General features: G+C 34.4%; 1 protein-coding gene, 3 long non-coding RNA genes and 2 pseudogenes across 18 annotated transcripts; 1 reads left to right on the forward strand and 5 right to left on the reverse strand.

The window, feature by feature from the left end:
* LOC100819997 (cleavage and polyadenylation specificity factor subunit 2-like) overlaps positions 1-10937 on the reverse strand; it is a 15324-nt pseudogene extending 4387 nt beyond the window's left edge.
* A 7209-nt stretch (positions 10938-18146) lies between these two features.
* LOC121173008 (uncharacterized) lies at positions 18147-25847 on the reverse strand. The gene is made up of 2 exons (XR_005887046.1): positions 25725-25847; positions 18147-18380 (listed from the first exon to the last, which is right to left on the reverse strand). It is a non-coding gene; the product is annotated as an uncharacterized lncRNA (long non-coding RNA).
* On the forward strand, positions 25533-26339 carry LOC112998387 (uncharacterized). 2 transcript variants are annotated; one of them, XR_005887043.1, is made up of 2 exons: positions 25533-25942; positions 26150-26339. It is a non-coding gene; the product is annotated as an uncharacterized lncRNA (long non-coding RNA). The 2 variants fall into 2 exon arrangements; XR_003263430.2 differs by having other exon boundaries at positions 25533-25938.
* A 1568-nt stretch (positions 26340-27907) lies between these two features.
* Positions 27908-41949, reverse strand: LOC100818931 (uncharacterized). Of its 14 annotated transcripts, XM_026124435.2 has the most exons (14): positions 41634-41949; positions 41289-41384; positions 40016-40097; positions 39366-39494; positions 37325-38881; positions 37054-37174; positions 36855-36940; positions 33016-33260; positions 31885-31971; positions 31682-31781; positions 29299-29509; positions 29073-29202; positions 28539-28593; positions 27908-28457 (listed from the first exon to the last, which is right to left on the reverse strand). In XM_026124435.2, exons 4-14 carry the CDS (start codon positions 39453-39455, stop codon positions 28296-28298), a joined length of 2844 nt encoding a protein of 947 aa, XP_025980220.1. In that variant the 5' UTR covers positions 39456-39494; positions 40016-40097; positions 41289-41384; positions 41634-41949; the 3' UTR covers positions 27908-28295. The 14 variants fall into 14 exon arrangements, 5 of the variants coding, with proteins under 5 accessions (XP_025980220.1, XP_006591229.1, XP_006591230.1 ...); XM_006591166.4 differs by lacking the exon at positions 41289-41384; XM_006591167.4 differs by lacking the exons at positions 41289-41384; positions 41634-41949 and adding an exon at positions 40970-41272.
* A 2657-nt stretch (positions 41950-44606) lies between these two features.
* On the reverse strand, positions 44607-52732 carry LOC100818400 (cleavage and polyadenylation specificity factor subunit 2-like; annotated as a pseudogene).
* Positions 52733-57256: 4524 nt separating this feature from the next.
* LOC106795188 (uncharacterized) lies at positions 57257-60520 on the reverse strand. Its single transcript, XR_005887045.1, has 3 exons — positions 60206-60520; positions 59829-60052; positions 57257-59675 (listed from the first exon to the last, which is right to left on the reverse strand). It is a non-coding gene; the product is annotated as an uncharacterized lncRNA (long non-coding RNA).
* Positions 60521-60948: the final 428 nt, after the last annotated feature.

The raw sequence follows: 60948 nt of genomic DNA on the forward strand, positions 1-60948 counted from the left end.
TTATTGTATCATATGCTTTTCCTTTATAAAGTTTCCTTCTGCTTTATGATCCATTAATGTAATTGACTTTATGTTTGGCAAGTCTGAACATACTCTCAAATAAGTAAATTAATTATATTCCATCCATTGAAACTTGCAAGTTCTACTTCAGAATACAAACATGATATAAACACTAAGGTAGATTTTTTGAAAAAAGAAAGGTAGATGTTTCAAAAAAGAAACTTACATGCATTGCTGTCTGGTCACTGGTCCATGTCTTCATCCCTAATTACATAATCATCTGGATTTATGACCTCACCAAAATCATCCCACTCTGATGTATTCTCATAACAGGGAAATATTGGAGCAACACTCGTTGAAGGGGGAACAAATCCATCAACAAATATGTCCCGGTAACCTCCGCCTCGTGGACCAGTCACTGCAAGTGCAAATCAAATAGTGAAGGAACTTTATCGAAATTGTAAGAACTAATAAAAAATGAAAAAAAAATCAAGATATGCATATTCGCAGATAAATCCATACTCTTGATCTGTTTATTTAAGGTAAATCATGATTTATATTAAATAAAATTAAATAGTAATGTCACATTAGAAAATTCATAAAAAGATGAATAATGTTCCAAAGACAATTCAATGTTGTTTAATGTGGTTGAAATGGTAGTCTTTCATTTTTATTTTTTTTTTATCAGCAAAGATAATTATATATATATAGAAGTACCAGAGGTACAAAGATTACAAGTAAGGGTTGTCAAAAGAATGGTTCCACAATCAGACTAAAGGCAGTCTGAAAGGGAACCAAACTAAGACATAGGCCATGAATTGACAGCCAGATACACAATATATCCTATACAAAGCATTCTCTAAGATTAGAGGACCATTGATGAAAATGGATTACAAAGTGTGGCTCAAGATTTCTGAGCCAAGTCCACAGCAAAAACAATGCATCGTTCAACAGTTTGTTAGCATTGAGTGTGCCATTAGAGAAAAGTAGGTTGTTCCTCTGCTTCCAAATTGTCCAAGTCAAAGCCAACCACCAACACCTCCATCTAGTAGCCCCTATTCCAGCAGCCCTACCAAGTGGATGTTGAAGGAAATGCAACCTGGGATTTTCTGGTAGAGCCACAGCGGTGTCAACCCAAGATAATGACTCCCACCAGATATGAATAATTTTACTGCACTGGAAAAATAAATGCCCAGCAGTTTCCTCACTGGTCCTGCAGAAAGGACACAAGCAATCACTCATCTCAACCTGTCGTCTTCTCAAATTTCTCTTTGTTGGCAATCTATCACGAATTAATCTCCAAGCAAATACTGAAATTTTCTTTGGAATCTTTAATTTCCATAGCTCCGCAAAGACTCCATCATCGCTGACCTCTGTAATTTCCCCCTGCAGCAGATTATACGCGCTGTGAGCCGAATATATGCCACTTGGCTCCGCTCTCCAGACCCATTCATCTTTTCTACATGGGTGAACTGTCTTGCCCTCAATATCATGTAAAAAACTGTCAGCAATGGTAACCTCGCTATCAAATAATGATCTCCTCCACCTAAAGTCCCATTCCCACCCGGAATCCGTGTGAGCTCCCAGTTGTTGTATGACCTGGTTTTGCTGATTGGAAATAGAATATAGTCTTGGATACTTTGCTACTAAAGATATGTCATCATTAAGCCAATTATCCTCCCAGAATTTTATCTTATCACCGCAGCCAACCCTCCACGATAATCCATTATGAAAAGCACTTGCAAGCTGTTGGTGGTGGAGGGCCTGTTTTAGGTCCCGCCACCAAATGGAATCAGTATGGTCCGAAGATGCTACATTCAAGCTCCTCCAACCTCCATATTTTGACTCTAGCACCTTTGCCCATAAATCTCCATTGTGGTAGAATAAGCTCCATTTCCATTTTCCCAATAGCGCAAGATTGAAGTTTCTGATATCTTTGATGCCCAGTCCCCCTTCTTCCTTAGAGCGGCACACCGTTTCCCACTTGATCCAAGCAATCTTATTTTGATCATCTCCGCCACCCCATAAGAATCGTCTTTGTAATCTAACCAGCTTGTCCACCACTTTGCTAGGGACCCTGAAAAAAGAGAAAAAGTAGATGGGAATAGATGTTAGGATAGACTGTATCAGTGTGACCCTCCCCCCAAATGACAAATGTTTTTGCTTCCACTTTGTCAATTTTCTCTCACACTTGCTGATAATAGGATCCCATAGCTGGCATCGCCTTAGGTTTGCCCCAATTGGGATACCCAAGTAAACAAAGGGGATAGACATCAGACTACAATTCAAGAAGGAAGCAGCCTGTTGGCTCCACTGGTCAAGCATTCGGATTGCAGCAACACTACTCTTTGCAAAATTTATTTTGAGACTCGCAACGAGTTCAAAGCTCCTTAGAATGACCTTGATTGCCCTAACACTCTCCATTGTCGCCTCGCCAAAGAATATTGTGTCATCAGCATATTGTAAAATGCTGATTTCCACACTATTAGCACCCACCTGGAAGCCTCTAAACAGGTTTTTCTGAATAGCTGCTCGCATCAGGCCATTCAAGCCTTCAGCCACAATATTATACAGGAGAGGGGCCAGTGGGTCTCCCTGTCTGAGCCCTCTTTGGGGAATAAACTCCGCCGTGGGACTACCATTCACCAACACTGATACAGAGGCAGATCTTAAGCACCCCTCAATCCAATGTATCCATCTGGAGCAGAATCCCATTCTCCTCAACATGTATAGCAGGAAATTCCATGATACTGAATCGTAGGCCTTCTCATAATCCACTTTGAAAATCAAGCATGGCTTCTTATTTCTATGAGCCTCTTCAACCACCTCATTTGCTATGATTACACTGTGCAACATATGTCTACCCGCAATGAACGCAGATTGTCTCTCATCAATAATGAATGACATCACCTTCTTCAGTCTCTTAGCCAACAACTTGGACACTATCTTGTACATTACACCTTTTAGTGAAATAGGTCTATAATCATTCAGCAACTGTGGATCAGCCTTCTTCGGAATCAAGGTTAGGAACGATGCGTTGCACCCTCTTGGAAAAACTCCATTTACATAGAATTCATCCAAGAACCGAAGGACATCTGGTTTGAGTAGGTGCCAAAATTCCTTAATAAACTTGAATTTTAGTCCGTCTGGGCCCGGACTTTTATCACTTCCACAGTCCCACACAGCCTGCTTAACTTCATCCTCTTGGAAGCAGCCCACCAACATCTCATTTTGTGAAGTATCTATGGACTGGAAATGAATTCCATTCAGCCGGGGTCTGAATTGCTCAGATTCATGGAATCTGTGCAAGAAGAACTGTCGTACTGCATCTTTGACTTGTCCCGGATTTTCAATCCAATCTCCATCCACCCTGATTCCTTGCAACGAATTATGTCTGCGATTTGCATTCAGCATTAGATGAAAATACCATGAGTTGCAGTCCCCCTCTCTAATCCACCTTGATCTCGCCTTCTGTCGAAGGATGGATTCATGAGATTGAGCTGCTACCCATAGAGCTTCTTGTAATTGCTTCCTTTTGGATGCTTCTTGAGGATCTAACTGTCTGTCACTAGTTTCCTCCTCCAATTTGTTCAAGTCAGCCTCAATCTTCTTGACTTTCTTGAGAGTGTGCCCAAACTGATCCTTGTTCCACACTTTCAGCCGTTGTTTTAGGCGTTTCATCTTCTCTTTTAACACATATCCACCCCAGCCACTCAGCTGGATGGAAGACCAGCACTCCTTAACAGTTGATCTGAAAGAACTGTCCGAAAACCAGCAATCTAGGACCCTAAAAGGTTTAGGGCCCCAGTCTACGCACTTGGATCTAAGCAGGATTGGGCAATGGTCCGAAAAATTCCTCTCTAAGGTAAACTGAGTGCTGCCCGGCCACTTGGCAATCCAATCTGAAGACACTAGAAATCTGTCCAGCCGGCTTCTCGCGGTTCCATTTGGTCTAATCCAAGTGAAATTTCTCCCCACCCAAGGTACTTCGTCTACCTCCATCTCATCGATCCATTCATTGAACTCCCTTATGTTACTTTCCCCCAAACCCCTTGGGCCAGTGCCAAATCTCTCGGATTGGGCTCTAATATTATTAAAATCACCTAGAATGCACCATAATCCCCCTGGATTTACGCTTTTCAGCTGCTTAACACTATTCCACAGGATTCTCTTACTTTGGATATCACATGATGAGTATATGTTGATGATGTGGACTTGCTGGGCCTCCTGAATCCACTCCCCAACTAATAGTATAAGCCCACTACCGCTAACAGTCCGATGTAGCTTGAATGTCCTCTCACTCCAAATACACAAAATTCCTCCTGCAATATTAGATGCAGGTTGTGCTTCCCAATTAACCTCCTGTTCTCCCCATAGTGCTTGACACATAGATTTCTCGATGCTTTCCTTCTTTGTCTCTTGAATACAAATCATATCCACCTGCTGTTTCTTGACCATCCTTCGGATTGATGGCCATTTAACCCCCCTCCCTAGCCCCCTTACATTGTATGAGATTATATTCATGGGGTACTGCGCCTGTTTCCCAACTTCACTGCTTCCTTTTGATCTCTGTCCTCCATATCCCTTAAGTCATTTATAATTTTATCATTTGCGGGACCTCCTGTTACCCCCAAATGTTTTGCTACTTCCCATAGCTCCATTGTCTCTTGATGCTGAGATTTGTTCTGGTTTGTATCCACTGATACTTCTGGTATTGTTTGTGTCCTCAGCAGGTTCTGTAGTTATCTCCCGAGCACTTCCAGTGACGTTATTACATGGCTGATGTTGCTCCTTAGGGCTTGAATGGTGCAAGGTGAAGACAGCGTGTGAACTGGCCCCCTCCTCGTAGCCCAGTACCTTTTGCTTTCGATACCCCTTTCTTCGTGAGTACACTTGCCAATCAACAGCATTAACACCTTGCTTTGTGAATGGGCTGGGGTTATCATATTCTAATTTTCGCTGGGGGGTGCACAAAGTAAGGCCCATGTCATTTTCAGACATCCCTTCAGGCACGTGACTGGAGCATGACTCACTTGGTTGCCTTATTTCAACTTCATGCGCGTGGTGGTGCCTTAGACTCACATCCCTTCCATTTTCATGCAAGGAGTTACCCAGAGCTGCTTCCTCGTTAGTTCTGACATCGTGCAGGTCCCCTTTTCCACTAATTTGGTCTTCACGAGCGACAACCTTAGACTAACTCGCCGTCTGCGCTACCACAGGGCCTGTTGCATGGCCTGACCTGTCCCTGTTTTGTGTGGGCACCTGTTCCCATGCGGGTTGGCCTTTGTCCACTGGGTTTGCGCTCCCCTTCAGACCGCTGGACATTATGACGCAGTCGCTGCACTCCTTCCCGGCGCTGGGGTTGTAGGTGGTCTATACCGCCGGTTCTCGGATTTGCACTTCGTTCGATGTTTGTGCCTCCTCGTCGCTCTTCGGTCCGTTCATCTCCTCCGGCACCCAGGTTCCAGCGTCACTGTCGACGGACTGGATCTCCTTCGATGACCCCATATCAACCCTTTCTCTACCGCGATAGGAATAGGAGCTGTCGCCACACTCCTCCACCACATGCACTTCATATATCTCCCCTTGAATGTGGGTGTTGACGGTATGTCGGATTACGGGCCTCCACGGTGTCTTGATGAGCACCCGTGCCCTATCCACCCTGTGCAGTTCTTCAACATCATCGTCGATCTCCACCATATCTCCGACTGCCGCCACGATCTTCTTGATATGCTTTGTATCCCATGCCATTAGTGGGATACCCCAGCACTGGACCCAAGTCAGCCGATACCCAGTGCGTAGCCTTGGGCTCCACTTTTCCAGTGAGTGAAACATGGACTCCCCTTCTTCCATTGCTTCCTGTAACATTTGTTCAGCTCTAGCATCCGTCAAGCCCAATAGCAAGATCAGGTCATCTCCCATGTATTTCGGTGTTACATCTAACCCAAAATCCCACAAGAGATCATCTTCGACCTTGTCAAAGTAAGCCAGATTTTTCAGGCGCCCCACCCACGCCTCATTGAACCACTGCTTCCCGTTTTGTGGTATATCCAAGTATACCGATGAGGTGGATCCTTCACGGCTGTGGGTGTTAGTATGGTATGGCTTCCTGTGAGCTGGGTTCCAGTCATTCTTAGCCACTACCTCGGCATACGAACCTCTGTTCAATGTCTGGTATGGATGCCTTCGTTGATTTCCGTCGCTTTCAGGTCGGGTGCCTCCTCCCAATGGGTTGTCTGCTGGTTTTACATTTCTCACTTTCTCCCTCCCATACTTCGGGATGTTCACATACAGTTTTAAACCGCCCAGGATGATGTTGTCGAGTTGCCTTTCTAAGCTGTATACATCTTTCACTCCTTTGAATCTAGCAAATCCATACTTTCTTCCGTTCTTATTCCGCTGCTTGGAGATGAATATCTCTCGCACATCTCCCTTCTTTCTGAAGTGATACCACAATTCCTTCTCAGTTACATCTTCAGGAAATCGTGTGAAATAGAAAGATGATATGTCTTTCTAATCTCTCCAGTTCTTCGTGAAGTATCTCTGTTTCAGTCCGCCTCTGTTTCCGACAATGCTTCGCCGGGGATCCTCGTTCAGCCTCACTTTTCCTCTCTCGGTGTCGTTCCATCTAATCCTACCACTCTCCCCTCCCACTGTTTCTCTCTCTACACTCACCCTCTCTCTCTCCTCTCATTTTGCTTTGGTTGCATCCTTGACTGTAGAGAGGCAACAACGGACTCTAGACAAGTGCTCTCATGGAGTAAATTTTCAGGATGATCTCAATAGTCAAAGAAAATTGTCTGCCCACATTGGCAACGTTTGAACATAAGATATATTATTAATCACATGTTTTGGGAGATATATTTCATTTTAAAACTCACAGATCAGGAGTATGTATTTGTCTGTGAATATGCATATCTTGAAGGAAAAAAAGTTCATGTTTTAAGGTAAATATGACATGATTTATATTATAGTAATATCACATTAGAAAGTTCATAAAAAGATGAATAATGTTCCAAAGACAATTCAATGTTGTTTGATGTGGTTGAAATGGTAGTCTTTTATTTTAAAACTCAGAATGCCCAGTACTTATCAAGACACAAAACCAGTTGAAGACAAAAAGTCCAGTTCTATAATCATAGAAATTTTCAAATATACACAACACAACTCAAAATCAGACAGTTAAGGAGAAAATGTAATTATTACATGAATCTGAAATGGATAATTCTGATTACCTAATTACATTTTACATTTAACAGAACAGTACCAAATTTATACAACAACTCGTACCTTCAGGTGGTACATGGTTATTGCCAGAATCAATGACCATTGGATCACTAGTATCATTATCAGCCCCATGAGATGTTTTCAATTCTTCCTCTTTCATAAGACTGGCTTTTAAAGCTTCTTTTTTAATTCGATTTTGTTCTTCTTCATAGGCGATTAGCTCTTCCCCAACCAAAGGCACACACTTGGACACAACGACTTTGACAGCTTTTGGAGGTGGATCAGCTTGAAGCATACGAGCTAGTGTGGCAAACTACGCATCCAAACACATGAGGATCAGTTGAAACAAATGATAACTATTGAGAAAAACCCAAGTCCCACATTGGCTAGAGATATAAGGCCAAGATAGAATATATAATTAAGATGCAACCCTCACTCCATGAGTTAGTTTTTGGGGTTTTTGAGTTAGGCCCAAGCTCACATTCTAAAATAAAAAACATCAAATTTAAGCTGTTAAAGAAAATACATCACAGATAAAAAATATTACATGACCAATGATCTTTTCTCCATTCTCATTGCTCAAAAATGAAAAAAAGGAAATCAAACATTATTAGCACAAGCATAGAGCATATTTTTATGAAAATAAATTGGAAACAATATTCTGTAAGGCTAATAGAAGAGAAGATAAAGCCTGCTAAGATAGAATTTAAAAAACACAACAATAACAAAAGACAAAAGACGGAAAATTAGCAGCATTTGTATCTGTTTATGTGTGGTTGAAAATTGAGTAAGATAAAGGCAAGACAATTATTGGGTGGGAAGATTGTAAGGGTGGAAACCAGGATTGTATCACCTCAAATGCTACAATGAAAAGATATATCCAAACGGATACAAAGAAGGGGATGTTTTGGTCACAGGCATTATATTAGCGAAGACAAGAGAGAGAGAGAGCAAGCCAAGGTATATTACAATTTACAAATAGGTAAAGCTATGAACTAAACTCGATCACTATCCAATAACCAACAGAAGAAGCTCAATTCCAAAAGTTTGAATTATCTAATATTTTCACAACAGAAAAATCAATGCCCATGCCACATTACTTTAGAAACAACATGTGAACAACATTACGTTATATTCACAAGGACCAGTATCAAAGTAGGTCATCAGTAAATGCAAAGGAGAATATTTTATAGAGCACTGCAGTAACTAGCAACTGCAAACTTAAGCACATCCTTTCCCTCACTTATTTAATCTTTGATGCCTCAGGAAAAGCTAAAACAATGTTCATATTGAAATTGAAAATGCAAATGCAACTGAAATCAACATTTAAGGAGAATAAACGTAGAGAAACATGCAATAATTTATAGTGATTCACATGAATACTGAAAGACATAAAGGAAAAAGAAATTTTTCTAAAGAATATACCTGGCCTCTTTCGGTAAAAAGGACAAGATTTTTTACATCATTGGCCCACTCAACAAATATATCATGAGAAAAGCCTGCTTCCAAACTTGCCATGGATGCTAGAACAACCTATGAAAGGTACATGTGAAAGAGTCAGTAAGGAATTTGGTCTGATGAAAGATAAGCATACAAAATAATCAACCTTTGGGCCATCTGGAGCATTGTCAAGCTCAGTCTTGTTAATCAGAAGGGTGACATACCAACAGGTACAAGCATAGCAGTCTAGTTTTAGACACAAAATAGCATTAGCAATCATAATCATAACAAGATATTATTGATTTGTTTGATAACTTAAACTGTGACAACAAATAGGTTTTGAAAGGTCATTTTTCAATTTTCACTCCTTATTGGACAAAACCTTTACTATAGATATCTCAAGAAACTCAAAGAAATCATAGGTTTAACATGTCAACAGTAAGTAGGCGTCAATAGCATTTCTGAGAACCAAAAACCAACATATAAATAAACAATTGACATGAATATCTTACTCCAACTGTAAGTTAAGGATGAGACCACTTACTTCAAAAGAAATATATTTTCACGAGTTTTTTCAAAAGACTTTGCTATGGTATCACTCATCCACTCAAGGAAACTCTTCACATAATCAATTGTGCTGGATGCAACATATGTAAGAAAATATATTGGGCAGTTCAAGTTTTCATCTGCCCAATACTGCAAAAAACAAAATCTGATATTAACTCACATATACTGTAGGGAAAAAAGGGAGAAAGTGAGTATAAGCATTTGTCTTATACTGACCAATTCCAACATCAGAATAAGTTCCAACACTCGTCCAACTGTGTCAACAGGTAGTAATACATTGCCACCTGCCCTTAGAGTCTTCTTTAAGATATCTAAATAATAAACAAAATATATGATCAGAATAACCAAAGCACATAAATCCTAAACAGTTTTTTTTTTCATTTCTTGATTAAGATTAAAGTATATGCTTGCCTCATCAGTGAATGTACTAAACATAAAACATTTCAGTTTTCTCTTCTTCGAGAAAGCAAAAACTGCGAAAATCCATCTTAGTCATATCACAGTGCTGCAATACAAGATTAAAAAGATGGTTACCTCCAAATTCTTTGTCATTTTGACGTCTGTAAGGCTGATTGTTCAAAGCATTGTAAGCATCAGTTATTAGAACAGCTGGACGCACAAAAGAACCTAGAACAGTTCCATTCAAATGCCTAATAAAAATTTGATTGATAAGTAGCTTCCTTTTTTCTCTCTAAAGATATATAAGATAAAATTTAACCATGGGTAATTTACCTTTCTTTCCTATGATTAAAATCAACAGCATATATGACGTCCTCACCATCCTTTGTAATTTTCCAAATAGTACCTCCCAGAAGATGTCCAGCAACATGAGGTGCAATCACTATCCCTTCTCCCTTGCCTAAAAGTGGTTAAAAATTAAAATGTCAATAAAGATAGCACAACCAAAATGAGGGGAAGAGAGTCCAAGCCGCTTCATGGCATATGGAAGGGCACCAAGGTGAAGTGTATCCGCATGTGAAAGCAAAACAGCATCTATGGTTGATGCTACCCTACATGCCAACCACACAACCTCAATATGAAATCAAAGGTAACAAAATAAAACATTCCTAAAAGGCTAAAACACAAGCTTCATTCCACAAAAAGAAATTTATAATTTTCTTCTTTCTAGTTCTACTGCCTCAATAACAAACAGGGAATGAAGGAAAAGACCTCATAGAAATCAATATTCGAGCTGAAAATCACATTTTGTTATGAAGCAAAGATACCCACATAAAAAAGTTCACCAGAAACATTCCTAGAACATCAATGTCATTGGCTTTCACAATTATAACCCCACCCCACGAAAAAAAAAAACATTGTTCTTCTTCTTCTCTCTAGTTTCAATGCCTCAAACGGGGAGGGGTTTGAAACAAAGATACCCACATAAAAAAAAATCAATTTGTTTTGCTCCCTTAAGAAGGGTAGGTCATAAAATGCAAGAGAGAGAGAAAGTGAGACCTGGCGAGGGGTTGAAGGTGGGAAGGGTCGAAGTGGTCGTTCCAGCCACAGTCGACGAGGAAGTTGAAGCCATCAATGGAGACCAAATACGAGAGAGGGTTCTCATTGTACACTCCACACAGTGGCGTTACTCGCACTGATGTTCCCATTTTGATTTTGCTGCCACAAATCAAATTGTTCTTCGTCAAACCAGTGGGGTTTATGGAGAGAAAGAGGAAGGACGGGGAAAGGAAAATGTAAATGGTTTTGTGACAAATAAGGGTAATTTTTTTTTTTGAAAAATGTAAATTATATTAAACCTAATGATACAACAATAAATGAAAAGTCTCCCTAATATGAGAAGAAGGTCTACAAATGCAATAGGTGCCTTTGTTTATACATGAGAAACTTAATCTTGCTAATAACCTTTATTACATAAAATTAATAATCTTCAAAAATCAACGTGTTCCTAGCCAGTCAGACACAATAGATTGTAATTGTAATTGTTATAACCAGACAAAGAAATTTTTCTTAAACACCTAATGTGGATCTGCCCCTAATGCAATGCAAATCACGAATGTGAGCCCAAACTTGGAGAGATTTACTGCAAGAAAAGAACAAATGAGCATTTGACTCAAGCTCATTTGAACATAAAGGGCAAAGGGAACCCTTGTTCAGAAAAACAGTTTTGTCAAGAGTAAGCGGTTCCTTTTAGCAAGTCATAGAATGAAAGACATCTTAGGAGAGATTATTGGGTTCCATATAACAGAACATCAACTAACAGTAGGGTTGACACCTCTAATGTATTCATAGACTTTGTCAACAAGTAATTGTTCATTGGTGCTCCAAGACTGAATCTTCTTTTTGGCAATAAGGGTAAACTTTTATTTTTTGTTTGATAGAAACGTAAAAATAAATTAAAATTAAACACAAGTAAAATAACAAATTTATCGAAATTAATAACCTAAATTATAAATTTATAATTTTAGTCCTCTGGTTATTTTCAGTTGGTGATTTTGGTTTGTTTGTTTTTTATCTATGATTTTAGTTATTATATATGAAAAAATTGTTCATTTTAGTATAATCCTTGATTTTACATATGTTTTTATTTATTTAATTTAATTTTTAAAAAAATTATATTTCAATTTTATATCTTATATATTAACAACTAATTTTATTTTCATTTAGGTTTAAAATTATAATTTTTATTAATTAATAATATTAAAGATGAAGATTCTATCAATTATGTTTGCTATCCTTACTAACACAATTAATATCCTTACTAACACAATTAATAAACAACTAGGGTTACTCCAGCTGTGCGCCTTGAATCCTACTGTTGTATTTAGTTCAATATATCATTCAACTAATTTTTTAGATTTAATTACAATAATCAACGTTATTAAACTCAAGAGTTTATGTATACTCGTGAGAGTTCCATAGACTCAACTCGTAGACTCTTAAGAATCTACTTCATATAAAACTAATAACAAAATATCTATAAATAACATATTAATTAAACATTTTAATAATATAATAAAGCAAAACAGTAAATCATAAATTTCATAATATTTAAATAACCAAGTTTAATAATAATACATCACTACAAAATAATAACTTGTAAAGGTTATAATAGTGTTAAATCATTCTCATCGAAGGTTTGATGTTATTAGAGAAAAAGAGTTTGATATTATTAAAGGAGAGAATTTTGTTTTTGAGAATAACACTATAAATGAAGGTATGTTGAATGCTAAATAGATAGAAAACAATAAAAAAAATGACTTACATTTTGGTTAATTTTTTTAACTTACTAACTCGTTGACTCAGTGCTAAACTTGAGAGTCTACCGAGTTTAGTTAGAGTTTATAGAGTTTACCTAGAGTCTACTAAAAAAAGAGTTTACTTAGGAGTCAACTCGTAGAGAACAAGTGGACTCGTAAACTCATAAGAGTTAGTGAACTAACTCTATAGTTTGATAACCATGACAATGATTATTCTTATAGTTTATTCTTATTATATTTCTCATTCTTCTTTTTTCTAACATTATTTTTAATCGCATTTATTAATTTTGTGAAACTTTCATCATGAGATTTAATAAAAATCATTCATTTATGAAAATAAACAAAGACAAAAGAAAATTATATTTAAATAGTGATATAAAAAAAATTTATCGTTAGTTATTTTACTATTCAATTATCTGTATAAAAAATTCTTATTTAATTAAACTTTAAATCTTAATTCATCTTGTTAAATTTTAATATAAATTATTTTACACATGTATTTCTCGACAATCATTTTAATATAAAATAATTGCAAAGTTAAAAAAATTCATTAAAAATCATGTGTTTGAACTATAATAAATTTTAGAAGGCCTTTTACTTCCCACTCCCCCAAATGTTTCAAAAATTCCAATATATGCCCTTCCTTTATTATCATATGATCTCAGGAATAGTTATTCCAAAAAAAACATTTGGATTATTTATTCTTATTTTGGGATAGAAAAATCATATTTTACAATAGTTATGATAAAAATGTATAAGTAATCATGAATAATCTATCTTTGAATATGAATTTCATATTCTGGAATAATTATTCAATATGATTTGGTGGGGGTGTGTTTCGCTATTTTCCTTTAACATTTTGAGGTTGATCTCCATAACCTATGTGTTTGCAGTGTGTCTCTAATGAACCTTATTGTGCTATTGTTCTCACTCTCTTGTTGTGTTATTGTTTCCTTTCTCTTTCCAAGTGCAAAACATCATGTTTTCGTCAGTAGGTCTCTATATTGGGTGGTTCACTGTGTTAGGTGGTGGGTGTTGCGATATGGGCTAAGAAATATAGTGGACCTTCAAGCAAGCTAGCCACACAATTGAATTCGTTTTCTCTGTGGTGGTTGTTCCCAGTTACTCCATCTTTAATTCAATGAGGTATGGTTTTATGACTGCTTTGATCTTATTTTATAACCAAGTCCATCCATTACGATGCTGGTGTTGGAGGTTGACAACTATGGTCGTCTAGGTGAGGATAGTTTTGTCCTTTAATCTTATTGTGGGGGTGCAAGGAAGCAATTACCTTTATGAGAGATTCATTTTTATACCATGACCCAATAGTCACACTCCAACCAGAAAAAAGACGAGTGATGCTAGGTGCACCCAGCATTATTGTTGGTACACCCAGCATTTTAAGTGAATGGATGACAATGCCCTTCACTCAAGTTGATCCGTATGTTTAAATTATACTTACGGATCAAGTTGATCTATACGAATCAACCACAAAATCGGCACTTTCAATGTGGGGTAATTTTGGAATTAACAAAAAATGTTGGGTGCACAAGCAATAAAGTTGGTGCAGCATCACCCAAAAAAGAGTTAAGCTTCCAAACTTGTTTATAGTTTAATAAATAATAGTCTTGATTTTTAAGTTTAAACTAGTTTGAGGCTGGTGCATACGCATGGGCCGTGGAATGAAAATGAATTTACTAAGGAAAGAATTCTAAATCTTTCACATCAATCCTTAAGTAATTTTGTTTACTATTAAAATATGTTTTACATATATTCATAAAATATTAATTGCTTGGATTTTATATCATTCTTATCGCAAAAGATATCCCATTGAGGTTGATCTCCATAACCTATGTGTTTGCGGTGTGTCTCTCACGAACCTTATTGTGCTATTGTTCTCACTCTCTTGTTGTGCTATTGTTTCCTTTCTCTTTCCAAGTGCAAAACATCATGCTTTCGTCAGTAGGTCTCTATATTGGGTGGTTCACTGTGTTAGGTGGTGGGTGTTGCGATATGGGCTAAGAAATATAGTGGACCTTAAGCTAGCCACACAATTGAATTCATTTTCTCCGTGGTGGTTGTTCCTAGTTACTCCATCTTTAATTCGATGAGGTAGGGTTTTATGACTACTTTGATCTTATTTTATAACCAAGCTCATCCATTACGATGTTGGTGTTGGAGGTTGACAGCTAGGGTCGTCTAGGTGAGGATAGTTTTGTCCTTTAATCTTATTGTGGGGGTGCAAGGAAGCAATTACCATTACGAGAGATGCATTTTTATACCATGATCCAATAGTCACACTCCAACCAGAAAAAAGAGGGGTGATGCTAGGTGCACCCAACATTTTAAGTGAATGGGTGAAAATGCCCTTCACTCAAGTTGATCCGTATGAGTCATACGGATTAACTTGATCTATATGTTTAAATTATATTTACGGATTAAGTTGATCCATACAAACCATATGAATCAACCACGAAATCGCGCACCTTCAACGTGGGGTAATTTTGGAATTAACAAAAAATGTTGGATGCACAAGTAATAAAGCTGGTGCACCTAGCATCACCCAAAAAAGAGTTATGCTTCTAGACTTGCTTATAGTTTAATAATTAGTAGTCTTGATTTTTATGTTTAAACTAGTTTGAGGCTGGTGCATACGCATGGGCCATGGAATGAAAATGAATTTACTAAGGAAAGAATTCTAAATCTTTCACATCAATCCTTAAGTAATTTTTTTACTATTAAAATATGTTTTACATATATTCATAAAATATTAATTGCTTGGATTTTATATCATTCTTATCGCAGAAGATATCCCATTAATGAAAACCAATAAGTAAACAATGAATTTCGGATTTAAACAAATGAATAAAACTGGATTTTTAAAAAAATAGTTAGAACACATAAAAGTAAAAATAAATAAATGAATAAAATTGGAAAATAATAGAAAAAGAAAGTACCTAGGAGAGAAAGTTGAGAGAAATAATTTAAAAATGATCTAGTTTTTTTTTTCAAAACTAAATGAATTAACCATGTCATCTATTTGTAGCTCCAACGATATAGGAAACAATGTGTAGGGAACACTGTTGCAACTGAATTAGTTTAGTTGTAATCGAATTACCAGTGATAGTATAGTATAATATTATCATAATGCCGAATCATCTACTCAACTACATCAACCTAATCATATTCAACAACAATATAAAGGGACGTTTTTTCATCTTGGTTCTGCTCAGCAAATAACTAATGCAATTTAGTTTCATCCGTTTCCAAAATGGTATCTTTCAGTAGTGCCAACTTCCCTTCTCTTGCTACATAATGCAAAGGTGTATCATCCACTTTTTTCTTTCAATTGTTTTGTCATTTTTTCCCTTGGGGTGTTTACTGCCTACATCGTTGGTGTTGCCATATTTGGCTTATGCACCTACCTATCAAATTCTACTTTTTTATGTTGTAATCTATCAAATTCTTCTTTTCTTCCTTCCTCCAAAATCCCATATCAACTCTAGTGTCTTTCATTCCACGACATCTCAATGGACAAGATCATCCCAATCATAGTAAAATATAATTTTTTTTATTAATTTTCTATCTCTTCTATCTTAAAAAAAAACGTGAGATTTTTATTCTACCTGTGTCTGTCAACAAAAAGAAAAAGAAAAACTAGGTTAAAAACTTTGTACGTATATGTATTTTTTTATTGCATTATCATTGTCTATAAAGAGAAAGAGATTTTAAAGAAACAAAACAACCTTATTCCTCAAGCACCAGAGTTTGAAAAAAGACAAAAAAAGGTAATTATTGATGGGTTGAAATATTCCTTGAATAATTATTATGTGAAAAAAAAAACAAAAAGAAAAAGGTTGAAAATGAAATTTGGAGCACAATGTTCATAAGCTAAGCATCAATTCCTATTTTATAAAATAAGTTTCTAAAATAAGCTATTTGATACACAAGAATGAACCCATCTATATTAGATTCTAGCAATCAAAAAGATCCATAATTTTCCACTCAAATTTAAGAAGCAAAATCCCTATGAGAAAAAAAATCAAAATAAGGATTGAAAAAATTTTAGACACATGCCTAGTGTGTGTGTGTGTGTGTGTGTATATATATATATATATATATATATATATATATATATATTTGGCAGATATTTCTAATATTTGACAATGGAAAGCATAAGTCTATAGTGATGATAGAAAAGTAAGATTTTTCAAAAATTTATTATTTTGTAAAAAAAAAGGACTACTGAAAAATAAAGGTATAGCATACGAGACAAAAGATGGATAAGAACAATGACTATTTTGTCAACCGAACTAAAATAAGCTACATCACCAAACAATCAAAGCCCATGCTAGTGAACCATTCTTCTACCAAGACATCAAATTATCAAGGATAACATGCTTACCTCAGAAAATGAAAAGCAAACCAGGAAAAGTTTTTCATTGCTTGGGTAACAAAGGAGGTAAACCAAGAAGATTGTATTGGCATAATAGCAAAAGTCCAGAAAATGCATGAACAAATCACTTTACCACCTAGTTTTCATTACATAGGTTTCTACTACAACAACACATGGAGTTAATACCTATATCTTTATGATAATGAGAACATTATTCCAATAACTTTAATTAGTCAAGGAATTGAAGCACTACTTAAATTCTCAAAACATAGAACAATTATATAAGGAGTGTTAGCAATTCACTCTCTAACACACTCTTTAACAAAGTTAAAATTGATTAGAAAATACAAATCATGAGCGAGAGTAGCGAGAGCCACACAAAATTTATGATTTCTAATAAATTCCAACCAATGATGAGTGTATTTAAAAAAGAATGTTAAAGAATCCATTTCTACTTGCTAGCATTTCTCTAGTTTCATAGTTGCACGAAAAACTTGAAATACAAAATTTGAGATATCATCATTTACCAGGAGATAGTAATGTCATTTCTTGGACCTATAATATATCCAATAGAGAGGAACAAATACAACATAGAACAAACAATATACCAAGGGAACGGCTTGTGGCCTTGGTAAAAAAAGGGTAATAAAAAAATGAAAAACAATAAAGAAGGCATTGGAATCTATTTAAAAAAGAAAAAGAAAAACCAATACATTGTGCCAAAGAGAATCAAGTTACTTTCCCCAAAGATGAAGCAAAACCAACCAAAGCCAAGAACCCCCAAAAGATGAGACATCTAAACATTCATAGAAAGAAAAAAAAACATCAAAATCAAAGTGGAAGTTAACCACATCTTAGAAACTTTATATTTTTACAAATAATTTAGTTCACAATGTAAATTTGGAATTAAAATGATATGACTGGCATAAATGATACTCCTTTGGTCTCAATTATAACAAAAAAAACATATTTTACACTTATTAAAACTTGAACAAAAACTATTCAAGAAAATGTTCAACTAAAAAGTGAAATGAATAAAGAAAATCACTAAAACTAATAGAACCTAGTAGTAGCTATAATGGAAAGTGTGACAGGTTGAGGAAGGCGACACTAGTACCCTTTCATTTTGTCTTCTCCCAACCCAGTTGAATATTCAATTCATACTTTGCTTCTCAACAAAAAAAAAATCTTCGATATATATTGTATCATTTTTCATGTAAAAATAACTCTTCATAGTTTATACATCTTCTTAACTTCAGCACTGATTAAGTTAAAATCAAGAAAGGAAGAGAGACAAATGAAAAATCTTTTTGGTCATTTAGTTGCACAAATGACAAACCTAAAGAAAACAACACGTTGTAACATATCTAGAAACAAAACTAAGCTTTCTCTAAAAAAAAACATAACCATTCAAAACCACAAAAAAAAACCACACTTTCTCCCAAACAAACACCACTAGAAACTCTTTCAAAGACAAAAATAATCTTTGTCGTTCCACTTCTACCTTCGACAATGCTCCACGCCGCAACAACCTAATCATAGAACATAAAGCAAAGGGTATTTACGTGGAGAAAGAGAAAGATAAGAGAAAAAAAAGGAAGAAGAAGATTTTTTTAAAAGAAAAAAAAAACATAACATAGAACACAAAGGGAGTAGAGGATGCGGGGGGCGGAGGACCGGGATACGCGTGTCATGGCGGGGGAGTTTAGAATTTAGGAAAAAAAAGAAACATAAGAGAAAAAAGAAAAAGAAAGGAGAAGATGGACTAGGTTGGTGAAAAGTCCAAATTGCCGATGTTAAGTAACGTGTCAACAATATTGGATATTTATTTTAGACTTTTCGATGGACTATTCTTTTATATAGATTTAACTGTATTAAATACAAAAAATAAATTACAATAATTTTACTATTTAACTATATAAGTGGTGGCTTAATCATATTGAAGGTTTAATTTGGTCCCTTAATTAATAAAATATTTAATTTGGTCCTTGAATTGTTTGAAATGAAACAATTATACTCATTTCGTCATATTCTCATATTCATTAATTATTTGACAAAATTGATATTTTTTTTATCAATTGTTAACACAACTAATATAAAACATAAAATTTTTTATTTTTTTAATTGGTTGCTTGACAATTGATGTAAAAAGCTCAGTTTGAGTAAAACTTTGGAAGCTTGAGGACATTTTTTTACATTGGTTTTTAGGCAACCAATTTAAAAGTATGTTTTATATTAGTTGCGTTGTAATTCAAGAAAAAAGTACTAATTTTCGTCAAATAATTTATAAATCTAATAGAAAGGATATAATTGTTTCATTTTAAAGAATTGATAAACTAAATTGAACCTTAATTTAATATCAATATTTTAGCAACAAATCCAATAAATATTAGTGTAATGTTAGGTGTATTGGTTTTTTTTTTTTTTTTTTAAGGGAGTGTATGCGAGTTGTTTATTTCAAAGAATAGATTGGATCCAACCAAACTGCACTTTTTAGTTATAACTAATAAAATGTGCATGATCCTGCGAATTACTTCTGAAAATTACTTTTCAATTAATGAAAATTTTTCAATAATTTAAGAAAAAATATTTAAGAACTATTGCATTTCGCGATTTATTGGTAATCCACTTTGATTCTCTATTATCCAATAATTTTGGACTAATTAATAGACCAATTATGTAATTATGCCTAATTTTACCCAATTTAATTTTAAATAGCATTTTGCAGAAGATCTAAATTAAAATATATAATATTTTTTTCACTGTTATGATTTTATCATAGAACTTTTTAAAAAAAAAACAAATTTTACCTATTTTATTTTTCCCTTGATGTCTCACCACACTTACAGTGGGCCAGATCCATTGGCCACTCGAAACAACAAATCCCTCATTAAAAAATTCATTTACTTTTTCAAAACTGTTATTATTATTTTTCAAACTCAATATGAATTTCATCAAGCATGGGAATTAATTGACCTGAAAATTGTTTCTAGGATTCTAATTGAATCTGGAAGGAGTATTTTGTTGTCGTGTAATAAGTTATTCGAACAAAATTATCTTCAAAATACATATGGGTCTAGATTAAAAAAGAAACTCAAAATTAATTAATTAATTAAAGAAATAAAAATTTCCATCACATTCACTATTAGTAAAAGACATAACAACACAACAAGAGGATGAGAATCCAAAAGTGACACCGGGTTTTATTCTGTTTCACCCCTTACACCCTACACTACACAACAATCACCACACCCTCCTCCATTTATCTCCTTCCCTTCTCTCTCTCTCTCTCTCTCTTCCCTCACTGCAATGGAATGACATCCCTCACAAGCACTCCCACCTCCCTCTAACTTCGATTGGCCTTCGCCGTCCCCAAATTCCCGCACGCCCCGAACGTGTGAATGTGCAACTTTAAGCACAACCTACTACGCCGTCTGCGCGCCACGCAAGACGGCATCAGCTCCGAGTGGGCCGGGCCCGGGCCCAAACTGTTGGTATAGAGCAATAAGAAGAGAAAAGAATAAGGAGAAGAGAGAAAATACAAAGTTTAACGTGATTCAGCACACAATGTATGTGCCTACGTCCACGACTACACTAAGAGAACTTTTATTACTTGCACACTTTAAAGCTTACAAGATGTCTCTATATATAACACTAATGAGACAAAAGTTTTACAAACCAAGCGATGTGGGACTAAGACCACAAAACTCTAACAATTCTCCCACTTGGGGTCTAAGTTCCAAACTCTAGCAGCTCCATGTAAGCAATGAGTTCATCCACTCTTTACCAAGTGTAGCGCCTTCATCTTCAATTATCCTTGAAGGCCAACTGAGGCAATGCAAAGCCTCAGCTTGTCAGTTGTAACAAATTTAGTCAACATATCTGCTGGATTCTCTAATCCTAAGATCTTTAACAAAGATAAGTCTCCATTATTTATCAACTCCCTGATAAAATGACATCTTAATTGAATATGCTTGCATCTAGAATGGAAGACTGGATTCTTAGCAAGACTTATAGCACTCTGACTGTCACTGAACAATGAAGCATTATCTTGTTCTTTCCCTTATTCATTGAAATTTTTTTTTAGCCAAATCATCTCCTTAGTTGCTTTTGAGATAGTTATGTACTTGGCTTCCGGGGTTGAGAGAGCAACTCTATGTTGAAGTTTAGACTTCCAACTCACAACAGTACCTCCCAAAGTAAAAATGTAGCCTGTGGTGCTTTTCTTGGTATCAAAATCTCCTCCCAAGTCTGCATCTGAAAATCCCTGTAAAGTGAGATTGCTTTTTCTAAAGCACAAACACATCCCTGAAGTACCATTCAGATATCTGAGTATCCACTTTATGCCTTCCCAATGTTCCTTTGTTGGATTTGATAGGAACCTACTGACAACTCCCACTACATGTGCTATGTCAGGTCTGGTAAACACCATAGCATATATCAAACTCCCGACTGCTGATGCATATGGTACTCTTGACATGTAACATTTTTCTCCATCTGTCTGCAAAGATTGTTTCTTTGAAAACTTCAAATGAGATCCCAAAGGGGTATTCTTGGTCTTAGAATCTTCAAGGTAAAACCTGTCAAGCAACTTGTGTATATATTTCTCCTGAGATAGCTTCAAAATTCCTTCTGATTTGTTTCTAAGAATTCTCATACCAAGGATTTGTTTAGCTGGACCAAGATCCTTCATTTCAAAGTTTTCTACCAAGTGCTGCTTCAACCTTTTAATTTCTGCCATACTAGATTCTACAATCAACATGTCATCAACATACACAATAAGGATAACATAACTATTAGTATATTTCTTAACATAGCAGCAATGGTCCATGTCACATATGTTGAATCTTGAGTTGCTCATAAACTCATTAAACTTCTTGTACCACTGTCTCGGTTCTTGTTTCAAGCCATATAAACTTTTATGAAGCTTGCATAAAAGATTCTCCTTGCCTAGAACTTCAAAACCTTCTAGTTGGGTCATATAAATGTCTTCTTCTAAATCCCCATGCAAGAATGCAATTTTAACATATAACTGTTCCAAGTGAAGATTCTCTACAGCTACAATACTTAGAATAACTCTGATGGTAGTCATCTTTACAACTAGAGAGAAGATCTCTGTGAAATCAATTCCTTGTTTCTAATGAAACCCTTTCACCACAAGTCTAGCCTTGTATCTTCTTCTACCGTCAAATTCTTCCTTTAGCCTATAGACCAACTTATTCTGTAATACTTTCTTTCCTTCTAGCAACTTAATTAAGGACCACATCTTATTCTTTTAAAGGGATGTCATCTCATCTTTCACTGCTAGCTCCTACTCAATAGAGTCATTCCCCTGCGTTGCCTCATTGAAACATTTTGGCTCACTAGCATCAGTTAACAACAAATAATGCAATGAAGGGGAATACTTATCTGGTGGTACTGAAATTCTGCTAGATTTTCTAGGAGGAGTTGATGGTTCTAATTCTGACTCAACCTCTACGCCTATATTCTGGTTTCTATTGGCTATATCACTTTTTGAAATTTCTTCAAGTTTTTATTTCTCAGAAATTTCTAACAGTTTACCTACACATGTAGATTCTGCAGAGAATTTGTCCTTATAAAATAAGTTCTCATTAAAAGTGAAATTCTTGCTTCTGATAACTTTCTTGTTTTGGTCATCCCAAAACTTGTAGCCATACATGTCAGATCCATATCCAGTAAAATAACACTTTCTCGCCTTCGGATCCAATTTATCTCTACTATTAGAGTCTGTCAATATATATGAAACACAACAAAAAATTCTTAAATGTGAAAACTTTACCTCATTTCCAGGCCATACTTCTTCAGGCAACTGATAATTCAAAGGAACTAATGGTCCTCTATTCATGAGATATGTTATTGTGTTTATTGCCTCTGCCCAGAATGCTTTAGGCAAGCCAGATTGGATCCGCATACACCTCACTCTCTCGTTCAAGGTTCTATTCATCCTTTTTGCAACACCATTTTGCTCAGGTGTTCCTGGTATTATCTTAATAATTTTGATCTCATGTTCTGAACAAAAGTCTTTAAACTCCTGACTATCATACTCCCCGCCATTGTCAGATTTCAGACTTTTAACCTTTAGACCTGTCTGATTTTCAACTTTTGTTTTCCACCTTTTAAACACAGAAAACACATCAAATTTATTTTTAATAAAATAAACTCATACCTTTCCGATAGAGTCATCGATAAAGGTGACATAATAGCGTGAGTTTCCAACAGATTTCACTGGGGCTGGCCCCCAAACATCTGTGTGCACCAATTATAACTTTTCAACTTTAGGAGTCCTCCTTGCCCTTGAAAAGCTAACCTTTTTCTACTTTCCAAAGATACAGTGTTCACAAACACCAACATCAACATGCTTCAGGCTTGATAGCTTACCCTTTTCTGCCATAAGATTCTTTCCTTTTTCACTCATGTGTCCAAGTCTTCGATGCCACATGGTTGAATTATAGACAGCCTCAGTAACTACTACCATATCCTCATCTGCAATCAAGAAAAGAGATCCTCGCTTCTTTCCACGAGCCACAACGAGATTGCCTTTTGTTACCTTCTAAGCTCCATCTCCAAAAGTGGTGTAATGCCCTTCATCATCCCACTGCCATATAGATATTAAATTTCTCTTTAAGGCAGGAATATGTTTGACATTGTGCAATGTCCATAGGGATCCACTGGAGGTCTTGATGTCAATATCACCTCTTCCGACAATGTCCAGAGATTTTCCATCTGCAAGGTAAACTTTCCCAAATCTTTCAGAAATATAGTTAGACAATAAATCTTTAGAGGGAGTGGTGTGGAACAACGCACCTGAGTTCATAATCCATGAATCAACAGAACTATCCAAGCTGCAAATTACTGCATCATCAAATTCATCAGTTGCTGCATTTGCAGATTCAAAATCATCGCGCTTCTTGTTTTTGTGAGTCTTGTTCTTCTTGGTGCCTTACACTGATTGGTAAAGTGACCTCTCTTGTCACAATTCCAGCAGATAATGTCACTTCGAAATTTTGTCTGACCTTTCCCTCTTGACTTTGATCTGGCTCGACCATTCTAACTCTTCTGGGTAGTCCTTCCTCTGCCTTCAGTATTCAATGTTGAATTGGAAACATGACTAAAAGATTCTCCTGAATCTTTCTTGCAAAAATCTTCGCTTAAGATCAAGTCACGGATGTCACTAAGCTTTAATGTATTCTCCCTTGTAGAACTACTAACTGCAGTAACAGTTGTAGTCCAACTATCCAGTAGTGATGACAATAGAATCAATGCCTTCACCTCATCCTCAAATTTAATTTGCACTGACTCCAACTGGGCAAGAATAGTATTAAATTCATAAATATGATCAGTTACAGAGATACATTCTCCCATCTTGAGGTTGAACAACCGATGCATCAAGTATACTTTGTTGGCTACCGACGGCTTCTCGTACATATCTGATAACGCCTTCATTAAGCCTGTAGTAGTATTCTCATTTATGATGTTGAACACGACGTTCTTGGCTAATGTCAATCTGATCACGCCAAGAGCCTGTCGATCTAGCAAGTTCCATTCTTCTTGCTTCATGTCGTCTGCCTTCACCCCTGATAAGGGTTGATACAACTTCTTCTAATATAAATAATCCTCTATCTGCATCTTTCAAAAGTTGAAATCTCTGCCATCGAACTTCTAGATCTTCACCTTCCCCTCTTCTAATGTCATTGCTCCCACTGTCTCCTCTAAACTGAGAAGAGTCCCACTAATTCCTCTAAACTAAGGAGATCCCGTGGAGTAACCAAAAGCTTTTGATACCAGTTGTTAGTATAAAGCAATAAGAAGAGAAATGAATAAGGAGAAGAGAGAAAACATAAAGTTTAACGTGGTTCAACACACAATGTATGTCCCTATGTCCACGGCTACACTAAAAGAACTTTCATTACTCACACACTTTAAAGCTTACAGGATGTTTCTATATATAACACTAATGAGACACAAGTTTTTACAAACCAAGCGATGTGGGACTAAGACCACAAAACTCTAACACAAACTTGATGGCTTCTCGGGCTGGTCCAACACTGACGCCGAGCAGCAGCCCAACAGAGCCCCAAAGAAGGACTCGTATAGAGGTGATTGCGGTTCTCCAAAATTCTAATTACTAGTTAGTTATTATAATTGCTCACAAATCAATTAATTTTTCTGTTTTATTAGATTTTGCAAAATTAAAAAAAGGGAAATTGTGAAATAGCTTAAGTACTGTCAAATGCATTGTTTTGAAGCTGGTGATGCATGGATGTTTCAAATACCGTGATGAAGGGTTGGTTAACAACTTAACATAACTTGAATAATAGTAGTCAACTTTTGTGTTAGAATCTCTTAATCTACGTTTTTTTTTTCTTTTTGAATAATGAAGGGTTGGTTAACAACTTAACATAACTTGAATATAACATTTGTATTCGAATTTGACTACTATAATGCTCAATAATTTTTTCAAGACATTAAAGACGAGTGGAAGTGATAATTCGATGATGATGGCAAACTAATATAAGCATTTGCTATATTAAGGAAAATAAAGAAATCATGTAAAAGTAAATAAAATATGAATAGTTTATAAATATTTATAAATATATAATTTAATTTGAATACACTGATGCCCTAAAAGTTGTGTCATTTCTATCATGAATTGTCATGTATATGATAAGATTATTGAATTTTGTAATAATTACTATGGCATATCTAGGATGATTTCTATTTGGTTGGCCACATAGTTTATCAATATTAAACTTTTGTATGGTATCTAATACTTGTATCCAAAGGTTGAAGCTGTTATTACTAGAGTAGATAGTGTATGCACTAGAAATATATAAGTCAAGAATCAATGCAAATACCTTCCAAGTTGAAATCTCAGACTCCAGCGATTATCGCTGCCGTGGACTGCGTCTCCGCAGTCAAGAACCAACGCATAGATTGTACTATCTCGTTAGCAAGAAAACGATAAATCCTGCCACGGGACAGTACCAACTGACGCACATCATTCCCTCTCTCTTTGGATCTTACTGCCGATGCTCACAGTGGTGCCACCGTCACTTCGATCTCCCTCTCGTGGGTGACTATTCTTCCTTTTCTTCTCATTTTTTTCTTTTTAAATAATTTTTCTCATCTAATCAAGTTTCTGAAATCTGAACCGAATCACTTTCTGTTTTTATTTTATGAATCCAATGGTTTGAATTTTTTATTTATTCTCATTTTCTTTTCCTTCGAAATTAAAATTAAAGATTGGTATATAATTTTCTTGTTGCTGTTGTTGATGTAGATACTAAGAAGGTAAAGTCTTTAACGATATGGCCGAAGGCTCTGGTAGTAAGAGTTGTGAAACTTTGGATCTTTCTGGATGTTGAAGAAGGCAAGAATCTTATCCTATTTTATTTTTTTGTTCATTAATTTTCAAATCTGTGTAACAAATAGATTTTAATAAAAGAAATTCAAATACAGAATTTTAAAAATAAAAAAATTAAAATTAAAATATGTGAAATTCTCAAAATTTAGAATTCTTTAAAATTTTAAATTATCTCATTCAAACACACTATGAAAAGTTCACAAAAAATAAGAAATGATGCCATTAAAAAAAATGTGGTGCAAAACACATCCACCAAGTCACTGTCCTATGACATTTAAGCATAATTTGAATGAGAAGTTCAGAAAAAAAGAACAAAACGTATGAAATGGGCCCACAAATAAATATATGTAGTCTTTGTTCTTCTGTACAAAACGTATTTAGTAGGCGTTTAAAATAGGATGATGCATGTATTTTATTTCAGCGACATTTGGATAGAAAAAATCGAAATTTTCTCAGGCCATGCATAACCGTGATCTAACTTTCTCCAAATTGAATCGGAATATTGGACTGTAGAACTGTGGAAGGGCAATAAAAGTGCCAACTGCACTTCATGTGACCACGAAAGCGACAAAAAGGTGCCTTTGCACAAATTGCATAGCTCCAATTTTTCATTTTTACCATTTCAAAATACGTATACACATACATATGTTATATTATATACTCACTAAAGTAAAGTTGAACAATATGATCAAACAACAAAAATGTAGTGTATACCATTAAGCATCGTGCAAATGATATTAACAAGCACAAGACAAATGTAACAAATCTTTAGCCAACAGAGTGCATTCTTTTACGGATCTAGTTGAGGGACTAAAATTAAAATAAGTAATTTACTTTAAAGAGTAAAATAAATAATTTCAATAGTTGATGGAAAAATAAATACTAGTTGATATTGCGTACATCAAACATTATTTATTTTATTATTTTCTTTAAGAGCAAAATTATTGTTTTCGTTTCATCAAACATTATTTATTTTATTTTTTTAATAAATTTTTTATAATAAAATATGAATATCTATTATTATATACAATGACATCAAATTATAAATTATAATAAAAGTTTTTTGATTTTTAATTTTTTTTATATCATATACAATTATTTTTTTATTGACTTGTCATTTAAAAAATTATAACCTAAAAAAATTCATTCCCAGGGGGTGAGTATTTTTTACAAATTAAAAGTGTGATTACAATTGTAATTTTTCCTAAAAATTATTCGTGAATTTAATTTAACTATAATACTTTACAATAAGTATTTTTTTATTTAAATCTTTCATCAAGCATGGGAGTATAAAAAAATTATTTATGAGTTTATAAAATTAATATTCTTTTTTTAGACTCAATTTAATTTACAAGTTTGTTAAAAAAAAATTGTCATGATTAGTATAAACATTTTCAAATTATAATAATTAGTCACAATCTACTATTAACGTCCAAATATATTTGTCACACTTTTTATACTTTTGGAGACTAAATTTTGTATTTTCATTTTTCAGAAACACATTTATCAATGGGATGAAAATACGAAAAATAAAAAAAATTATATAACAAATATGTCCCTACGCTGACAATTTAATATAGTCACATTAACAATCATTTCAGTGACAAATTCGTCATCCTTTATACCACATAAGACTATTTTATCAATGGAGACGAACGGAAGTTAACGGTCAGATATATTTGTCGCACTTTTTACATTTTTGATGACTAAATTTTATATTTTTATCTTTCAGGAACACATTCGTAAGTGAATTACACATTTAAGGACAAAAGTTGTTATTTACCCTATTAATTTTAAAATAAGAAAAGTAATGTTAATACAAGTGACCTCTCACTCAAATTTACCATTTTTACTTTACAAAACTCAGATGAAAGCAAAAGTGCAGTGGTGCAAGGTTGTAACACCATGTGGTATGCAAAAGTGCAGTGGTGCAAGATTGTAAGAAAAGTAGAGTTTTTGTACAAGGTAGTTCATACTAGTATGTGCAAAAACTCAACTTCTGGAGCTACTGTGGACAGATGGAGAATTGATCATCTTCCGTGTAATGCAAGCAAGCTCACGCTCATGATGGCATGCTAAATCCTTCACATGACTTTCTCACTTTCCTTCGCGTGTAGACGCACTTATATAGGCCATTATTCGTTTCAACTTGTTTATCAATAGAGCACTCTAAGCTGGTTGTTCCATTCTGGCACTGTTGATCCCCAGGACTCGGTTGCTCCACCTAAGAACCAATAAAATCATCAGTCTTCACTGAAGCAAGAAACCGCACTAAAAGAAATAAGTTAGGAAAAAAAATTAGTACTATGGTGACTGGGTCAATAGCACCAATAACTTGATTATTTTTCCCAGCACAAGTACTGCAAAAAAATATATATCACGATCTGTTAGATACAATGCCGTCGTCATCACTTTCCAACATAAAACCTCTGAACAGTTATGTCAACAAAAGGCGACAAAAGGCCAAAGTATCCATAATATTTTACCATGAGATTGATTAAGTGTGACTCTTGCATATGACAAGAGTGGAAATCTATTTTGAATGGTTTATTTCGTGAATAATGAATACATCACCCCTTAATGAGTCTCATTATTTAGTAGGACCAACATTAATTTCACCTAGTAATGAAGAATGTGTTGGAAGGAGGGTATTATAGAGTGTGATGGTGCACAAGTATGGTAACTCTGAAAGAATATAAACATGCTTTGGTCCTTTGGTAAGTTAGAGAACAAAGCATCACGTTTGAAAAAAAAAAACACTACCCCACAAAAGCATTTGCAGAAACCCAAAAATAATTTCTCATATGGTTAGGATTAAATAGATAGAAGTAAGACTTACTACTCCATTTGATGATTCATCATCCCTCCTAGGTCAATCTCTTCTACTTGGTATAATTCACATACTGGACTAGACTCACTGAGGTTAGCACAGCAACTTCCAGAAGAAACATCACATTTTGCTTGTGACTCTGCAGAAGGAAACATCAAAGTTGTAATTGCCTTTATGTGGCACAAACTTATTTTACTTGTCTCCTCTTTTGTATTATATAAAAAAAACTGCATACCTGTTAACAAGACTGGATTCGGAGATGGATTATTATTCGTCAAGAGCTTTTGACACATGATGGCACCCTGAAAATCTAGGAAAGTGTAGTCCAGAAATTGAGATCTCTCAAGATTAGTCATCTTTGCAAAACCAAAAGAGCGGGTCCATGTTTCTAGCACACTAGGAACAGCAGGCAAAACAAGCCTCTCCACCCCTAATTGCTTGAGCTTCTGAAGAAAGAAAAGCACACAAGTTAGAAAGTGATAACTTCAAAAATATTATAATATTTTAATTATTTCCATTATTTTTATTCATTTGCACATAAATTCAATATCAGAACTGAATACACACCATTTTAAAAATCATGATTTGTTACTATAGCCAGATTATGCAGCTTGTCATATTATAGATAATTTGGTAAACCTTTTAAAAGCATCCAAATGAGGTACCAGAAATGTGTGTGAAACAAAGTGGACCATAGAAAACCAATAAGAAACAAATTTACTAATCCATTTTCATACCAACCATGCAAAGTTTGATAAAATAATCAATGTTCAATAAAGTCAAAGCTTTAGTTAGGAACCAAAACCCCAAAGGAAAGCTTCAAATGAGCTTCCTGTGCATGTTCATCAGCATCAAGGTCATTGTGTTAGACCCACACAACCATGGAATACTAAGAGGGATCATATTACAATGCAATCTTTACAAAAGAAATCTCAATATAAGAAGGTGAATCAAATCTCTTAAAACTAAAACTAGTTAATTCCTATGAAAATGAAAAAATATTGAGTCTTGCAATATTTATATGTTGACTTTCTTTAATTTTTTTTTTGATAATTTTATAATAGATGCGAGAAGTATTTAGCCAAGAGTTGATGTCGGCTTACTCTCTTGACCCATGTCCAAGGCTCCAAGCCTTGTCAGAGAGGTGTCCAAGCCATGTTAAAGAGATGTTTGAGCAAAATAAATCATTTATTAAATTAATTGTGACCTAGCAAAGCGTGTCTAGCATGTATCCAAGGTGTGTCCGACAAGTGTTGTGTCCAAAAAGTGTCTGATACACTGACGTGTCATTCTGCAAATGTATTTGTTCTTTATGGTATATTGCATAGTTATACTATACCATTTATTTGAGTGCCTTCAGAAAATGACATAGTACGATTATACTATACCACTTAATCCTGGCAAAACATGGTTTCTATGTTCTAATTAAAGTAAAAGACAATAAAAAGGGCAAACATATGTTTTGTGGATTACCTTTTCAAGCTCTTCTATGTTCTAATTGTTGGGAAGATTTGAGGGGTACACCTGTGAACCACGAGTCACCAAATAAGGAGACCTGACATACATGTCATTCTGCAAAGGTGTTTGTGCTTTATGGTATATTGCATAGTGCAGTTATACTATACCATTGCTTTGAGTGCCTTCAAAAAATGACACAGTACGGTTATATTATACCACTTAATCCTCGCAAAACAAGGTTTCTATGTTCTAATTAAAGTAAAAGACAATAAAAAGGATTTTTGTCATCCTCATCTAGCGGAGGTCTTTTATCAACCACGAGTATAACCATTCCCGTTCTAGTCACCTGCAGTACTTGCACTTGGCAAAACATGGTTTCTATGTTCTAATTAAAGTAAAAGACAATAAAAAGGGCAAACATATGTTTTGTGGATTACCTTTTCAAGCTCTTCTATGTTCTAATTGTTGGGAAGATTTGAGGGGTACACCTGTGAACCACGAGTCACCACATAAGGAGACCTGACATACATGTCATTCTGCAAAGGTGTTTGTGCTTTATGGTATATTGCATAGTGCAGTTATACTATACCATTTATTTGAGTGCCTTCAAAAAATGACACAGTACGGTTATATTATACCATTTAATCCTGGCAAAACAAGGTTTCTATGTTCTAATTAAAGTAAAAGACAATAAAAAAGGCTTTTATCATCCTCATCTAGCGGAGGTATTTTATCAACCACGAGTATAACCATTCCCGTTCTAGTCACCTGCAGTACTTGCACTGTCGCTCCATATGTGGGACACGTTGCTTGGATTCACCGCTAGGAAGACTTTTGATACAAGGGATCTCCAAGGCTGAGATCCATCGCTGCCATTTTACTCGTTTGAGCCAGTCACCAAGTCGAATCATCGGCTCTAATACCAATTGTTGGAGAGATTTGAGGGGTACACCTGTGGACCACGAGTCACCACATAAGGAGACCTGACACCACATTCTAACCCAAAACCTTAAGGCTCAGGTTTATAGGTTTTTTCCTCACTTATATGGTGCTCAACCTTTTCACTTCTACCCGATGTGGGACTTCACCTCACGCTTGTAACTCAACACAAATTAAAGTAAAAGACAATAAAAAGAGCAAATGTGTGTTTTGTGGATTACCTTTTCAAGCTCTTCTATTAAAATGTGACACATTCCAAGTCGACGATATTGTAATCTGGTACCGACAAGAGGTATTTCAGCAACCTTCTTCCCATAGACCCTAAAAAATTGACATAACAAATTAAATATGACCATAACATGACAAAGCATAAAAACAACTCAAACAAAGCATAATACTTGATTGCAAATGATCCTATACTCACCTAACAGTTGCCACACTAATTAGTTCTTCATTTCTCTCAAGTAGCACAGTATAGAAACCCTGAAAATTCAATCGGTTTAGCTCTGACCTGCCAAGTTCCACAGAACAGATATCAGGTATAGGCCAACAGATGTAACAATAATGTAGCACAATTTAGAGGCGGATATCATGATCATGGACAAAATAAATAAAGTAGATGTAAAGTGTAAGCAAATCCATAAATAAATGTTATCGATGTATATAACACAAAACCATAAGTGCAAGGTTTCCTACCAAGTCTGAACACTACGTTATGAATGGATAGGAAGTCAGCAAGCTCTAACGATAGTATGGCTCATTTTTGGCAACATGCAGGATTAGTAGAAATTCAGCTTGGTGGGTGGTATGGACTGCAACGGTTTGGTCCATTTGGCTACAGAGAAATCAAATTATTTTTAAAATGGAAGGTGAAATATTAAACAGCTCTTTGATTCTATCAAGTATAGATCTTGGTCATGGTAGAAAGAAAAACAGGATCACTTTGCAGCATATTTTTATGAGTGGCCATTGGTGGGCTTTAAAGCAGGTACAATGAGTGTGGGAAAAGTCTTATACTAAATTACTAATGAGAATTGTTAATTATCTTTGACGGTCTTTGTTCATTTAATAGTACTAGATGGCCTTATAACAGCTCTTTGAGTGTGCTGTTTTATCCATAGTGGAAAAACAGTTTTTTTTTTGTGATTGGGTTTGTAGTAAGAAGGGGACATGTTAGCTATGTTGTGAGTGGGGTGGGCGGGTGGCAGATATGCTTTGTTTTATTAGCATCTAGTTGGGGTCTGGAACACGAAAAGCATGTGGGTTGAGCTGTTTTATTTTCATGCAGTGAGTTTGGTTTGAGTGGGGGTGTAACAGGTAATTTTTTAGAGCCTTTATGATTTGTAGTTTGTCTTATCGCTTATGTATGATCCAATGGGACATATAGCAGTAGTATTTTCTATCTTCGGTGGGTGGTTTGCTTTGCTGCACTCCTTGTGCATCAAACTACTTGTACCGTTCTTAATATATTTTGGTTTTTGAAGAAAAAAAACAAATATTATAACAAGCAACATAAAACATAATGACTATATCTCGAAGGATAACAATTTCTTACCATCTGCTGAATATAACATCTTCCACAAGATCTCTGTTTGATAAGGATTCCTTTAGGGGCTCAAAACATTCGTGCATCACCGAAATAGCAAGATGGAGCTTACTGTAACTTTCTGCCAATAAGTCACTTTTACTACTATCATGTTCAAACCTGTCAGGGTGGATAAACTTCACCAATGTCCAAGTTAGATTGTCCACACCCACTGAAACTGGCTCTCCTAATAATTTATGAAGGCCCTCATATATCTGCAAAAAATAGACACCATAATGTAAAGTAGAGCAGTTGTCCTAAAAGACCTTGAATGAAGACACACAACCTACAATTGTTTCTCTGGCACATTTCATCTGCTTGTTAAATCATAACATAACAAGTAACATCACTAATTCTATGAAATTGCATAAGCATTGTTGACCAAAATCACATGCAGAATTATTGACAATAAACATAATTTTGCTTCACCGAAAATGCATTAAAAATAAGAATGATTCTTCCAATGAATGTAAGCAGAATAAATATGCATTTTGCCCAACTTTTTTGTGACTTAAAAGTTAATTTTTAACTGAAGTTTAAAAAAGAGTAAATAGGTATTTTAGTCCATGATTTTGTAGTCCTTTTGCGTATTAGACCCTATCCTATCGAAATGAAAAAAATAATCTCTATCTTTGCATATAAGTGTTGCAAAATAGTCTTTGCCGTTACATTCAAAGGTAACATCATTAGTGAGATGCATTGTTGGCAATTATAGTGCCACGTAGACTACCCAACGTGGCATTATTGTTGACAGTGTTGCAAAATAGTCATTCTTCCCTTTTCACTCAACCACTGTGTTTCTTCTTCATCATGCTTCATCTTCTTCTTCTCCGTCTCCCTCTCCCTTTCTACCCTTTCCAATGTCATCTCTCCACCTTCTTCCCGGCGCCATCACCGCCCCCAACTCCGCATTCCTCCTCCATCCCCATTCTCCCCTCTTCCCCTCCAAAACCCTAACTCCCAAAAAACCCAAACATATATTATTCACAAATGCCAAGTGTTGTGAACTGAAGGTTGAAGATGCACCATCCAACCAGCTTCCCCAAAATGTTGAGTTTCAACACAGATTGTGAGAGGTTTGTCATGCATGATGATGCACCGGTTCATGAAGAAGAGATTTCATCTGATTTGGGGCAAGCCTCTTCAGATCTGATGACTTCAGGGCAGGTGTTGTGTTCTAATCTTGGATCCACCTCGCCAGTGATCCTACCTGCTGCAACTCAATCAGATGAAACCCCATCTGCCCCTGCTGAACTTAATTTAAGATTAGATGATGACAATGCAGACAGAACAGGTCTTGTTGAATCTATTACTTGCAAACCTGTTTCTCTCTCCCTAACAGATGATGCTCACCCTGTGGGTTCTTCTGCTAAAACATCATTAGACAACTTGGATGATGATGACCCATATATTCATTCTGATGATCTGTTACAAGTTCTTAATGATTTGGAATTAGCTCATGGAGATGAATGCAGTGATCATTCTGAAATCAAAATGTCCGAGGCAGAGCCTCCCAATGAAAATCCTTCTAAAAGTTTGGTTAATAGAGATATTGGTTCACCAGTAGAGGATCCTGTTTCCCCATCCATGGAAGAACTAAACTTGAATTCAGGTGCTACACTGGCTCATGATAAACAATCTCTATTTGGTTTGCCAACTTCTGAGAAAGAGACCTTGTATCAGAATCCTTTTTTTCCTGTCATAGCTTTGGAAAGTGATAAGCTCCAACATTCTTCTGGGTTTGCTGTTGGTGTTTCAGGGCACCCTGTTGCTATACCTTTTCAATTTCCTATCATGGTTAATGAATCAAAAGGTCAATATAATTACCTATTGCTGGACAGCAACCAAATTCAAAACCCCTTGTTAACATTACCCGTGGCATCTATGGGCATGCCTCCTCAAGGTTTCATTGTTGCTCCTGAGGGAGAAGTGATACAGAATTCAAACCCATGCGCACCAATACCATCTGCTGCATATGCTGTTTTAGGACACAATTCCATCCCTCCACAAGAAAAATCAACTCAACCTCCATATCAGTTAATGATGGAGACTACTCCAGATGATAAATCACTTAAACAGAGTATGAGTAATGTGGTATCTATGGACAGGCCTCCACATGGTCATGCAGTTGCTTCTGAGGGAGAAATGGAACTGAACTCAAACCCAGGCCCTACAATTCCACCGGCTGAATGTGCTGTTTCTGGACATGATTCTCTCTCACCTCAAGAAAAACTGACTCAACCTCCAAGTCAATTACTGATGGAGCATAGTTCTGATGATAAAACACTTCTGCAGTTTGTAACTAATGTGGTGTCTATGAACAGTTCCAACAGTCACATTGTTTCTTCTGAGGGAGAAATGGAACAAAGTTCCAACCCAGACCCTCCAACTCCACCTGTTGAATGTGCTGTTCCTGGACCTGGACATGATTTTATCTCTTCTCATGAAAACCCGACTAAACCTCCAAGTCAATTGATGTCAGAGACTAGTTCTGAATTTAAAACACTTCTGCAGTCTATAAGTAATGTGGAAGGGGAACAAGGACTTCTGCCTATCTCATTCATGTCTCCACCGAACATGGAAAGTATGGAGCCTAATCAGAGTTTCCTGCCCTTTGAGGGAGGAATGGAGATGTCCTTGGATACGTCTGATAATGAGCCACACCAATTCAATCATAGTTCACAAGCTTTTTATCCCAGAATCCAGATCATTACAAGCTTATTTCTTTTTGTTCATTGATCCCTATTCTATAATATTGGTCTGTTTAACTAACCCTGTAGATATTAATTTCACAATGGAAGTAAATGCCATTAGAAATCTAGTTGTCTAATTTTTTATAATTAGCCAATGGACAATTGTACTAGGATACTCTAGTTGATAAATTCATAACCCTTGCCGATGGCAACGCGGGGGTGGAGCCGGAGAGCTCGGGCTTGCGATTCCACTGGAGGAGGACAAAGGGGGGTTTGGGTTTTTTGGGGGTTAGGGTTTTGGAGGGGAAGAGGGGAGAATGGGGCGGAGGACGAATGCGGAGTTGGGGGCGGAGGACGAATGCGGAGTTGGGGGCGGTGGTGGCGCCGGGAAGAAGGTGGAGAGATGATATTGGGAAGGGGAGAGAAGGAGAGGGAGAAGAAGAAGATGAAGAATGATGAAGAAGAAGCACAGTGGTTGAGTGAATTAAAGGGAAGGACTATTTTGCAACACTACCAACAATAGTGCCACGTTGGATAGTCTACGTAGCACTGAATTGCCAACAATGCACCTCACTAACGGCGTTACTTGAGAATTTAACGACAAAGACTATTTTGCAATACTTATGCAAAGATAGATACTATTTTTATCATTTCAATAAACTAGGGATAAATATGCAAAAGGGCTACACAGTAAAATGCCTATTTACTCTTTAAAAAAAAAAAAGCACCTCTTGATGCTAGATTGTTCTCAAACTAAGATGAAAATGATACTGCTGCTCCTATCACTGCTAACAGACATGGTTCCTGAAAGAAAACCATAAACTAACCCTTCTGTTTGCACTCACCCAATCTCCTGAAATAAAAATGCAAGAAGGCAGGCTAAGCTTCATAATGCAAATAAGCCAACCCCTGACAATGCCAAATCTGCTGATGGATTGGCCGGCCAACTGAGTTTCACCCAATTAGAACCAAACAAATGTCATGGAGATCCCACTTTTCATCAAATCACAAACAAAAAGCTTTAAGGTAAACAAATAGGAACAAACAATATTTCATGCACGCTATGACTAAATTTTTCTAAAATGAGAAGAAATAAAGGAGTTTGATTTACTGTACCTTTTCACAGTCTTTTCCACAGAACCAATTTCCAAGATATCTTGTTGATATATCTGCAGCTCCATTTTCCAGGCACCTAACATGATCTACACAAGTTTGACAAAGATGACACCAGGTTTACATATGCAGACAAATATATACTCAAGATATTCAGGCATGGATAAAATATTAAAGTAAAAAAAGAGAGTAGCTAACTTACATTTATGTTCGCACTGAATGCAAGGAAGTAATTGTTCAACCTCATCATCTCTGTCAATTTTCCTTTGGCCACAAATCCCACAACAACATGATGGACAAAACCAGTCACCATTAGGGATGTCCTATAGAAAAAAAAAAAAAATAAGCCAAAGGAAACAACTCAGATCCAAGACCAATTATCAATATCAAAGTACCAAAATAATTTTATTTAATAAGTAAAAACAAGATAGCACTAAGTATAGCATGATTGAGAAGGAAAATGGTTAATCTACCTCCAAACCAAGACATGTCTTATGAAATGAAGACGGACATTTATCACATAAAATAAGTTCACCACCATAGTGGCAAACAGAACAAATGTAGTCATTCTCAACTAGAGACAAACCACTGAATGATTTTCCACTAGTTTCCATTGTCTTATGATCATGCATCATTTTTATCAGGCAATCTAATAGTGATCTACCATCTTCCAAAAAGATACTAGCAGAGGGTCTGCAGGTACTATTGCCACTAGCATGATTTTCAAAGCCAACAAAACTGTATATTCCCATGCAACAGTTACACTTGATTCCATCACGAGTTATTTTCCCATCAGCCAAAGTACAGACTTTACGGTGTCTGCCTTTCACCTTATAATAAACCTTACACCTTGGTAAGATGATGCTGTTGTCTATCAAGTAAGACAGAACATTTAGAGGTTTATGATTTGTAAGAGAAGAAGAGGCAGACACCTTTTGTATGTTGGCCTTTGAATTTTCCAAGCGCTTCCGCTTTCGATTTCCAGCTGATCTATAAACTAGATCCCTGCTCCAAACCTGATCAACATTTTCTTCATTCATGCCTGAGACATTTAAATGTTTCATGTCAGACCTAGCCAATTTAAAAATACTTTTTCCCATACAAAATCTGCATGCTGCATGGAGTGTTGAGAATCTTCGTTTTAGTGGAGAAATGTATATTATTCCCCTTTTCTTATTAGTTGGAGGTGGATAGTCAAAAATCCATCCTTCTGCTAACAAATGGTTTTTTGCCTTCAGTATCCATTGTTTTTTATCAGCCCGACTCATGTTGGATATATATGAGCGATAATACTGCTCAACAGCCTCAGGACAAAACATAGGTACATCTTCAACTTCATCTTCAACCAGAGAAGATGAAATAGTTGGAGGAAATAGTTGAAGGTTCAACACTGAGATAACTTCATTTATCGTAAGAGATAAATAGTCATTAATTACCTCCATTACCAGATTTCTCCACAAGTACTTCATATTACATGTCCACTCTTGAATCTTCTCAAATCCATTTTTTATGCGTACATCATACCAAATCTGCTTAGCCGAAACTGCAACAAACGATTTCCTCTTCTGCTCCTCAACCAAATCAAGAAACACCCAGTTCCCCCGCTGCTCCCACTCCTCAGTAACTTCATGCCAGTCCTGAGTAATCCGCAACTGATGAATTCCAACTTGCATTTCATCACCCAAATCGGGGAAAAACACACTCCTCTTCTCCATTCCGTCACTGTGGTCATCGAATATAACACCTTCCCACCAAGCTTTCTCATAGTTCACATCAACACACAGACCGAACTTAAGGTCCCCTCTCTCAAACTCAACCAAAGGAGGCATTGGCCTAATGGATCCACGCGAGTAGCTGTAACATTCCTTATCACCATCCAAAGCTTCTAAAACACTCACTGCCTCCTCAAGATAATTCACCCCACCATCATCCAAAACATTGTTATATCTGACATGCCGCTTCAGCTTCTCACACTGGATAACTGTCGCAGGGTGCCATGATCCTAGAAATCCCAAATCCACACTCCTCACCTGCAAAATTCCAAAACTTTCCAAATTTCAAAAGAATCCCAGATAAAAAAAAAATCACTCACTCATGCTCCCTACTACCAAAGCAAGTGATCACAAGAGAAAAATCCAAACTTTGCAAACCAAAAACGACACCGTGTTATGGTAGCCTAAAAATAGAGCGACAAATCAAAAAACACTTTCACTTTGCATGCAGGGTGGCGAAAAAGGGAATTGAATAACGAAAACGACAATGTCATAGGTAATGTGCCTAAAAAACTATGAAACGACATAAGACCCAATCAGGAAAAAAAAAAGAACAGAAACTTAAACCATAAACCAAAAAAAGAAACACATGCACAAACATTAGAAATTAGAAAGCCAATAAAAAAAATTAACAAGAAAAGAAAAATGGTGCGACAACAGGATACGGTACCCCAAAATTTTTTTTATTCTTTTTCAAAAGACCACAACAACAAGAAAAAGGGAAGAAAAAAATAGGTGTTACCTCCACTTTTTCATTGACACCAAGCTTTCTTGAAAACCCTCGTTTTCGCTTCCTGTTCCGAGGAGAATAATTATTATGGACGATCTCCATCAGTAACGGTTGCACTTTCTAAAATGCCACTGAATAATCCTGAAAAAAAATAAAGAGAGTGTTTTAAAACAGAACAAAATATTGGAGACTTGGACCCCAAGTATACAACAACACACTTACTCAGGAGTCCGAAAGATTAAATACTATTGGACCGAGTCAATCGAACTGGTGTGTGAAATAAGATATAATTTGAATAAGATATGATCAAATATAATTTTTATATGATTAGTATATGATAAGATGCGGTGAGATACAGTATGATCATAATAATTGGCTTAAGACCCATCAAGCTAAAAACTGTCGATCTCATTTACCATAATATACATACATTTTATGTCAATTTTACTGTAATTGAAGCACCTAATTATTTTGTAGGTCCTAAGAGGAAAGCTTCAAGGCCACTCTTTAACCTTTTTCAGGACAAACAGAAACTTCTAATATAGTGTTCTTCATTTAACTATAGTTTCAAATTAGGCAAATTACAAATTCTTTCAGCTTTTCAAATTGATTTGAGACCACAAAATAAGCTACACCATTGTCATCAGGACATAACAGATTACCTGTATAGATAAATCAGTGGAAGACCATAGAAATAAGCGGCTAGGTCACCAACTACAGGGAGTTTGGTATTCAATCTAAATCCTGCAATAATAATGCCAAGTGTGTTGAGTTCAGTAGCAACAAATGAAAAAGAAAACAACATTATCCCAGAATAAAGTAATAGTTATTTGAAATACATCTTAAATATACATATAAAAACTTAAAAAAGGATTCAGTTAGTCATATATACCTCCAGGACATTCACTCTTAAAATCAATATACCTACCTAAATTGACATTATCCTTTCCAAGAACCTCACATACTAACTACATGTGAAGGTACAGCTAACTTAGTAACATATGTCCCATCCCAATCAGCACATTAACTGTTAAGGTTTTGCTCAGGCCAGACACTAAATTTAAACAAATAAAATTAGGCATGTCTTAAATATATGAGCGCCTTAGCTCACCCTATAGGTTAGACCAACTGGGAGTTAACATTGGCCATATGAATTTTGGGCACAAGCATTTGGGGAAATCTAAAACAATATACAGGACAATCTTAATGTTTGAAACTCATAACGAAAGATTTGTACTGTAGATCATAATACAAGATCTTCCAACTGGAATTATGTCTGTAGGAATAAGTTTAAATAATTTGCAGGTGGAATTTAAGTTTCAACTTGAAAAAAGGAAACAAAGAAAGAAAGCCACACTGTCATGGAATAATGCCCATAAGATAACAGCATCATTTTATATTACTAAAATAATGTTTTTTTTCCTTCCTATCACATCATTCATCTTATCCTACACTTATCTTTCATACCATCCCAGCAAAATAGGTTTGAAACTTTACAGTTCGACAGTGGAATTTGAAATATTTGGTTTGCTTCAAATGGTACATGTGAAAAATCTGTTGGATTAATTCTGAGTACCATGTACTGGAATATAGTCTAGTTGAAGATGAAACTGTACCATTAGAATTTAGAAGGTAACGGTGAGAATGGGCTCCGAACATGGTGACCATTCTGATAGGGTAGCGAACCAGACCATATTCGTATATCATTGCCATTTCCGACCCTCCAAAAAGCACCTTTATCCTAAACCTAACTTGCTGAATGGAAACTACTCCAGGTATAAATTGGAATTATTATACCCCACACTAGAAGCCATATCAGAGTCCAAAGCTCTCTTTCTACCTTTATGACTTTATGACATGCTTACCGACATATCTTGTGACTTTCATTTTGCAATTTAAACTATAATAAATGCGTGCTTAATTTTAGAGTATAACCTTCAGGAGTCAAAGGGGAGTGTATTCTTAGGAAGAAAAATGCATGCTTGGATAACTTCCACCCTCTGATAGGAGGCCTCCTATCACCAGAACATCCTTAGGAAGCATAATTATCAAAGAATCATTTTCATCAATAAAATGTTTTAACATTACAAAAGTAACAATAGAGAGATCTGATCTGATACATTATAGGACAATTTCAAAATAACTCTATGTGAATGAAATCATCCCCTATCAAATAAGAAGCACATATAGTATTAAAAGAATAACAAAGCATGTAGGGCATTAGAGTAAATAAAATCACTGGCTTCTTCACCAGCAAACTCAAGACACAGAAATGTTCACCTCAGGCAACCCTTCCAGAACCAGATCCCAGGCAATTAGGACAAAATCCATGACCAAAGATTTCAGTTAATTAAGCTTTCCTAAACTTCAGATAGTTGCAATAACATTGCACAGAATCAGGACCAACAAATTAGTGTGATAGGACAAAAGCCTACACAAATAATTAATGTCAAAATGAATAACACCTAAGCTTGAGCTATGTATAGAGTCAGAGCTTAACCTGATAGACTTTACCAAAAATTCAGTAAATTTAGCTAATAATGTTACTAACAATTAAAACAAGGATAAATCTGACAACAATAACCAAATAACCATAATATTAATGACAAACAAAAAATAACAATTAAGTTAGACTAGTAGAAGAATTGTGAACAAAAAATCAGTCAGCAGAAGCGGTCATAAAGAGAAATTTATGGAAAATAAAGAAAATAATATCAATATATCAATTTTTATCCTAGTTAAAAAATTTAAAGAGCAGACAGCAGACAAAATAAAGGTGCATAGATAAAAAAAAATTATCCACATTAGTTGAAAAATTAAAGCATGAAATATTAACTGAAATATTCGTTTTCATTCACATAATTCAACAAAAATAAATGTGATAAAATGTAAAAAAATGAATTTTGGTTACTTCAATGACAACAGTAATATGTTATGTTATTTTCATCTATACCTCTTTTCTGATAAGATCACTGAGCTAATTCAGAGGAAGTAGAGTCAAGGAAGGAACCAACCTCTTTGAGCCTTTATTATCTACTAGATCCCTAATAGCATTGAATCCATAAGCAATTGCCACATCCTATAGATTAAAGAAAAACAAGAATAATAACAAGAATAAGCTTTTTATGTAATTTATCGGATTCAAGAATGAACTCTTCAATATAAATAACATTTAAATTGAAATTCTGGTAACATTTAAATAACATACAAGTTCAGTAGAATTTCTCCAAGCAAATGAATATTCTAAAGTATATTCAGAGAAATCTTGAGTAAAAAACTGCTACTTAAATTGTAGTGTAAAGTTTTTTAACCCACTATCTTTGTTCATTGGCAACTAGTATAAAAATCATTCACATACTTAAACCAATATCTTAAAGAAGTTCCAAGTAAACAGTCTATAAGGAGGTTTGAGTAATGATGACACGATGCAGCAGACGCAAGGCCTATAAAAAAATGCAGTAGGCGTAAGAATAATTTACTACAAAACAAATGAAGCTTACTAGAATGTTAAAAACAGAACCGCAGAACATCTAGGAGGAGGTAGTAAGAAAGAGCAAGAGGAAGAGAGTCAAGAAGAGGTTTACCAGGGTTGGAAATTTGGCAAGTCAAATGAAACAAATTTTGGATTTGTTTTGCTTTTTCTGCAAGTCATAGATAAGAAAAATATCAATTCATATCATTTAAACAAAAAATAACTATTAATTAAATATATTTAAGATATTTTTAATATATTTTTACTATAAAGAATAACTCATATTTAGAAGTTATCAATATCTTTTGGATATTTTAATCTTTTCTTTTCATATCTGCATAAATAATAAAAATATCAATCCTCATCACTTAGGCCAAAAATAACTGCTAAATAAATATTTTAAAGATATTTTCAATATATTTTTATTTAAAGATATTTTCAATAAATATTTTTAAAGATATTTTCAATATAGCATTTACTAATCTTTGAAATTTTATGTCTATTGTATAAGATAAATGTATCAATTATTTTTTTTATTGTGTTTTTTAATTTATTTTAATACTACTAACTAATTTTCTTTTTTATAATTAACAAACATAACGAAAAAAATATTAACAACACATAAATTTAACTACAAAAGTACATACAAAGTAACTAAAAAATTGTACTCTAATTTTCTTTTAAAAAAATAAAAAATTTAATTTCATAAATAAGTAATTTTAAAAACCTATTAAAAGAATTATATAATATAATATTTATATTTTATAATATTTTAAATTAAAAAAAAAACATAAAAGGAGAGAAAAAGTCCCAAGTAATGTATATTGGGAATTAAATTGAAAAATAGTGTAGATTGGGAAAACCTAGGAGAGAGAAGGTGTAGTTACAGAAAAAAGCAATCTCATACCCGTACCCGAACCCATACCTGATCAACTCGGGTATTACCCGTCAAAATTAGGACGGATTCGGTCGAATACCCATGGGTACGGATTTTCTTACCATGTCTAGGGCCTTGTATCATCATTAAATCATATTTTAATTAAAAATAATTTAATCCATAATTAATTGTATTACTATTAAAAAGGTAACATGTATCGTCATTATGATAATTTGTATCATAATCAATTTAGTTATTAATAAAAGGATAAATTATATCATAGTTAAATAATTAAAATATATAAAAGAAAAAAGGAAAATAAGAAAAGAGAGAAAATGGGGTGTGAGGAGAATGGGTAGAGGAAGAGAGTGTAGGAAAACCGAAAATGGCAAGAGTGTTTTTTTTACATGTTTTTAAAAAAGTAAGTAGTGAGAATAGAAAACTCTCATCAACACACCATACAAGACCAATTGGCATTCACAAGTAATACAAAGCCCAAGTCTTGTTAAGTATATCCAATAAGGGAGTATGTGAAAGAACCCGTGTATTGGTCCTCCCAAATTGGAAAGGTTGTTGTTTTTTTATCATTTTTTTTCACTCGCCTTATTTTTTAATCTTTTTTTTAAAACTTCTAATGTTACATCAATTAGTGAGTTTTTTCTTTGGTAGTTTGTCTTCCAGAATTTTAACTACATAATTTTGTAAAAATTTGGCTTCTGGAATTAAATTCTTAGAAGTCTACTTTTAGAAATCTATTTACATACACACTTTGATATTAAGATTCGAGAAGTCCATTCATATAATAAATTAATAATTTTCACATATTTCTCCTGAACTTTGGTTTATTTGTTCAACGCCATGCTGTGTGACAAGAAAAATATACTTGTACAATGTCTAGTAGCACTATCTGAAAACATTTTTGCTCCTTTGAATTAGTTTGTAGAAATGATTTTCTTACTCTAAATTTAAAGAGCAATCATGATGACATTCAGCTAACTGCAAATTGTTATGTATGATACGACTTTTGATGGCTTTGTATCAAGTATCAAACTTGCAGCACCTTTATCTAGCTTTCCATTTATATCACTTCCACCCTGATAGAAAATAGGAAAAACGATAATCAAGGATTATTATTAAAAACATAGGGTTGAAGTATAGATGCCAGCAAAACTCTCCATTCCTCTAAATCAGAACTCTTAAATGACATGTGAGAAAATATTTCAGTTAGAAGCAGGATCTGTTACATGTCATTCAAATGTCAATGAAAGAACAGTTAAAAACATAGACGCCAAATGCAAAATAAACCATAACAAGTTACTGAGCTTAATATTATTGTATCATATGCTTTTCCTTTATAAAGTTTCCTTCTGCTTTATGATCCATTAATGTAATTGACTTTATGTTTGGCAAGTCTGAACATACTCTCAAATAAGTAAATTAATTATATTCCATCCATTGAAACTTGCAAGTTCTACTTCAGAATACAAACATGATATAAACACTAAGGTAGATTTTTTGAAAAAAGAAAGGTAGATGTTTCAAAAAAGAAACTTACATGCATTGCTGTCTGGTCACTGGTCCATGTCTTCATCCCTAATTACATAATCATCTGGATTTATGACCTCACCAAAATCATCCCACTCTGATGTATTCTCATAACAGGGAAATATTGGAGCAACACTCGTTGAAGGGGGAACAAATCCATCAATAAATATGTCCCGGTAACCTCCGCCTCGTGGACCAGTCACTGCAAGTGCAAATCAAATAGTGAAGGAACTTTATTAAAATTGTAAGAACTAATAAAAAATGAAAAAAAAATCAAGATATGCATATTCGCAGATAAATCCATACTCTTGATCTGTTTATTTAAGGTAAATCATGATTTATATTAAATAAAATTAAATAGTAATGTCACATTAGAAAATTCATAAAAAGATGAATAATGTTCCAAAGACAGTTCAATGTTGTTTAATGTGGTTGAAATGGTAGTCTTTCATTTTAAAACTCACAGATCAGGAGTATGTATTTGTCTGTGAATATGCATATCTTGATGGAAAAAAAGTTCATGTTTTAAGGTAAATATGACATGATTTATATTATAGTAATATCACATTAGAAAGTTCATAAAAAGATGAATAATGTTCCAAAGACAATTCAATGTTGTTTGATGTGGTTGAAATGGTAGTCTTTTATTTTAAAACTCAGAATGCCCAGTACTTATCAAGACACAAAACCAGTTGAAGACAAAAAGTCCAGTTCTATAATCATAGAAATTTTCAAATATACACAACACAACTCAAAATCAGACAGTTAAGGAGAAAATGTAATTATTACATGAATCTGAAATGGATAATTCCGATTACCTAATTACATTTTACATTTAACAGAACAGTACCAAATTTATACAACAACTCGTACCTTCAGGTGGTACATGGTTATTGCCAGAATCAATGACCATTGGATCACTAGTATCATTATCAGCCCCATGAGATGTTTTCAATTCTTCCTCTTTCATAAGACTGGCTTTTAAAGCTTCTTTTTTAATTCGATTTTGTTCTTCATAGGCGATTAGCTCTTCCCAACCAAAGGCACACACTTGGACACAACGACTTTGACAGCTTTTGGAGGTGGATCAGCTTGAAGCATACGAGCTAGTGTGGCAAACTACGCATCCAAACACATGAGGATCAGTTGAAACAAATGATAACTATTGAGAAAAACCCAAGTCCCACATTGGCTAGAGATATAAGACTAAGATAGAATATATAATTAAGATGCAACCCTCACTCCATGAGTTAGTTTTTGGAGTTTTTGAGTTAGGCTCAAGCTCACATTCTAAAATAAAAAACATCAAATTTAAGCTGTTAAAGAAAATACATCACAGATAAAAAATATTACATGACCAATGATCTTTTCTCCATTCTCATTGCTCAAAAATGAAAAAAAGGAAATCAAACATTATTAGCACAAGCATTGAGCATATTTTTATGAAAATAAATTTGAAACAATATTCTGTAAGGCTAATAGAAGAGAAGATACAGCCTGCTAAGATAGAATTTAAAAAACACAACAATAACAAAAGACAAAAGACGGAAAATTAGCAGCATTTGTATCTGTTTATGTGTGGTTGAAAATTGAGTAAGATAAAGGCAAGACAATTATTGGGTGGGAAGATTGTAAGGGTGGAAACCAGGATTGTATCACCTCAAATGCTACAATGAAAAGATATATCCAAACGGATACAAAGAAGGGGATGTTTTGGTCACAGGCATTATATTAGCGAAGACAAGAGAGAAAGAGCAAGCCAAGGTATATTACAATTTACAAATAGGTAAGGCTATGAACTAAACTCGATGACTATCCAATAACCAACAGAAGAAGCTCAATTCCAAAAGTTTGAATTATCTAATATTTTCACAACAGAAAAATCAATGCCCATGCCACATTACTTTAGAAACAACATTACGTTATATTCACAAGGACCAGTATCAAAGTAGGTCATCAGTAAATGCAAAGGAGAATATTTTATAGAGCACTGCAGTAACTAGCAACTGCAAACTTAAGCACATCCTTTCCCTCACTTGTTTAATCTTTGATGCCTCAGGAAAAGCTAAAACAATGTTCATATTGAAATTCAAAATGCAAATGCAACTGAAATCAACATTTAAGGAGAATAAACGTAGAGAAACATGCAATAATTTATAGTGATTCACATGAATACTGAAAGACATGAAGGAAAAAGAATTTTTTCTAAAGAATATACCTGGCCTCTTTCGGTAAAAAGGACAAGATTTTTTACATCATTGGCCCACTCAACAAATATATCATGAGAAAAGCCTGCTTCCAAACTTGCCATGGATGCTAGAACAACCTATGAAAGGTACATGTGAAAGAGTCAGTAAGGAATTTGGTCTGATGAAAGATAAGCATACAAAATAATCAACCTTTGGGCCATCTGGAGCATTGTCAAGCTCAGTCTTGTTAATCAGAAGGGTGACATACCAACAGGTACAAGCATAGCAGTCTAGTTTTAGACACAAAATAGCATTAGCAATCATAATCATAACAAGATATTAGTGATTTGTTTGATAACTTAAACTGCGACAACAAATAGGTTTTGAAAGGTCATTTTTCAATTTTCACTCCTTATTGGACAAAACCTTTACTATAGATATCTCAAGAAACTCAAAGAAATCATAGGTTTAACATGTCAACAGTAAGTAGGCGTCAATAGCATTTCTGAGAACCAAAAAACAACATATAAATAAACAATCGACATGAATATCTTACTCCAACTGTAAGTTAAGGATGAGACCACTTACTTCAAAAGAAATATATTTTCACGAGTTTTTTCAAAAGACTTTGCTATGGTATCACTCATCCACTCAAGGAAACTCTTCACATAATCAATTGTGCTGGATGCAACATATGTAAGAAAATATATAGGGTAGTTCAAGTTTTCATCTGCCCAATACTGCAAAAAACAAAATCTGATATTAACTCACATATACTGTAGGGAAAAAGGGGAGAAAGTGAGTATAAGAATGTGTCTTATACTGACCAATTCCAACATCAGAATAAGTTCCAACAGTCGTCCAGCTGTATATGATCAGAATAACCAAAGCACATAAATCCTAAACAGTTTTTTTTCATTTCTTGATTAAGATTAAAGTATATGCTTGCCTCATCAGTGAATGTTCTAAACATAAAACATTTCAGTTTTCTCTTAACAGCTTTCGAGAAAGCAAAAACTGAGAAAATCCATCTTAGTCATATCACAGTGCTGCAATACAAGATTAAAAAGATGGTTACCTCCAAATTCTTTGTCATTTTGACGTCTGTAAGGCTGATTGTTCAAAGCATTGTAAGCATCAGTTATTAGAACAGCTGGACGCACAAAAGAACCTAGAACAGTTCCATTCAAATGCCTAATAAAAATTTGATTGATAAGTAGCTTCCTTTTTTCTCTCTAAAGATATATAAGATAAAATTTAACCATGGGTAATTTACCTTTCTTTCCTATGATTAAAATCAACAGCATATATGACGTCCTCACCATCCTTTGTAATTTTCCAAATAGTACCTCCCAGAAGATGTCCAGCAACATGAGGTGCAATCACTATCCCTTCTCCCTTGCCTAAAAGTTGTTAAAAATTAAAATGTCAATAAAGATAACACAACCAAAATGAGGGGATATTAATTAGTTGTCAGAAGATGGGTTATGAGCCTAACTCAGCCCTACAAAACCGACGTGTAATGTGAGAATTGCCTCACTTATATAGTTATCTTGGTATTATCTTTAGTCAATGTGGGACTTCAATATGTCCCATTTTGCCCACGACTACCCGCCATGTGGAACTTTCAACACACACCCTCTATCTAGGGGTGACCACAATTTAGGTGACTTTTTCCAACATCCCCCCTCACACTCAAAGCTAACTGGCCTTAGATAGAGAGGGTGCATCTTATATATCTATTGGGAAACTTTACTTAGAGCGAATTGGTTTTATGCTGAAATCTAACAGTAGTGAAACATGAAGGCATATTAGAATCAGAGAGGTACTCTAAAAGATTAAATAGCATTGATCGAGAAGATTACATAAGAGGTTGGGGTGACAATACCCTATTTCATAGAAGTGTCGAAATTTTTTTGTCTCACATAGTCACATCAAAAGCTTTAATTTTATGAATTGATAATGCATGCTTTAATTTCATATCATCAATCACTGTATGCATTTATATCATTCTAACTTCTTCAACATGGATAAATACTTCACATAGTGTAAATCAGTAAACTTTTTACCACAAAAATGTGTATTAATTTTCTGAAAATACTATGAAGTGGATTCACATGAATACTAGATTTCTTTCAATTCAAAGCTCCAAAATATTTGAAATTGAGGTGCATTCACAAATAAACTAAACTTTTGAATCAATTTTCTCTGGTCGTTAACAAAAATCTTCTATTCATGCAAATAATTCTAGACACTAGACACTGAAAATATGTGAAGTTGTTATTATTCAGGGCACTTTCTATTTTACCAAATAACCATGAAAGGTGACAAAAGAACATATTTTCACTATATAGCATGGTAAACATAAAAAAATTAGGCTAGCAACAACTTCAAAATTGATCATTTTTTGGCTCCCCTATGAGAAATACCCTTAGCTTCAAAGAGAGCTGCTGCTCAGTTAAAGGGTTTCAGTTTGCAGGGAACTTTGGATTTCCTAAAGGCCTTTAATTTCATTTCAACAAATAAAGGGTTGAATGAGATTATGGTTCAGAAACTAGCCTATATTATATAAAAACTAAAAAGATAACAGTGGGGCAAAAGAAGAGAGAATACGGAGGTGAAAGAGTGGAGTTAAACAAAATGCATACTACCACTTCAATGCATCACATTACAACAATTGTTCAAATTCCTACCAGAGAAATGATGATTCTGAGAATATGTTATCCTCGTTACACTCTGGAAAGCAGAATCAATATCATCAAGCGTGAACAGATCGAACCCCGACACTTGCTACAAAAAGAACAAGATACCTCAACCTAACCATTCAGTTATATAACACACATTTTCCAAATTCTATCTAGTCATTAAAAAGGCAATCACACACACAGAAGAGGACGAGATATTCAACATCCTACAAACCACCACCAACAACAACAACAACGCCTTATCCCACTAGGTGGGGTCGGCTACATGGATCAACTTCCGCCATAATGTTCTATCAAGTACCATACTTCTATCCAAACCATTAATTTCGAGATCCTTTTTGATAACCTCTCTTATAGTCTTTTTGGGTCTTCCTCTGCCTCGAATTGTTTGTCTTCTCTCCATCTGGTCTACTCTGCTCACTACAGAGTCTACCGGTCTTCTCTCTACATGCCCAAACCACCTAAGTCTATTTTCCACCATCTTCTCTACAATAGGCGCTACTCCAACCCTCTCTCTAATAGCTTCGTTTCTAATTTTATCCTGTCGAGTCTTACCACACATCCACCGCAACATCCTCATCTCCGCTACACCTACTTTATTCTCATGTTGGCTCTTGACCGCCCAACATTCTGTTCCGTACAAAATCGCCCGGTCTTACCGCAGTCCGATAAAACTTTCCCTTTAGCTTGATCGGTACCTTTGCATCACATAACACCCCCGATGCTTTTCTCCATTTCATCCATCCTGCTTGAATGCGATGATTCACATCCCCTTCAATTTCCCCATCATCCTGTATTACAGACCCAAGATATTTAAACCGTGTGACTTGAGGGATAATATGGTCTCCTATTTTCACCTCTGAGTTAGAAACCCTCCTTCTTTTGTTGAACTTACATTCCATATACTCCGATTTGCTTCTGCTTAGGCGAAAGCCATGTGTTTCTAGAGCTCGTCTCCAAGTTTCCAACCTCTCATTCAACTCCTCCCTCGACTCTCCAAGGAGGACTATGTCATCTGCAAAAAGCATGCATCTCGGCGCTATCTCTTGGATTTGTTCCGTGAGGACATCCAGAATTAAGGTAAAAAGGTAGGGGCTAAGAGTTGACCCTTGATGTAAACCAATTGTGATGGGAAAATCATCTGACTCTCCACCCTGTGTCCTAACACTAGTCGATACCCTAATCATACATATCTTGGATAGCTCGAATATATGCAACCCTAACCCCTTTCTTCTCTAGAGCTTTCCACAAAATCTCTCTAGGCACTCTATCATACGCTTTCTCCAAGTCAATAAAAATCAAGTGCAAGTCTTGTTGGGCCATGCGATATTGCTCCATCACCCGCCGTAATAAATAAATCGCTTCCATGGTCGACCTTCCCGGCATGAAACCAAATTGATTCTAAGTAACTTGAGTCTCCTTTCTTAATCTCCGTTCGATCACTCTTTCCCATAATTTCATGGTATGACTCATGAGCTTGATTCCCCTATAATTTGCACAATTTTGTATATCCCCCTTGTTCTTATAGATTGGCACTAACGTGCTTCTCCTCCATTCCTCCGGCATGCGTTTTGACCTCATAATTTCGTTAAAGAGTTCGGTGAGCCACTCAAGACCTCTATCTCCAAGAGTTTTCCACACTTCAATAGGTATGTTGTCTGCCCCCACCGCCTTACCATTACTCATTCTTTTCAACGCTTCCTTTACTTCCTGTTTCTGAATCCGACGATAGTACTTATAGTTCCGGTCCTATCCTACAAACCACCAAGCACAAAAAATCTTCCTCCTAACAACAAAAAATCAAACAAACCAGCATGGAATTTCACCTTTCATGAGAGGTACTGGTCATACATAGTGAGGAGGCCCAATATGTAGATAGGCTCCGTTGAATAAACCGGGGCAGAGAGTCCAAGCCGCTTCATGGCATATGGAAGGGCACCAAGGTGAAGTGTATCCGCATGTGAAAGCAAAACAGCATCTATGGTTGATGCTACCCTACATGCCAACCACACAACCTCAATATGAAATCAAAGGTAACAAAATAAAACATTCCTAAAAGGCTAAAACACAAGCTTCATTCCACAAAAAGAAATTTATAATTTTCTTCTTTCTAGTTCTACTGCCTCAATAACAAACAGGGAATGAAGGAAAAGACCTCATAGAAATCAATATTCGAGCTGAAAATCACATTTTGTTATGAAGCAAAGATACCCACATAAAAAAGTTCACCAGAAACATTCCTAGAACATCAATGTCATTGGCTTTCACAATTATAACCCCACCCCACGAAAAAAAAAACATTGTTCTTCTTCTTCTTTCTAGTTTCAATGCCTCAAACGGGGAGGGGTTTGAAACAAAGATACCCACATAAAAAAAAATCAATTTGTTTTGCTCCCTTAAGAAGGGTAGGTCATAAAATGCAAGAGAGAGAGAAAGTGAGACCTGGCGAGGGGTTGAAGGTGGGAAGGGTCGAAGTGGTCGTTCCAGCCACAGTCGACGAGGAAGTTGAAGCCATCAATGGAGACCAAATACGAGAGAGGGTTCTCATTGTACACTCCACACAGTGGCATTACTCGCACTGATGTTCCCATTTTGATTTTGCTGCCACAAATCAAATTGTTCTTCGTCAAACCAGTGGGGTTTATGGAGAGAAAGAGGAAGGACGGGGAAGGAAGATGTAAATGGTTTTGTGACAAATAAGGGTAATTTTTTTTTTTGAAAAAATGTAAATTATATTAAACCTAGAAAATCAAAAGTCTCCCTAATACACAAAAGTTTCTATCAAGATGTTAAAACAAATAAAACAGGTGTGTTTGTCTATAGATAAGAAACTTAATCTTGCTAATAACCTCTATTACAGAAAATCGATAATCTTTAAAAATCAACTTGTTCCTAGACAGCCAGATGCAATAGACTGTAATTGCTATAACCAGACAACGAAATTTTCCTTGAACACCTAATGTGGATCTGCCCCTACCAAAAGAGTCAGTAATGCGCTGCAAAGAAGTGAGCCAAATCACAAATGTGAGCTAAACTTGGAGAGATTTCCGGCCAGAAAAAAAGTTTTTGACTCAGGGTCATCTGAACATGAAGGGCAAAGGGAATCCTTGTTCAAAAAAACAGTTTTGTCGAGAGTAAGCTGTCGGTTCCTTTTAGCAAGCCATAGAATGGAAGACATCTTAGGGAAGATTACTGGGTTACATATACCAGAACACCGACTAACAGTAGGCTTGACACCTCTAATGTATTCATAGACTTTTTTTGGGGGAAAATGTAAATTATATTAAATCCAAAATGATACAACAATAAACAAGGCATACCCCGCAGCTAGAGAAAATAAAAAACCTCCCTAATACAAGAAGACCTATATCAAGATGCTAAAACAAATGCAACAGATGCGCTTGCCAACAAGTAATTGTTCATTGGTGCTCCAAGATTGAATCCTCTTTTTGACAATAAGGGTAAAAAAAAAATTTTAACAGAAACATAAAAATAAATTATAATTAAACACAAGTAAAATAACAAATTTATCGAAATTAATAACCTAAATTATAGATTTATAATTTCAGTCCTCTATTTATTTTCAGTCGGTGATTTTGGTTTTTTTTTTTTTAATCTATGATTTTAGTTATTATATATGAAAAAATTGTTCATTTTAGTATAATCCTTGATTTTACATATGTTTTTATTTATTTTATTTAACTTTTTTAAAAATTATATTTCAATTTTCAATGTTATATATTAATAACTAATTTTATTTTCGTTTAGGTTTAAAATTATAATTTTTATTAATCAATAATATTAAAGATGAAGATTCTATCAATTATGTTTGTTATCCTTACTAACACAATTAATAAACAACTAAGGTTACTCCGGCTGGGCGCCTTGAATCCTACTGTTGTATTTAGTTCAATACATATCATTCAACTAATTTTTTAGATTTAATTACAATAATCAACGTTATTAAACTCAAGAGTTTACGTAGACTCGTGAGAGTTTCATAGACTCGACTCGTAAACTCAACTCGTAGACTCTTAAGAATCTACTTCATATAAAACTAATAACAAAATATTTATAAATAACATATTAATTAAACATTTTAATAATATAATAAAACAAAACAATAAATCATAAATTTCATAATATTTAAATAACCAAGTTTAGTAGTAATACATCACTACTAAATAATAACTTGTAGAGGTTATAGTAGTGTTAAATCATTCTCATCGAGGATTTGATGTTATTAGAGAAAAAAAGTTTGATATTATTAAAGGAGATGATTTTGTATTTGAGAATAACACTATAAATGAAGGTATGTTGAATGCTAAACAGATAGAAAACAATAAAAAGTGACTTACATTTTGATTAATTTTTTTAACTTGCTAACTCGTTGACTCAGTGCTAGATTTGAGAGTCTACTGAGTTTACTTAGAGTTTATAAAGTTTACCTAGAGTCTACTAAAAAAAGAGTTTACTTAAGAGTTAACTCGCAGAGGACAAGTGGAGTGGACTCATAAACTCACAAGAGTTAGTGAGTTAACTCGAGAGTTTGATAACCATGACAATGATTATTCTTGTAGTTTATTCTTATTATATTTCTCATTCTTCTTTTTTCTAACATTATTTTTAATGGCATTTATTAATTTCGTGAAACTTTCATCATGAGATTTAATAAAAATCATTCATTTATGAAAATAAACAAAGACAAAAGAAAATTATATTTAAATAGTGATATAAAAAAAATTTATCGTTAGTTATTTTACTATTCAATTATCTGTATAAAAAATTCTTATTTAATTAAACTTTAAATCTTAATTCATCTTGTTAAATTTTAATATAAATTATTTTACACATGTATTTCTCGACAATCATTTTAATATAAAATAATTGCAAAGTTAAAAAATTCATTAAAAATCATGTGTTTGAACTATAATAAATTTTAGAAGGCCTTTTACTTCCCACTCCCCCAAATGTTTCAAAAATTCCAATATGTGTTTGTTGTCCTCTATCTAAAGTGAAATCAGACTGACATAAAATTAGTCTGTGTTAGGATTATCCTTATTAATCTGGCTAAATATAATTGAACAGAACAATCTAGTTTAATCAAAACTGTTCTATTATTTTTAATGCCTCTACTTTTCTCCTGAACTTTGGTTTATTTGTTCAACGCCATGCTGTGTGACAAGAAAAATATACTTGTACAATGTCTAGTAACACTATCTGAAAACATTTTTGCTCCTTAGAATTAGTTTGTAGAAATGATTTTCTTACTCTAAATTTAAAGAGCAATCATGATGGCATTCAGCTAACTGCAAATTGTTATATATGATAATTTTATCTTATTGGAATTTTGTTATCGAATCGGGAATTATTTATGATAGTTTTTCTAAATTTTATAATATTTATCTTGAAAGTGAATATTTTTTATGAACTTGTGATTTTTTTATTGGCAAACTATAAAAAAATTACATACATACAAATTACACTCTTTTTTAAAAAAGAACGGTTATGCACTATTAAAGTAGTCCAAATGAGTTGACTTGCTGATCTTGTTGTCGAAAAAAATTCATGGTTAGGAACATTCTGTCCTCAATTTATTAAAAATTGATGCTAGATTATACATTCTGGCCACAAAATAATATTCCTTCAACACCATCTCTACTTTTTTAAATGTCACTAGACTTTGGCCTATACTGATGCATGAGCTTATACTCCTATTTGACTATTAAAAAGTTGAAATAATTAATATTGAGTTACATGTTAATATTATATATTGCTTGTTTAGAATAAAAGAAAGGATGCACAATAAAAACATGTGAAACAATCGATTACATGATTGGATAATATGTACCTCACTAAGTCATGAAACATCAAGAAGCACAAAAAAGATTTGAGGAAAAATATAAGTCCACGAAATAAGTTTATAACTAATCAAAGCAAACCATAAACTGTTTAGTCAAAATTAAAAAGAAATTGAAAAATTATTCGATACCCAAAGGTATTGAACTTACAACATTAATAAAAATATGAGAAGAAGACACATGAAATAATCTCTGGGATGCACATGACTACAATCAGATGTTAGTAGTGTGAGACCGTGCCTTCAAATTGTTGACTGCATTTTTTTTTCTCTTCTTTTTGATCGAATCCCCTCCACCATAAATTAAAGAAAATAATACACACAAAAATTACAGAGAATAAACCTTTCGTCCACGTTTAATCTACAATTAAAATTCATAGAACATTATAGATGGTAACCGAAATCTTACAACATTAATAAAAATATGAGAAGAAGGCACATGAAATAACCTTTGGGATGCACATGATTATAATCAGATATTAGTAGTGTCAGGCCGTGTCTTCAAATTGTTGACTACATTTTATTTTCTTCTTTTTGATTGAATCCACTTCACCATAAATTAAAGAAAGCAATACACACAAAAATTACTGAGCATAAACCTTTTGTCCACGTTTAATCTACAATTAAAATTCATAGAACATTATAGATGATAACCGAAATCTTACCACATTAATAAAAACATGAGAAGAAGACACATGAAAGAACCTTTGGGATACACATGGCTACAATGATTATTTTCATATCCTAACTGAATATGCTTATTAATTCGAAAATTATGATAATTTTCTTATCCTAATAGAATATTTAAAATTGATTGTTAAGTATCCATTAATTTAAAATGAAAACTAACAAAAATACAAATAAAATATGCTTATAAATTAAACGTTAATAAATTGACAATGATTACGGTAAAAACAAATACAAAATTGAAGCTGATTTGAATAATATGTTATTGATAGTGTAATATTTTAAAAAATTGATTGTTAAGTACCTACTAATTAGGAATAAGTCAACATTTAAATTATGATTATTTTCATATCCTAACAGAATATGGTCATTAATTTGAAAATTATGATTATTTTTATATCCTAACATAATATTTAAAATTGATTGTTAAGTACCTATTAATTTGAAATGAAAATTAACAAAAATACGAAATAAAATATGTAACATTTAATATTTAAAAGGAAAATTTTCTCTTCTATAAAAGATACATATAATTTAGAAAGAAAAAAAAATAGAATTTTGTGGATATATGATTAAACTTCATCTTTGCATGGAAATTTATCTGTATTTTTATAACTATTAAAATTCGCTTACTTCAAACACTATAAACGTATTTAAATTAACTAACTCAAACAGATGTGTTTAGAAAAAAAATTAGGTGGATACATGATCGGAGTTCATCTTTAGATGTAAATTTATCACTATTTTCATAACCACTAAAATTCACGTATAACAAACACTGCAACGTATTTGAATTAACTTTATTTTAGTTTAACTTTTCGTTCAAATTAATTTCAACAAATCTAGAAACATATCAAGTATTTGTAAGTCAGATAATATAACTGTATTAATATCGAATGGTTATAAAATTGTATTAATCTACAATTGTATCTAAAATAATATAACCCATTATTATTATTATAATAATAAATTATTATAAATGATTGTTATTATAAATTATTATCATTAATTATAAATGTTGAACCACGGTCTAGAAGGCTTTGTTTTTGTCTCCAATCATGAATTGACAATATTAGTCTAATCATGTTTATTATTATAATAATATATTATTATAAATTATTATTATTATTATAAATTTTTATCATTAATTACAAAAAATTATTTTCGTCATTATTATTTTTATTTTATTATTGTTATTAGACGCAAGACTTTCACTCTAACAGTCACACATTTGAATTCAAAATGGGATTGGATTTTCAACAATACCTGCAGCGGCACATTTATTTTTCTTGGAAACATTAATTCATTGGAAATGAAAACAAAATAAACATAAAAGTCAAAAAATAATAAATACTGATTGACATTGACGAAAATTGTAAATGTTGATTGACATTAAAGTAACAAAAACGTAGAAGGCATAAAATAGTGTGAAATTGAAGGAAACAAAACGCAGAAGCATTAAAAGTAAATTGTTTTTATTTTTAACCTGTATAAGCACAAATGCCAAGAATATCTACGACATGGATTTTGTACACGATGATACGTTACCATAATAAGAACAGAGACATTGGAGAAGATTAAAGATCACTCTTGAACCTCAAAGTTAATCATAGTAATAAAAGTAATTTTTTGCAAGTAATACAGAGATGAACACGGTAAAGAAAGGAACCCAAACATGCAACACAAAAAAAGATAAAAATAGGTAGCGAATGCAACACAAAGATCCATATTTTTTCATATTGTGCCATTAAGGCAGAACAATGACAATCTAACTATGTTCATATGATACCTATGAGTGGCATCCATTTCTGAGAGTTGTCATTGTCAGATTGTTTGTTGTTTGTTGTTCTCGGCCAAGACAATAACAAAAGTGCACTCAGTATACAAAAAAGTTAAAGATTGTAAAGCAAAGAAAAGAAGAACATGCAACAAAAATAGGAGAAACTTATGGGAAACATTCAAACCAGACAGGCAAAACCCCAATAAACCCAAAATGTTGACGACGGCACAAAAGCCAAGTATACAAAATGGAGAACATGCAAGTGCAGTCTCGGCCAAGAAAGTTAAGGTATATTATAGCGCAATTGCAGTCTCCGCCAAGAAAATACCGCAAGTGCAGCCTCGGCCAATATGGTAAACCAAACAAACTAAAAGAAGAAAATGCAACAAACATATGACAAACACCAAAAAAAATTATGTTTTGTACTGCAAGAACAAACATAACAAAAGAAAGACAGAACAATCAAAAAAATAACAAAGCCTTTGTGTTGCGTAAGATAATAGGACGAAACCCCAAAAAGGTTGGTATAGGCCAGAAAACGAAAGCAAAACAAAAGAAACACCAATGCTGAACCACGGTCTAGAAGGGTGAGAAACACAAAAAAAAAAAACAAACAATCGAAGAAAACATGAAAGAACATATGAGAAACTTATGTGAACCATTCGCCCGTCAAAAGAGAAGCACACAAAATGATGAACATGCAAGAGAAGTGAAAGGCAAAAAATTCGAATCTAACCAAGCAAGAGGAACAACAAAAAATTTCATCTTTAGTACTGCGAGAACAAACAAATCAAAAAAATAGGCAGAGCAATCGAAAAAATAGCAAAGAAAATGAAGCACTACTCTCGGTTGGTGGTGACTTCTGTCACCTTGGAAGCACTCCATTGTCCCTTCTTTCCCCGAGAAAAAACATTTTTAAGTATAAACGTATCGGAAATGAATATAAAATAAAAAAATATAAGGGAATCATATAGATCTGAGGTAGAAAAAGGGTAGAAAATAAAAATCACAAAAAACAAAAGGCGTATGCAGATAGGTATATATAGATAAAAAACGAACCTTCTTTTTGTTCAACTTGTTCCTTCTTCCGTCACCTTCCATGAAAATGAAGCTTTCTTCTGCAAAGAAAATGAAACACTTCCAAGCACTACTCTGGGTTGGTGGTGACTTCTTTCACCTTGGAAGCACTCCATTCTCTCTTCTTTCCCTGAGAAAAAACATTTTTCAGCATAAACGTATCAGAAACTCATAAAATCAAAAAAAAAATTAGGGAATCATATAGATCTGAGGTAGAAAAAGGGCAGAAAATAAAAATCACAAAAAACAAAAGAAAATACAGAAGGATAGGAGAGAAAAGAACCCATAAATAATTTTTCAGCCAAAGCAAGCAAAAAACTGCCAAACCCAGCAAAAAAGCTTCAGCCTTTGGGTTTTCCTCACGTGAGAGAAAACAACGGGCAAACCAAGCAAAAACCTTTGGGTTTTTCGGCCAAAACAATAAGAGAGTGATGGATTCCCTCATTCCCGTCCGGCATTTGGAGAACAACAGCACCAAGGCATTGTCCTCCATTCTCTCTTCTTTACCTGAGAGAAAACATTTTTCAGCATAAACATATCGGAAACGCATATAAAATCAAAAAATATAAGGGAATCATATAGATCTGAGGTAGAAAAGGGGAAGAAAATAAAAATTGCAAAAAACAAAAGAAAACACAAAAGGATAGGAGAGAAAATAACCTATAAATCATTTTTCGGCCAAACCAACAAAAAACTGTCAAACCCAGCAAAAAAGCTTTAGCCAAATGCATGCATAATTTTTGTGTCAAAGTGGAATACGGAGAGGATGAGAATGGAAGTGTATCACCGAAACCCTTCAGTTGGTGAAGCAAACCCTTCAAAATGCATCGGTCAAAGTGACACCTCGGTATTACGTTTCTTGAAAATGCAAACATTTAATTTAATTTCTTAATATTATTTTATTAAAATAAAAGCGTAAATATAAAAAGTTGACACGTAACCAAAAGCTTGATGATATTTTTGGATGGGAAACCGGTTAACCACAGTGCAACACGTCATAAAAATGGGTCACGTCAGCCAAGGACAGGGCCTTGTTTGTATAAGGATAGTAGATAAACAACACAGTATAATGTTGGATAATAGTAATTATAAAACTTGGACTTTAAATCCAATAGTATGTTTCTTGCAATTTGCGCATGTATGAAACTTTTTGGGCACTGCTACGCACACCAATTTCATATTTTTCCCATTTTGCCTTTTCATAAATGGAAGTAAAAATACTATTCCAATTATAATAATAAGAATAAAAAAACAACCTTAATAAATGAAAGAAAGAGACATCTTTTTTATCTAATATTGAAGGATTTGAACCAAGATTGATAGGATATGATATTCAAGGATCAGTTTACGAATTAATTTAAAATTAATGGTTCAAGCAAGAATCGAACATGTGACTTTCAGGT

This window comes from Glycine max, chromosome 11 (assembly GCF_000004515.6).
Source record: "Glycine max cultivar Williams 82 chromosome 11, Glycine_max_v4.0, whole genome shotgun sequence".
Classification (NCBI taxonomy): domain Eukaryota; kingdom Viridiplantae; phylum Streptophyta; class Magnoliopsida; order Fabales; family Fabaceae; genus Glycine; species Glycine max.

What these genes read in the sequence shown, in the direction of transcription:
- LOC100818931 (XM_006591166.4), bottom strand. Translation starts at nt 39,455, where the DNA reads ATGGAGATCGTCCATAATAATTATTCTCCTCGGAACAGGAAGCGAAAA. An exon ending in GTGGAAAAGACTGTGAAAAG is followed by an intron (nt 33,261 to 36,854) that starts GTACAGTAAATC and finishes TATTTTTTGCAG; the next exon opens with ATATATGAGGGCCTTCATAA. An exon ending in GAATCCAGTCTTGTTAACAG is followed by an intron (nt 29,203 to 29,298) that starts GTATGCAGTTTT and finishes TTCCTTCTGCAG; the next exon opens with AGTCACAAGCAAAATGTGAT.